This window comes from Mesocricetus auratus, unplaced genomic scaffold (genome assembly GCF_017639785.1).
Source record: "Mesocricetus auratus isolate SY011 unplaced genomic scaffold, BCM_Maur_2.0 Super-Scaffold_2245, whole genome shotgun sequence".
NCBI lineage: Eukaryota > Metazoa > Chordata > Mammalia > Rodentia > Cricetidae > Mesocricetus > Mesocricetus auratus.
The window spans coordinates 41,785,251-41,847,418 of record NW_024429180.1 but is presented as its reverse complement, the minus strand read 5'-3'; the positions used below and the strand labels follow the sequence as shown (position 1 = coordinate 41,847,418).

Below are 62,168 nucleotides of genomic sequence, written 5' to 3'. Positions count from 1 at the left end.
CAAGCCACTCAAAGCATTTGTGTTTTGTAAAATGGAGATTGTATTTCACTGTAATAAAATCTGATGTAAAATAAATGGTTGACTGGATTGAATAATTTTAGTGTATCTTTTTAGCGTTAGAATTATTTGAGGTAGTAGAAGTGATGTAGGGATGAGGTCTACAAGTTCTTAGGCTGGCTGCAATGCAGTTTGGCATACTTCAGTGGTATGCGTTAATATGCCTGCACTAATACATAAGTGAAAACTTTTCTCTGTTTCCTTTGTGCTCATTGACACCTACCACATCTAAGTCTGAATTAGTCCATTGTTCTGTTCTGGGCCACATTAGAACCTTGGAAACCAGCCTACGATGTTCTAGGAGTAATGGTTTACACCACTACTGGGAAGTTTCTAAAATATTAAGGCATCATAAATACAAGTGTCTGCACACACTGATATAATTCAGTCAAAATTCAATGTAGCAAAAGTCAGCTGTACTTGTAGTTTGGGATTGACCTGCTTAGAGTCAATAGAGGATTTGTATTTGGTTTTATAACAATGATCCCTCATCTGTACAAATTAATCCATCCACTTCTATTTTCATGTAAAGGTTCTACTGGTAGAACTTTCTCTGTTTTCATCTACTTGTACTTCCATCTGGTAGAACTTTAAAAAGGAAGTGTCACGAAGGAAGCAGCTCCTTTCTCTGCTACCCAGGTGATTGACCTGACATGAAAACGTAACCAGCCATCTTGACTAGAATCGGATTGGTCCCCACTTCTGTATCTATTCAGTTGGCATCCTGTAAGGTGTGGCTTCTGCCTGTTTCCCTCTACACATTTCCTACCAAAGTGCTCTTTTCCAGTTTTTCCCATGTAGCATCGTGCCTCTGCCTTCCCCAACATACATATTCCCTTTGGAACAGCTGTCCTCACTTCACGGGCTAGCTCTTGCTTACACGAAGCCCTCCAAGGAGCCCCTTGCTTCCATCCTTCTTGGGATGGCATCCTGACTAACATTAATCTCTTTGATCTTGTTTCTAGAACCCAGTGCAAATTACTGGGCTCTGTGGGTGTGTGAGCATGGGTTAACACTATTTTCTAAGACACTTATGTCATTAAACCCTTTTCACATCTTAATTACTTTTACATAAAAATATAGGAGCCCATGTTTTGCTTGGTTAATAGGAAAGCAACCACCTTAAACATTAAGCTTGAAAAATTGAACTGTAGAAAGTATCTTCTGCCTGAGAACAACATGGCCAGGAAGTCATTACACATGTGTTCTTTCATCCTTTCTTCAGGTGCCAATGCTGTTTATCCCACCAAGGGGAAGCATTTGATAGCTGGGCTTTGCAAATTCTGTATCTTACAGCTTAGTTCAGAAAGAGAGATTGTTGGCACTAAGAACCTTTGGTCATAATCAGACCAAATGTTTGGGTAAAAATTCACCTCAGGAAAGTTGGCTTTTCTCTTAAACTATAGGTTCAAAACTAAAATGTCACAATTGCAAAAATACTTCTGTATCTTTCTGATCTAACATTGCCATTTCTGAAGACAGAGCTTGTTTCCTTTATGTCGTGAGTTAGCAAGCTATCCCTCCCCAGCTGCACCTGCCAGGCAGTTCTTCCAGACCTTTCTAGAAGAGTAGCTGGCTGGTAATTGGACTCCATTGGCAGCCTGATCTGTACTGCAAAGGTAAGACCGAGGTGCTTCTAGCTCCAGTGCTCTTTATTGGAAACACGTGGACAGGGGTGTGGACACGTTCTTCCCTGTGAGTCTCATTTACCTTCTTGTGCTTTTTCTTTATCCTAATGCTTTCTCTCTGGAAGGTGACTTAACGTGACTTAATGTAGTGTTGCCTCTTGTTAATCACTCATCATGAGAATTATAGGTAATAATTCCACTTGAAGTCCCACATTGAAGGTAGCAATGCTTGCTTTTAGGTGAATTCTATTCTGTGTCTACCCTCTAATTTTTTTCCTTTGGGTTTTTTTTTGGGGGGGGCGTTGCACTCTGGGCACATTTGCAAGACTGGGAATGACAGTGAAGATTAAGAACATTACCCTATAAACAATAGAACCATTGGGATGATTTCAATCATGATTTGATGAAAAGGAATTCAAGTATATGACAGATCTGGGACAAACTGTAAATAACTTTCCATGTTTATTTCAAAAGTAGTTTTTAAAGACTGGCAATAGGCTTTATTGGCAAAGCAAATAATAAAGGGATAATAATTGTGTAACTGTATGCTTAAACTTCCCTTTCAGTACATCTGCACACAGCTGAGAGGCTCTGCTGCATTGTTTACGGTAATATTGCTGAGGTGGAATATAAAATACTTCATGGTCCCTTGGCAAGAACATGCTTTATGCGTCTTTGGTTGTCAACTCTCAAGTTAATTCTTGCTTGACAGTACCTGACAGATGAAGTAGTTTTACACCATGCCCAAGATTCGGGCAACCCACCAGCTACACGGCATGACGACTCTGCAGGCCGAACGACACCCTTGATAATTATAAGGCCATGGATAGTAGCCTCCCAGAGGCTCGCAGATCTTCTGGCAGTGGGTGTAGCTCCGTCTGCATTCTATACAGCAGATTCCTTCATGATCCAGTCTTGGGTCAAATGTCATGCTTTCTCCTTCCTGCTGCTGTGAATTAAAAGACAATTATTTTATTCCCTCTAATGAGAAGCTTACAGCATGCATAGCATTTTAAAATAAGATCCTGAGTTCACTGCCTCAAGAAATCAGAATATCATCGGTTGTATGTTTTCAAACTTGTATCACCACTCAGAATCCCTTCTGACATCAAGGAACCCTTGCCTACTTAGCCTGTCACCGGCAGAAAGCTGTGTGGTATTTTAATGAAGTTCCTGCATGCCTGTAAGGAGCTATGGTTACCATCTGTAAGACTCACCTTGTTTTAAATAAGCACAAAAAGGAAGCATTGTGATCAAAAGTGGTGTTGTGTCTGCTAAGTTTTAGTCAGTGGACACTGGTGTCTCCCTGTGGCAATGGCTCCCAGAGCTCTTGGGTGCACATTTTAAACAGATCTGGGGCCAGGCTGAAGTTCAGTTCCAGAGCCACTGCTGCCAGAACACTGCTGCGTCATTTACTTTCTCCTGCCTGTATATCAGCTACAGAACAGAGATGCTGTCTTTGTGGGGAAGAAGAAGCCTCCAGTGCTCCTAAACAAAATCATATTGCAGAAGTAAAACTCCATGTTAACTGCTGGACAGATTGATACCAAAAGGGGTTTTCCCTCTGCTCAATTTTATATCTGGTTTATCTTTTCAAGGATCTTCAGGCCAGGTGTTTGTATGTTTTTAAATATGCATTGAATATACTGGCAAGATCCCCCCCCCCTTTTTTTTTTAACTTGGGGCATTGCTGGGGTTATATAGAGTCTTACACTTGTCCAGGTTAGCCTTGAACTCAGTGTGCAGCCCAGGTTGACTGTGATCTTGGAACAGTCCTCACTTAAGCCTCTTGAATGTCAGGACTATAGTTAGGATCACAACAGTCATCAAAGTTCTTAGTTTTAAATCCCCTAATCCCAGCACCCATCCTGGAAGAAGCTGGCTGTGACCTGTGAGTTGCTTTGCTGTTGCTTTTTAGTCTAGTCAATGTGAGGAAAGTTAAATTTTCTTGAAAGCGGGAAAACCTTCATGGAGCATCAGTACGCTTGCTTATTCTGACAGCTGCTAACCTGTTCTCAGTTTTCCTTGATTTTCTCTGTGGTACTGGAAGGAGGATTTTGATGCAAATGTAAGGAAGATTGAAGGCATTGTGACATTTCAGTCATACATAGAAAGTACTTTTAAAAGGAGTGGATGGTTATTACACACCTTCACTCAATCCCTAAACACTGTCTGAGGCATCTGTTCAGATACTATCTTCAGAATGCCTACCTTACTCCCTCAGACCCTTCTTCCAGTCTTCAGACTGCTTATCCTTATCTCCTGAGATAGGCTCCTTTAGAACAATAAGCAGACAGCCCTGATTCATCTCAGCTCTGACTCTGGGGTAGAGGTGCGGAAGTGTTAGTGGAGGTGTTTCCTCGGGGAGGTTCAACAGAGGCCTAGGATGAGCAGATTGGGAGGAAACTCTGGCTGTTGCTCCAGGGTTTCTCCTTAGAGGAGTGTGTGAAGGACAGACCTTGAGGAAAATGCTTGAGTATTTTTGCTTAGAGCTCAGCATAGGTTAAAGGAGAAGGGTGACTGACATGATTGGAGTTTTTGAGGGATGTGGATTACTGGAATCTGTAGCCAGAACAGACACATCACGTGCCTTCTGTAAAGTGCCTGATAGCTTCAGACCTTGAACAAATTCATCTAGCCCAGCTACCTGGGGAATAAGCTATATTAAATTTTGTTTGCCTATTCAGATTATATTTCTTGTTATTCTTTGAGCTTAGGGAATAAAGTACTATGGTGTTCGGAATTTTCTGATAAGCCTTAGGTTATTTAGAGAATACCTTTTACTCTATCTAAATCCTTCTAAAATACATTAGTCTAAAATGATAAACTAGAAAATGTTGGTAATATGTGAAGCTGTGTCAGACTGAATAAGCCGGGGGGCGGGGCGGAGTCACACAAATGATTTAGTGCAGTGGTTCTCAACCTCCCCAATGCTGTATCCCTTTAATATAGTTAACTCCTCACGTTATGGTGACCCCAACCATAAAACTATTTTCATTGTTACTTCATAACTAACTTTGGCTACTGTTATGAATTGTAAATATTGGTGTTTTCCAGTGGCCTTAGGGGTCTCCCAAAGAGCTGTGACCCACAGGTTAAGAACTGCTGGTTTAGTGTGTTCCACCTTACATATAATTAAGGATGGGCAAAATAAATAAGCAGAAGACATAATTTATACACCCAAGAGAGTGACAAAGGTTTGATAGAACTGGGAGTAGAGTCAGTGGTGGACTTTATACTTAGCAAGCATTAGGCTTGGATTCAGTAGTCCCTGTGGTGCCATCCCATATGTCCTGAAAAGTTTGGGAGGGAATGGGGTCTTCCATTACCCTTTCACATGCACATGGTAACAGTTTGGTAATCTCCAGTAAAATGTACAATGCCTATCTACATCGATGCATCAGAACTATGCTTTGGTATTTATGCTAAAGACATACTTGCATCATAGACTCTATGTTAAGAGCTGCCCCACCTAGGTCACCTCATCTAGGTGCTGTCTACAACCGTATTAGCAGTAGCGGATGACAGGGAGATACTTTCCACCCACCAAAGCCTTACTAGTCAAGATTCAGCACATGCCTATCTATCTGTGTTAGAATGCTGCTAACCGGATAGAAGCCATTTACTAAATATCAGAGAGACAGAACACTTCCCAAAATACTATATTCTAATTGGAAAGCAGGGTGGAACTTTTGTTCTGAAAAGGTGTGTGTTTTTCCCTGCGTGTACTCCTGCAAATGAACTGGGCATATAGTTGTTAATAAGCTGTTATGGGGAAGATGTCTGGGCTGGAAGGTTTTGGAAACTCAATTTCACTGTACATTTCTATTCTATTTTTTAAAATGTATGCTTAAATTTTATTTAAAAAGCTGCAAATATTCTGTTTTTGTTCTCTGCAAGGTATAATAATGGTAAACAATAAGTATTTCTTGAAGATTTGGAGTTTTAATACATTAGTGCCATTAGTACAGTCCTCAGTTTTCAGCTTCAGCTCAGAGTGTTGTCACCTGTGTGTGAGTGTGTGCATGGGTCTCTCCCCTGTCTGGGATGCGAGCCCTGAGGGCACAAGTAGCAGTTGACTGTCTGCGAACAGGGCCTGAGAAAGGTCAGGAAACCCACAGATTGTTCTGGCTGGATGAACAGCGTGGCTATAAGCAGGGGAAGAGAACACTTTCATTCTGTGTGTTGCCTCAAGGGCACACTCTTGGGAACATTTTAAGCCATCAGATTTCTGGTAGGATTTATTTTCATAGATTTTCCTCCTAACAAAACAACAACAAAACCAGCATGGGAAACGACTTTGAATTTGCACCACATAGATGGAGATACAAGAAATCTCACTTAGAAATAGACTTTCAGCATCACATTTAGTGCATCTGTCTGGGCATGTCATGACAACACCGGTACTCACATGGTAAGGATTGTCGGGATTGAAAGGTTCCTCGTCGTCCTGAACACTGGGCCTGGTTTCATTATTCAGTCTTCTGGGTCCTGGGTTGCCTCGTGGTTCACTGTGTGGTCTTCTTGTGGTAGAGGGGGCAGTGTTTCTTACTACGTCTCTTCTCTCTCTTTGGATTTCTGCAAAATTTTCTAAAAGTTAATTCCTTAACAATTAGATCTGCATGTGAAAGTGACAACCAGGGGTACGAGCTTCCCATTCAGTTTCATAATACTGACTGGAGCAGACACTGGGAGTTTGGTTGACAAACCTGTTCTCAGGCCTCTTTTGTCCTCACTGCAGTATAGGAACTGAGCAAATATTACTGATTTTCTCTGCCTTCTTTGCAGTGAGGAGTGGCCAGGCAAGCTATTTCTAACTCTAAGGCACAAAGCAAAATAGGTTAGTGCCATGTATGGGAAAGCTTTTACTTTCTTGATTAAAGGGAACAGAAAGTTGTTTCTGTGTGTTTTTCCTAGACGTGGATGTGCTATTTGGAATTAGGAATTGACAGGTAGCATGCTACAGAGAGCAAAACTGTTGGGTAAAAGGAGACTTGATGGTCATGGAGTGGACACTAATGCCAAAATCCTTATTACAGCTTATGTCTTTGGGTTGTAAATATACAAACTGTTTATATGTTGAAACCACTGCTGATCAGGTATGCTGTAACTCACAGCTCTATGTGCTCCTAATCAATTGTGTAGATATAAAACTTTACATTTTCATGTGAGACATTGTTTTAGTTAATCCTTTTTTTAAAAAAAGTTCCATGGGGTAGAAAAATCAGATGTTTTTATGTATGAGGGCAACAAGATGCAGACCAAGTAGCTGGTGAAGATCATAGACTGCGTGAAGCAAGGACACGGTAGGAACCCTGGCTTCCACCCCAGCACTCTGGTTAGCCCCCTCATCAGGTATCCTGTAGTGTAGCTGACAGGTTACTAGCACAGATGGAAAGTGCCACATAGCATTTGCTGTGGCAGCTCCCTGAGCTTGAATTTCTTTGTCTGATATGGAACTGGTAGTATCTCATTCTTAGGATAATGATAGGGTTAATGAAAACTGTATCTAGGGACTTAGCATATAATAAACATAAATGATAGATAGCATTCTTATAATTTATTATTTATGAGAATTAAGAAGTGCTTTGAAGCCATAGATAGATTCCACACATAATATGGTTGGAGAAGTACCAAGGAGACCCAAATCAGCTCAGCTAGTTGGAGGACCTCGGGCAATTTAGTCTCTCTTCATATTAGTGTCTTTCTCTGGATCTTGGCAATGAGCATAGTTATAAAAACAGTTGTTGTTAAAGACTATATGAGGACCAAGTTTGTTGCTTTAGAGCAGTATTTCGGATTTTGTTTCTTTCCTATAGTTTGGAATTTATGTATATACATAATGAAATGTTTTGGGATTGGAACCAAGTCCAAGAAAAATTCACTGATTTTATGTGTACCTTCTATTAAGCAGCCTTCTATGATTTAACAAAACACCCCAAACAATCAACTTATAAAGAGGAAACTTTAATTTTGAGTCATAGATTTTAGATTTTGCAGTCCATGCTCAACTTGGCCCCTTTGATGAAGTGTCACGCCATGGGCTGGAGCAAATTGGGGAGGTCAAGGGGGCAAACGTGGAGTTATAGTTTTGCAATTCCTTAAAGACTTCTTGCTAAGCCTCATCTTTTAAAGGTTCTACCATCTCCCAATAGGGACAAACCTTTAACTCTTGGACTTTTGGGTGATGTTCAAAGTCCATACTGTAGTGTACCACATATGCTATGATTACATTTGAAATCACTTTGTTCTTGAAATAAAGTTGCATGGTATGGGGGAAAAAAGTCTGTTGCTTTAGAACATTGGCTGTCCATTTTTGGCCTGTGTCCACCTACCATCCACCTTTGATTATCCAGCTGTGTGACACTGATGACCTGTTGTCTTTAACAGCCAACATGCAGTTGGCAAAACGGTTACTAGAATGGTTACTAGGGAGCTGGGCATCATAGAAGAGATTTAATAATTTTTTATCATAAAATACAATTACACTTATAGCAGATTAGTGGGAAATTCATTTTAATGCCTATGATAATCCTATGCATATGACAATATTTATTTAGTCCTTTGCTAATCTGGGGCATTTGTATAGTCTCCATTTGTGGTGTATATTTTTTTATGGTTCTGGGCACCAAACCAGGCAAGCACTCTATCGCTGAGCTATACCTCCAGACCACACCTCCAGTAATTCTTATAGAAGCATTGTGTGTAAGATCTTATCATGTGTTTATGTTAAAATGGTCAAGGAAACATCTTAGACATAGGGTTAATAAGCTTATTTCCAAGGATGATAGCACTCATCTTGGTACTGCCATTTGTCTGGTTGCCACCCCTGCTTCCTGTCCCCTACACTGTATTTTGCATTGCATCTCCTATTGTTACTTATACAGCTTATCTATTTTCGTGTGTGTGTGTGTGTGTGTGTGTGTAGGTCAGAGTTATCCTTGGAGGTTGTTCTCTTAGGAGCCATCTGCCTTGTTTTTTGTGCTTGTTTGTGGTTTTTTTTTTTCTTCCCCCGGGGCAGGGTTTCTCTGTATTGTTTTGGAGCCTGTCCTGGAACTCGCTCAGTAGACCAGGCTGGTCTCGAACTCACAGGGATTCACCTACCTCTGCCTCTCAAGTGCTGGAATTAAAGGCGTGCGCCACCAATGCCCGGCTGTTTTATATATATATATATATATATATATGAAAGACCCCGAATTTATAGAAATAAAATATAAGCTTAAACAGGGAGGGCACCCCACTAGAGAACTTGGGAAGTGAGCAAAGGACCCCATCCCAGGAACTGGCCAAACCACAGAATGGAATGTATGGTTTAGCAACCTTAATTGCAGAAGGGCTGTAAACGCACAAAAGGCCAATTCCGGGCTGCTGACCACCTGTGAAGAACTGACCAGGGCGTCAGAGATGGGCAAACAAGATTTGTGGGAAACAAGGAGATGATAACCACCATTTACTTAGGGAGAGATGATTAACTCATACCAAAGTTTGAGGAATTTACAACGTGTAGGTCAGGAAGACATCTACTTCCCTGGGTCAGGAGTCACATACCCCCCTCCCCCTGTCACAAGATAGGGACCCCTCCCAAAAGCTTGTGGTTTTTGTCTTTAAAAGCTGATTGTAACTGAACCTCGGGGCCAATCGATCTAAAAGCTGACCAAGAGGCCCATCTGCAGATGGTCTAGTTAAAGCCTCTTTAGTGTTGCATCAGTTGGCGCATGGACTCTTGATTCTTGGGGTGACGAATTCAGCTTGGGGACCCCTCCTCATTTTGGGGTACCCCAACATGTATATATTTGTTTTTTTACCTGGGACCTGGGGCTCAGCAGTTAGAATGTCGCTGACCACTGATCTTTATCCTCTGAGCTACCTTCCCAGCCTGCGTCAGACAGCTCTTTGAGAGGTTTTATTGTTTCCTCATGTGTTCACTGATGCATCTCACACCCAGGAGAAGTTGCATGACCCAGGATAGGCCTTCACGAATGTGGTCTTATAAATTACACTTTGTAAATGAGCGAGTGACCTCAAGGAAGTTCTGAGGTTGCCCTGAGATCAAGAAGAAAGCTTCGCATGGTAGTGTGGGCCACTCTAGTCCTTGAATGGGAAAGATAATGTTTCTGGGTGAGAAGGCCGAATGGCCCACCCGAGATAACAGGAGTGGGGACTGAAAAGAGGCATGTGGCCATAGGATACAAGGACAGACATGGCAGGAGTTTGAGGACCTTCTCAACCCTCTGCCCAGTATGACAGGGCATTGCTTGGTGTGGGCTGAGAGTAACCCATCTTCTTCATCTTAGGGCAAGATGAGACTTGTGAACAGTAAGAATCAGTTAGTCATGGTAGGATCAGAAATCCATACTTTGTGACTGGTGGGGTATAGTTTTGATTCTGGCAGAGCAAATATAGCAATGGACAGGGTATCTTACAGCACGGGCTGGTCTCACCCACTGTGTAGCTAAGGACCGGCCTCATCTGATCAGCTTTCCTAGTGCCAGGGTTAACAAGCAGTGCCACCAGGCAGCTCTCTTTGGTGAGTCTCACTCACACAGTTCAGGGCATTAAGCGCATTCACCACTGTCGCTACCCAACCATCACCACCATCCATCCATAGAACTGCCTTCTCTCCTTTCTTTTTAAGCCGAACTGTTTTCCCCCTCTAAATAGTGCTCCACCTACCCTACTGGGTTTGATGCCTGCGTTTTCTCTGTTTCCTGATTGCTGTCTTCTAATATTCAATAAAACCTTTCTGAAAGCAGCCTGTCTCTTGTGTACAAGTAGAAAGCTTCCCTTTCCACCTGAGCCACAGCTACAAAGTGGTCCTTAGGGAGACCAGTGTGCTGACCACAGTAGAAATGAAGTGTGAGGCCCTTTAGGGATGAGAGGGGAGCGAGACCTGCTGGGCTTACCTGCCCTTTGCCATCCAGAAATGGCTCAAAGGTACGCCCCAGCGCCACGCCAAGGGGCCCCACGCTTGCTTTCTCTGGTTTTGGGAGCTGATGCTCAAGCCTTGAACTTGAGGAATCTCAGTCTAGACCCACAGCAGCTTTTGGCTGTCCCATAACTCTAGGTTTGAATATAATAAAGCATCGGCAGCATGACAGTTTCTTAGTCCCCTGATGCTATGCTTTAAGAATAAAGAAATGTAAAATGGGAAGGCGCAAACACCGGAGATTAAGGGGCCGGGTAGGAAGAAGCAGGGGTGTCATAAATAAAAACTGCAGGTATGCAGAGGTGCTCTGTCTTCTGCCTGCTTCCAGCTAACCTGCTGCGCCTTCCCTTCCACAGACAGGTCCATCCCCTCCTGCACCCCATCATTTCCTTCTCTTTTATCTCTCATGCTAACTACAGAGACTCAGCCCAACAACTGTCCCAAGTTACCCAGGGACAGTGGGGGGTGGGGGTGGGGATGGAGCTCCCAAGAACCAGAAGGACAGGGAGAATTCCAAGCCCTATTACAAAAACTTAAAAACTTTACCTTTTGGATACATAGGCTTAAGCCAGAAAATCGGGAGGTTGCCGCAGAGTTCAAGGATTTTAGAACTCAAGAAACTGTTGTCCTTCACAGGCTGGTCCATGGCCACCCAGATAAGAGAGTTTTCTTCATCTTTAACTGGCATGATCTTGCCTTCCTGTAAAAACAAAACGCCTGTGAGCAGAGGTTGCTGGCGCTTGCCGCTACTAAAGGGTTGCTTTGTGCAAACCCGGGATACTCTGTGTGTACACATACCATGCAGGCACACTTTAAGGCTCCAGTCTCTTGACTCTCATACGAAGCAAACCCCCCCAACACCCTGCTTCTAGACAGCCCTAAAGTGTGAATAAAAGTGTTTTGAGTCGAAGTGAAAATTACTTGATACTGACTTTGAGATTTAGGTTAATCTGATGTTTTCGATCAAAGATGTTTTTGAGGAAAAGCAATTGAACAGACCCTGAAATCCTATAAAGGATAGAGGAACCCTTCATTTGAAGTGAAAATCTTCTGGGGTTTTGTTCTGCAGCTTCCAAACAACAATGGGGAAAGCAAGTGATTGGTTCTTTAATGTCTCCAGTTCAAAGTATTATTTAACATAAACCATTTCTCCATTTCCCAGCTATAACAAAACATTTGAGATGTTCCTCACATCAAGCACACCACTGAGATTTCAAAGGTAAGCCCTGGATTTCCTTCTGCAGCGAGATGCTGAGGGTGGTTTGATAACCCAGGAGACAAATTTATTTTTGCCAGGTTGTTCCTTTCATGTATTTATTACTTTGCAGTAGGCTGGAGAAATTAAAATGTTTTTCCTCACTTTAGGTAAAAGCAGCACTTCATTTGTGTTTTCTCCCTCGGGCGTATGGTTGCATTAAGCAAGTTAAAGTTATTGGAGGAAGGGAACACTCAGGTAATCCAGTTATTTAGCTTAAATTAAATGGCACCGTCCAGGAAATGAATGCTCTTTGAGCACAGCAGCCTTTTAAAGTTATACAAAACTCTTGAAGAATTTAGGAGAGCAAGTAGCATGTACATCTGCCCTGCCATAGTCTGAGGGATGTGGAGAGGAGGACCCGACTGGGGTGATGTCTGTGGATGCAGCCTGTGAGCCAGGAATGCTGTCAGTCTGGAGCATGGGGGTTACCCATCCCCCCTCTTATCTTTGCAATACAGCGGTGTGTCCATTGTAAGGAGGAACACTTGCTGCTTCAAGCTTCCCTGTGGTCAAAGTGAGGCAGTGAGGTTGGCAGGGATCAACTTTTAAATTTTATTTGTTTATTTAGAAAGGGATGGAGTGAGGGATGGAGAGAGAGAGAGACAGACACAGAAAAAGAGAGACAGAGAGAGAGAGAGAGAGAGAGAGAGAGAGAGAGAGAGAGAGAGAGAGAGAGAGAGAGAGAGAGAGAGAGAGAATAGGCCTGAGGACAACTTTGAGTGTTGGAGGACAACATTGAATGTTGTTTCTCAGGCGCTTTTTTTCTGAGACAGGCTTTTTGCACTGCCTTGGAGCTTCTCATATAGGCTAGACTAGCTGGTGAAGAATTCCCAGGGATCCTCCTGTCTCTGACCCCCAGTGCTAGGACTCGGTGCATGTGTTACACACTGTGACACTGAGTTCTGGGGATTGAACACAGGTCCTCCTGCTTGTCCTCAGTAATGGTTGTTACTGAGCAGGCTCCCTGGTTCCTGCTTAAGTTCTGGGAGGAAGTGGGGAAGAGGGTATGCAGCATCACCACACTTAGAAAGAAATGGTGACAGAATCACAGAGGCTGCCTCTCAGCCAGTGGCTGCAGCTGCTGGCCTCCTATTCCTGCCTCGCTTAGGATACCCCAAATGGGGTCACCTGCTACTGACAGCTGTGAGCATGGCTGCCTTACCCAACTGTACTTTCTGATTTGGTTTTTATCTATCAGAGGAGCCACCATACATGCTGTAAACAACAAAAATGTAAGACAATCTACTTTGGTCTAACAGTCAAGTACAAAGATTAAAATGCAAAACTATTTGCTAGAGGAGAATAATTATTTTCAAACACTATTTTCTGAAATTAAGGGTACCTGAAATGTTTGACTAAAAGACTCAAATTATAGTCATAGCTGGGCATGGTGCTACACACCTTTAATCCCAGCACTTGGGAGGCAGAGGCAGGCAGATCTCTGAGTTCCAGGCCAACCTGATCTATATAGTGAGTTCCAGGACGGCCAGGGGTATGTAATGAGACCCAGTCTAAAAATAGAGGAAAAAAGCATAATCATATGCTGGTCTATCATTCATCCATTATAACCTACAATTTAGAACTAAAGTGAAAACAAGAATCATGTTACAGTCAATTACATTTCTGAAAAGATTATCACCAAACTATTAACATTTGTTGCTTTTAGATTATGCAGTTGTGTTATTCACCTCTATACTTTCATGTATTTATCATGAGGAAAAAAATCATTAAAGCCAATGAGATGACACAGTGTGTAAAGGCACTTGCCACCATGTCTGACAACCTGAGTTCAGTCTGCAGAGCCTACGTAGTAGAGCCAATGCCCACAGGTTGTGTTGTGACCTCTTACACACACACACACACACACACACACACACACACGAATGTTAAGTTACATGCTGCAAAGTTCTGATCAGAGCTGAGTGATTTACAGCTAGGGGAGTTGGTTCTCGTGGAAGGCAAGAGAGACAGTCCATACCCACATGTGAGGGAAGCAGCAATGGCGTGGTGGGCATCACTCTAATGCAGCGCAATGAGAAGTGCAGAGAGCACAGCAAAGGAGATCCCACTGCCTGTTTTGGCTGCCGTTTGTGAGTTCGTGCTGAGCACATGGCCTGTGATTCTGAGCAGCGCAGCTCACAGCGAGAGTGAATGGAGCAAGGGGGTCTGGCCTCCACCTTACAGGAAGATCACTGGGGTAACTGGGAGTAGGGGAAGGACGAGGACACACTGACTCACTTTCAGAGGGAGCCCACAAGTTGGTTCGTAGTTTGTGTTTTTCTGTTTTGAGACATCGCCTGCTGCTGCTCCCACAGGAACAAACAATTAGGCGGTTTCCAGGCACCTTCGCCTTTATCCCGTTTCCCTCCGTGGCCCTGAGGGATCTGACGCTTGTTTCACTTCCCTCTCTGGGATACTGAAGGCTCAGAGAAGATCATAATAAAATTAGCACTCATGAGCGGCAGCCTTCCCATTCACCTGCTGGTAGAGTCCAAGGCCATTGCACAGTGTGTATGCAACAGTTTGAAGATGACAGAACTGCCACATTCACAGCAGGTATCAGCTAGGGTTCGGGTCTAGTTTTATGACTTCCAAGTCTGTCTTCCTTCCACAGCCCCTGCCACAGCTCAGATGGAAGACAGCCGTGGGTGTGACTACAAAACATTATTATTAAATGTATTTCTAGGACACTATGCAACTCTTTTTCTTTTTTAAAGATCTATTTATTATCTATACAGTGCTCTGCCTGCACATATGCTTGCAGGCCAGAAGAGGGCACCAGCTCTCATTATAGACAGTTTTGAGCCACCATGTGGTTGCTGGGAATTGAACTCAGGACCTCTGAAAGAGCAGCCAGTACTCTTAACCTCTGAGCCATCTCTCCAGCCCAATACTATGCAACTCTTAAAGTGTTAAAAAAAATCAAGTTTAGGGCTGGGGTATGGCTTGTGCAATGACTACCTAACATGTGTGAGGCCTTAGGTTCAATTGCCAGTAATATGAAACCAACAAAATAACCAGGCTTAAAGGCAAGCCACAAATAACAAATGGAAGAATTATGTTTTTAAAATGTGTAGAGTGTGAGGACAAGCCTGGGCTTTGTAGTGAGTTCCACTCTAGTCTAAGCTTTCAAAACCAGTAACTTAGTGAGACTCTGTGTTTAAAAAAAATTATGGGGATATAGCTTAGTGCTTGCCCTGCTGGCAAGGCCTTTGATTCAATTCCCTTGCTTTAAAAGCTAAAAAACAATCCATGAGGTTTGTATGGCTTCATTAAGATGGCTTGAACCAAAGGGAAGAACTGTAGGGGAACACCTCAGCCTGGTGTTGGAGGAAATCCACATGAAGAGGACTCTGTCCCAGCTTCCTAGAAGAGGACTATTTGGGGACAAATTCCCACACTTTGGCATGGAGGCTACAGAGCTTCGTGAAGTCCCTTTAATGAAAGTTTAATTGTGAACTTTTAAAAAAATCTTAATTTTGAATTTTTTTGTTTTGTTTTTTGAGATAGGATTTCTCTGTATAGCCTGGCTGTCCTGGAACTCGCTTTGTAGACCAGGCTGGACTTGAACTCATAGAGATCCACCTGCCTCTGCCTCCAGAGTGCTGGGATTAAGGGTGTGCGACATCACCACCCTGATGTTTTAAACTTCTAATCACTGGTCTGATAGTCATTTAACACTGGATGTATAAGGGCCATTTGAATTCCAATCCCCTAATGCACTTAAACATTTTTGTGTTTGTTTGTGTGTATGAGAGAGTGTGTGTGTGTGTGTGTGTGAGTGTGTAGCCACAGCACACAGGGAAGTTGGAAAACAACTTGAAGGGGCTGGGTTGTGCATTCTACCACCTGTGTTCTAGGAATCCAACTCAGGCTGTCGGGCTCAGCAGCAAATGTCTTTACTCACTGAGCTGTCCCACCTAATGCACTTTAGAATACGGCTTCCCCAAACTCTTAAATTTGCTGCACCATGCCGGAAAGATCACTTGCTGGCGTAGGACAGATGCATTCTCCTGGTAGAGAAGAATTTATGGACCTGTCATGAGCCTGTCCGGGAGGAAGGTGGTGTCTTCAGTGTCCACCCGTTGTGTGTGTCGGTACCTACCAGTTCTGAAGAGATGCTTTGCTTGGTCGCAGTGCCCACCTCGGGGACACGAGCCTTCACCTGTGCTTTGATGTAGCACTTCTCTCCTCCAGCAAAACGGACTCCAGTGATGCCCTATGAGATAAGAGTTTATCTGTCCATCCACGTATTTATTCAATCCATTGCATGTCTTGTATGCCAAGCATTCTGGGTGTTGGGCATAGGGATGAGCATAAGATAAAATCCTGGCTCTCCTGGAATTTACCAACATTGTTTTCCAATAAGAAGAAAATAATAATTCAGGTAGAAATAAGGCTTGTAGAGAAAAACAAGGCTGATGTAGAGGCTAGGAAAGGCCGGGGGATACTTTAGAGAGAACACTCAGGAGAGGGATGGTGAGGGTGATATCTGACCCAATGGCTCATGTGAGGTACCCCGTGTGTGTAACCGGAAGCTAAGACGGACTGCCACTCAAGCTGCACAGGCTATTCTGAGCTGGTGACCTAGATGAATTCTCCATCTCTTTTTCTAAGCCTCGTCTTTCATTTGTCACTTGGTCCACAGTTCTCAGTTAAAAACTTCTTGAGATCAGTATATGATGTGTGCATGTGTGTTTGCATGTGTCTGTCTGTGATCCTGCAAAGCCTCTCATACGATGTTGGTCAAATTAATGAATTCTCTTAATTCTGAGCTTTCCCCAGTCCCTGAGTCTGAAGTAAACAGAAGAGTTTTGTACAGCACCAGGAGATAACCATTACTGGAGCACTTAGGTGTTTTGTTTTGTCCCCTTTGAGATATAAACAGTGTCTCCTCCTGGCTGGGGACCAGCCCTAAGGGACACATCGGCACAAAGCTCCCTCTAAGTTGACAGCTGGGCACTGCTTTCTCCTGAAGAGGCTGTGAGAAGGAACTGTACATTCTGTCCCAGGAGTGTTCACTTTGATTCTGTTGATGTCATTTCATGGGGAATAAAGGATCAAAATATTCTTAAAGGTCCTAAGGTTTATATTTTATAATGTGGACTCCACCTGAGACCAGTGCAGGATAAGCCCAATCTGGTTGAGTCAGGGTTGAGTCATGGGGAAAGAAAAGCACAAACTGAAGCCGGGGGTCATGCTTCCTACGTGGAGAATGGAGTTAACTGTTAGTCATGCGGGGAGAGAATCACAGGAATCTACCTTCCTCTCGTCCAGGACCTGAAACCCACGGAGACCGGCAGGTGATAGAACAGAGGAGGGAAGATGGGTCTCCTCCTGCATGGCCCATTATTTGTCCTGAGGCCTGCTTGCTCACACCGTGTAACCCCTGTCACCTTGCCTATCCTGATCCAGCCCTCCCACACAGCAGAGGCTACACCCCCTGGAGAGAGTCTAAGAATGTAGCTGACAAAACCAGGCTTGCTAGTATAGCACTGGGGAGGTGGAGGCAGGAGGATCAAAAGTTCCAGGTCATCCTCGGCTATATAGCGAGTATGGAGGCCAGACTGAGGTATACGTGGTCTTGTCAAAATAAACAAGCAAAACCAACCTAAAAACAGAACCCAGCTGCCAGGCCCTCCCAAAATGTTCTTGCATTGATAATGTGGTGCTCAGTGCTTGAATATCTTAAACTACCCAGATGTCCATGATGGGCAGACAGCTAGCATCCAGGCCCAGCCATTGAGGGCAGAGGGAACTGGTTCAGAGTAAAAATTTAAAAGACTGAAATAGTCTTTCAGGCCAAGTTTCTCCTGTAACTGGGGCTCATAAACATTTGTTTGCATTAGAGTCACTAGGACAAAAATCAGAGGCCTGGGTCCCAAGCCCAGGGTGGGGATTTCTGCTTCAGGACACCTTAAGTTTGTATTTTCAGCAAGCCCTTGGAGGCTGCTCTGCTGGTACAAGGAATCAGCTTGAGAACCACTGGTATCTGCTATGCTACTTCCCGAAGCTCTACCCCTCGTACTCTCTGAATAAATCTAGGACTTGTAGCTTAAAACACAAGGAAGGGAGAGAGGTCACTGCTCCCCTGTGTGGTAGGTTTTCTATTTCCAGACATGCATGCTCTCTGAACATGAGATGTGTTGGGAGGGCATCATACATCACCCCAGAACTCCTGGCGAGAGCAGAGTCGACTGCAGATCAACTCTGCTGAGAGTGGACCTAATACTGAGTTCATTCTGCCAGCCCACACACTGCAGATATTGCTGACAGTCCATGGGATGGGACTGGTGGAGATGAATTCACACTTAACCATCGTGTCTAGCTGCAAATCCGCACAAGTGGCCATATTGAGCAATGAAACAGATGGAGCAGTGCAAGAAAGCCAGGAAAACCTCCTGTGTTAGCAAACAAACAGGGCCTTAGAAACAAATAATAGTGAGAAGAAATTTGCTAAGAAAGGTAACTAGTGAAGATTAAAAAAAAAGTCAACACTGTTCATCAAAAGAGCCACATGATATCGCCCGTCTGCAGTTCCATCTGTGACCCCTAGAGGGCCTCACGGAGGGAAGGATCTCCTGCCCCCAACAGGCATTTTGGGAATCTTTGCAAGAGTTTGATACAAAGATTGGGGTATTCTAAACTTTTTGGAGCCCTGTCCCCCCAGAGCCATGGAATACTGAAGAATCAACTGTTCTGGGTCCTAGGAAACAAATCTGTTTGTAGGTATCTGTCTGGCACAGAAAACCATTTTTGTTTTACCTATAAACGTCCAGTGACTGAGCACAGCTCACAGCACAGTGAATTCCCTACATTCAGTTACTTAGAAATGGAAATAAATTAGTTTCTGTCTTATTTTTGAGACAGAATCTGAGGTTTATCTCAAACTCACAATCCTATTTCAGCTTCCCAAGTGCTGGGTTCTGGGCATGCATAGCCATGCCCATCAAGAGATTGGTACTGATGCAGACTGTCAGAAAATCTCATCACGTCTAACTGCCAAAGCACAATTGTGACCATGTCCATTGCAGGTGTGGCACTGGCAGTCTCTGAACCACCAGAGCATGCACTTGAATTTATTAATGCCACACAATGCACCAGGCTGAGCATGTACATATGAAATCCATATTTCACTATAAATTACCTTCATTTTATTGTTCCTTTACATTACAGTTGAGGGTTATATTGATTTTTGAAATCAATAACTTACCTACCTCCTAGGTAGGTTATGCCATCTTTTTTCCCCCCTCTATCTTTTTAAATCACAAATTTCAAGTATCCACATATTAAAAGAATGGTTTTCTGAAAAACCAGAATACCCATATGCGCTCATCACTGTTGTCTATTTTTAGCTCTTACTCATGGTTTTTGTTACTGGTTTCAGGTCTGAGGAACTTGGCTTTAACCAACAGCATGGATACTTGTCAGGCTATAGTCTTCAGAATATATATTCATGAACTGTAAATCAGCTCAGTTTGTTTTGTTTTTGTGTCAGGAAACAAAGTTTGGAGCACTTGTGTTTTTTTGTTGTTTGTTTTCAGTGCCTCTCTCTCTTAAGGTGTCTGTTCTGTGCCGGGCTCTGTTAAAATTCAGTTCAGAACCTTTCTCAATCTAACCCCACCTGCATCTCCATAATCTCCATTCCCATCCTTGAGCTGACTGCACTGGGATGGGAACTGTGAATCCTTCTGTAGTCCTCCCTGTTAAAGTCCAAGTCATTTTTCAAAAGGGTTGGGACTATATCTCAGTGGTAGAGTGCTAGTTGAGTGCAAGCAAGGCCCTTGGTTCAGTTCCCAGCACCACAAATCATTCCTCGGGACATTATTCAATTATTGTGTCCTCACCTCTGCTAAACCTGTGCGAAGCCACTAATTGGCAGCGATGCCTTTGTGTGGAGCACAATCTGCCCATAGCTCATCCTGGCACATTTCTGGGCATGTGTCTTTCTCTTAGACTGGACCAGAAGGTCCTTGAAGGATAAATGTCAGTCATCTTCCATCCCTTGTGCCTAGCACCGTCCCCACATATGGTGAGCCTCGATCAACGCTTCCCCCATTTGACTGATGGTTTAAAATAGAGGCAAAAGTAATAGCAGATGACCACAGAGCTGATTCATGTCTTTTCGAAAGTCCAGGCTTGTTGAAACCCATAACAGGTACTATCCATCAAAAATATGTTCCACTCACCGCTTCTGACTTAGAGAAATGTAGAAGCTATCAAAGAGAATTGATCAGTTTATAAAATATTTGTGGCCCTGTTGGTCTATGAGAACAAAACACAATCGATACCATTATTAGAAAGAACCAAGGGATTATAAAACAGATATATAGGTTTGGGATTAAAATATTTTCAGAGGATATTCTTGATACATGAACCTTTCAAGAGTGAGGACCTTTTGTAATTCATCCTCAACTCCTTTTGCATATTTTGACATTGTGGCGCATCATAGGTATTCAATTTTGTTCTGGATTGAATGGTGTGTGTGGAGGAGCCACATTTTATTGGTTTATATTGAGTAGTGGAGAGAAAAAATGTTTTGCCCTGTCCTGGGTTTTGCAGTAAAAGCATTTAATAGGTCTAGAGGAATTATGCTTGTGCACAGACCAGAACCATTTGCAATGTGATGACCGAACAAAGTGCAGCTGGGCACACTCAGAGCTGCAGAGCCTGTCCCCAGGGCAGGCCCTCTGTGAACACAACTAGTCCCAGGCGGCATCAGCGTTCAGCATCTCTGAACACTAATGCTAGCATCTGCTGGGAATTCAAAAGGACCCGTGAAGCATGTTTTGGCTCCCACAAGAGGAGTGCTTTCGTGTAAATGAAAAGCTTCTTTCGTTTCTCCCATCAATCAGAGGAAGATGGGTTGATGAGATGTTTGTAGACCCATAAACTATCTGAAGAGACATTATTTTTCAAGAGTCCTCCTTCATTATGTAGTTTCACCTACTTCGTCTGCAGATTTCGCAGAAGAACCCAAATACTCATGCTTCTTCCTCATCACAGAACATCAGAGAATAAGATTTTGTCAGCCAACTGGAAATTTAGCCTGAGTGACGCTTCTGTTAGCAGATGCACACCGAAGCATCAACAGATACTCTAATGTCTCAGGTTGCCTGTAAATTAGATTTTAGTCAAAACAAAAAGGGGACTGAAATGTCTCTGTTGTAATAGGCCATGGCAGAAAACTGGGGCTGTAATAGGCCATCCGCCCATGCTCATTTTCTGAATTAAACGTGAAATTAGAAAAGTATGGAAGCAGAACCTACTGTTGTCAGAAAACTACCCAGTCATTAAAGTGTCTTTATTCTCTAGAAGTCCAAAGTTTTGTCCTTGCTGTCCTTGAATATTATTTGAGCATTTCATATGTCATCTGGAATGGCATAGTTCTCACAAGTCTTTCTTGAAGACTTTGTGCAATTCCAAGAAGAGCCTGTTCTTGTCAATGACATATTTTTCCATTAAAAAATAAAGCTTTCTTTTGATTACTAAGTCCATATATCATTTATGTTCTAGAAGTAAATTCATTTTTCCAACAGTCATCTAAGGACATGAACTGAATTAGTGTATTTTGTCTTGTTTGTTTGTTTAATTTTTTAAAATCTTTTTTTTCTTGCTTCGAGATGGGAATCTCATATTGCCAGGCTGCTTCAAACTCCTGGGCTCAAGTGACCCTCCTGTGTTACCCTCCCTAACAGCTGGGTCTCCTGCACCCATGTCTTGTGTATTCTCCCATGTTTCTTCCTTTTGAGGACATGGAAGACAAAGCAAGGTCTTTTCTCAGGGAGCGTAAGCTGCACAGTGTGAGGGGTTGGGGCATCAAGGCTGCCGGTGCACATGAGAGACCCTGCTTCTCCTCAGACTGGAAAAGGCAGGGCTTGCCAGTTACACTCTCTAAATGCGTGAAGTGTACTCACGTTCTGGAAATCATTAACTTCAATCGCTTCTTCAGCTCCACTTCCCATTTTAAAGGTCTCCAAGTTGTTCCCAGCATCTATTTCCATTGACCCATCTTGTAATTTCCCATTGATACTCATGGTGTAATGAACATTGTAAATCTAGAAGTGAACATAAGAGTCAGTGATGCTTTCTTTCTTCCAGCAATTTGGGGCTTCTCTTTAGACCTGCTATATATGAGGTGGTCTTCATGGAAGCACCATTAACAGTAATACATTTGTATTTGAGGACTTCATACACCAGCCACGTAATATAATGACTTCGTGTGTGTGTGTGTGTGTGTGTGTGTGTGTGTGTGTAAACCAGAGGTTAATGTCAAATGTCTTCCTTAATCACTAACCACCTTACTTTTTTAAGACATGGTGTCTCACTGCACCTACTACTGACCACCTCAACTAGACTGACTGGCCAGCAAGCCTGTCTTGGCCTCTTCAGTGATAGGATTACTATGTGGGTTCTGGAGGACTAAATTCAGTTCCTCAAGTTTGCATGGCAAGCACTTTACTAAATAAGCCATCAACCCAGCCTGATTGATTTTTAAATGATTTCTAAGTAAAATTTGGTAGCTATTTAAACTGGCCCAAGACTCGTATTTTGACTACAAACCAGAAGCAGCTGAATAGATAGATGGTCTTGTATCTGGACCAATTAGCTCAAAGCCTGTGCAGTTGGGGGTTGAGTAACCACATTTGGTTCCCTAAAGTCTTTTTGCACCTGGACTGAGAACCACCCATGGGGAGATGGAGAGGTTTTCAGCTGAGAAAGTGGCATTTTTGTTTGAAGATTGATTTTTAAAGTTTCTTGGTCAAGATTAGATGCGTGGACTAGCATATGGTAAGGATTTCAGACAGGCCTGGGATATGTCCCAACAGTACTTGGGAGACAGAAACAGGCAGATCTCTGTAATTTCAAAGTCAGGGCTGCATAGAAAGACCATCTCAAAACAACAACAACAAATTTTTACCACTAAATTAGATGATCCAAAGGGCTTTTTTGGTTTAGACAGCTTATCACTGCAATAGCTTAAAAATAACTCACATGCTGTCCTGTCCAACATGCTGCTTTCCTGCTAGACCTTTCTGTGTGTGGTGGACTGGAAGCTGGGTTTCTCTTCTTTCTTTCCTTTTAGGACTCTAGCGATCTATGTGTCTTTATTAACCATCCATTATCTAGCTGCCATCTGTCTAACATACAAAGTGCACGTGTGCTCATACACATATACATATGTCCAAGTCTTCAAAGAGGAAAGGCTCAGGACTGATGAAATACTGTTCCTACCTTGTACCAGGCCAGTCAGTTAGAACTACAGATAGCTGTGATTCTAATCGAGTCTGATTTTTCTCCCGCATTAGGAAGAGTGACTACTACATGTCTAAACACTAGGAAACGTAGTTGCTGTTACTGGATCATTACTTGGAGAAAACTCATTATCTCTAGACCCACAGAGCACTATTTTATCATCAGAGATGCCAGGATGGATTTGTCACTCCCACTCTTCCCTCCCTGGCAGCCATCTTCATTTGGTAAGAGAAAAAACACCCGCACCATCTTGGCGTGACCATCTGTCATTCCTGCCCGACTTGCCTCTTTTCAGGAACTCAGATGCCTGCAGTTCCCTACACTGCCCTGACCAGGGGGCCATGTGTAGGACTGAGTTAGCAGAGATGCAGCAGAGCCTAGAAGTCTGCTTTGCCTTCTCCCCCAGGAGCAGCCCAGTTAGGGAAGCCTGGTTTTTGTTTTTTGTTTTCGGCTGAACCAGGCCTTTCTGTAGGCCAGCTGAGGAAGCAGGCTCTGCCCTGCCCCAGGTGCTCAGAGCAGCCATTGTGCACAGGGTTAGCTATGGCTGTCATAGGAACCTGGCCTGTGTGTTCTTACTGGCACAAGTGTCCCCCTCTCAGGTGGCAACAAATTTAAGCAGTGCAGCGTCTAAGAACTTAACATTTAGAAATCCTTGTTAGTTGGTTCCTCGTCCCTCCTCTCCCTTCCTCATTCTCCTTCCCCTCTTCCCTCCCCTCTTCTACCAACCCCCCTCCAAGTCTCAATGTGTAGCCTCAGTTGGCCTTGAGTTTGTCAGATCATGTAGTCAGTCTGACTTTGATCCTTCCTAATTTCACTTCCCCAGCAAAGGCAACCCTGGCCTCAGTGTGCATCCTCTGGGCATAGAACCGGTCTGTCTTGTATGCTTGTTCTGGTGGCTGCAAGAAAAGCCGGTGCCCTCTTGAAGTGATCAGGGCAGATGTAGGAGTGGGCGGAAGGCAATCTGCAGTTTCTAAAGTTCTGGGCCCTAAGCTGAAAGCTGAGTTGCTGGAGCGGCAATTACATTATCTACTCTAAGCCCTGGGAGCCGTCGGCACCTAAGGCTATTTCTCGCCAAGTACAATGAAGTTTATTATTTGCCAAAATTCTGCTCAATATGGTGCCTTTTACAGCCAAGGATATTTGCTAATGAGTTTTTAATAAGGCCTCGGTTCTATAAGATTAATTACATAATGTTTGGGAAAATGTCTAGAAAAATTAATCTAAGAAAAAGGCCCCAAGCAATGGTCTCCTCCCCTCACTGAATGGGTAGAGTTGTCAGTTATCTGGCACTGATGGGAATTTCCCATATTTCAATGCCTTGTTCCATTTACTACAACGTGGATGAAAAATGGCCTCAATATTTGCACTCAGTCAGTGATCCCCTCATTATTAGTACTCCGTGCTTGGTAGCCCTCCAGCTAAATTTGAGCAGACCTGTCCTTGGGGATTGAGTCATGTGAAATGGGGAGGGGTGAATGTTATAGCTTGTTCTCCTTTGTAAGCTGAGGGCAGAGGCTGGGAGACTCAGAGAAGGGAGCGTCATTAGCTTGATGACTGTGTCTGTTTGATGGAGACTTACCTTTTAGACTCTGCTGTGTTTGGGTGATTTAGAATTCTATTCAGAGGAAGTAGACCCATGCTTGTTCATAGCATAGCATAGACAGTGCCAAGTGTTCTCTACTCTGAATTTTGTGATTTGTTTTCCAAACTTAAATACTATGGAACAGCATTAGACATTCCTCTCCTCCCCCCCCAAAAAAAGAACTGCCGCCATGATTTTCTTCATTCTCCCGTCTGTGTGGGAAATAGCAATAACTGTGATTGTTGGCAATAAAATGTGATTCACGATTCCTTTGTATTCTTAGAATTTAATACTGATCTCTTGACTGACTACCAAATACCTTGCGGTAAAATGGAAGGTATGGGAAAAGGAGCCGGCTTCCTCAGTGCCGGGGCTCGTTCTCTCTAAGAAGCTTGCTCTAGCCATGTTTGCCTTGAGTACTTAAGGCCAAATGGCGACACTTTCATGGATTTCATGGCCAAAATACTTACCAGAAACCTTAAAAAACAAAGCTATTTTTGTCTCCTAATGACTTCCATTGTCGAGATTTTGTTATCTAAAACATGGTATTTGTATTCTAACACCATCAAATTTCCCAAAGAGTGACACTCTCAACCCTGCTGCCAATGGGCATGTAGACATTGAAATCATTTTCATGTTCAGATCCCCTGCTTTCATATGTGAGCATCTGGCCCAGCGTCTATATTTAAAATACAAATACATTAAGGCACTTTTCAAAGCCATGCAAAACACAGCGCAATTCTGATCTTACAAATTGATGCTTGTAAATTTGATATAGTCTCTCAAACAGACTCAGTGCTAAATGGCATGCTTATCTACATTAGGCATTTGAGTTAAAAATACAAATTATGCAGTGACTGCAGAAGATGTGATGTGTAAAATGGTTGAATTGCTTTCAGCACCATTTTCTCTAAGTACTGGGATTCGCTCATGCTTAGAATTTCATGGTGGGAGAGGAGAAAAAGCAGCAGCCAGTGATCCTGGGAGGACAGTGATTAAGAAAGAGCCCTTTGTGTGCACCCTGGAGATGGAATTCTCTTCCATTAGTTGAAATAAGCTTATTTCAGTGGCCACCAAGATAAAAATGCCCCCTTTTACACAGGTGGACACAGTCAGGTATTTAGAGGACACGCTGGAGCTCAGCCCAGTCCAGACAGAAGCAGTTTTTATACTCCTTGAGAGAGTCCATCCAGCTTAAAAATAAACGAGCAGATAAAGGTAGGATAGTAGTTAGTGAGACGTTTGCCATTAAATCACAGGTGACCAGGCTGATTCCTTAAAGAGATTTGTCACCTCTAAGGAAGTCAGACTTTCTGTTTTAATAAAGAGAGGGAGTATGAATAAATAGGTCACACACACAGAAACCTTAAGAATGAAGATTTACCCCCAGCTGTGGGTCAGAATATTCTCTTTTCCTTCTTGTCCTTTTTAAATTTATAGCTTTTCTCAGCTGGGACAGGCCTTAAAGATCATTTACTTTCATTCTTTCTGGATGAGAAGTTCAGGTAGGACACGTGTCCTACCCTCTGTCTTACAGCTGCTTGCTGGCTGCGTTAGGCCTGGGTGGCAAAGAATGCCCCCCCCCCCCCCCCCGGCAGTGTCCAGGGCATTCTCGAACATTCTCCATTCCCGTTTTCATGGTAGAAACCCCGACCTTGCCTACACTGTGCCTAGTACCCACATCGGGTTGGATCCGTGAAGGGGGTTGTCCCAATAGGACCAAGGGGGGAGGAGCAAGCTGTGTCCACCGGCGGACCAGCGCTCTGGCTCCACCTAAGGGGACCGGCTACCCCGTGCACCTGGAGTCCCTTGCACCCCAACTCGGGTGGCTAGCCCTTCCAGCCACTCTTTGGACTTACGTGATTGTCCGTCCCTTTCCAGAAGTAGAAGGCCCCGATGGCCCCGAAGAGCAGCAGCACCGCACCAGAAATGAGGACCACAGCTCCGACCTTGAGCAGACGCGTAGAGCCAGAGGGTTTCACGGTCACGGTGGCATATGCCTACAGAGCAGGGGAGGGACGTATCGCCGCCATGCCACACACACTGCAGGTCCCTGTGCGGTGGCCCCGGGGAACCTCGAGGACTGCAGAGGGAAGCATGGCCCCCGCACACAGACGCTGCCGCCCTAGGGTCCCTTGTCCTTAGGCGTGGAAATAACAGCGGACTTTTCCCTGGGCAGGACCCCTAGTCCCGAAGACCTTCACCCTTTGCTGTCACAAGCGGTTCCCTCCACACCTGTGGTCTTTCCTGTGCACCCTGCCGCTCCTCCCACGCACTGAGCACGCTCATGAGCTTCCCTCATCACCACACATTAAATGGCACAGATCCCTTATCCCAGAAGTGAGCCTGGGTCCCTGCGTGTGGCCTCACTCCACACCAGGACTGGGGACCCAGGGGGTACTCACTGGAGGACTGCAAAACTCAATGTCATCAGGTCCTACTATGGTGATAGGAACTTTGTCCGAGTTCTCTGCCATGGCTGAAGATGGTGAAGTAGGACAGTTGGAGCTCTGTCCCTCTGTCCCAGCGACGAGTAGCCCCTGCACACCAAGCAGCAGCAGCAGCGGCGTCCTGCTCTGGCCAGCCCTCTGTCCCCACCCCTTCCAGCACCTCTCCCCCTCCCATCTCCCTCCACCCTGGAAGCAGCCTACTCAGCTTGTCCTGCATTCTCCGAAGTGCCCAGTCCTCACTCCCTCCAGTCCAAAGGCCCCAATAAAGTTCAGATAGGTCTGGGTGTGTAAGGATGGGTGCATCCTTTAGAATAAGGATGTCGAGTCTGGGAAACTCCCCCTCCCCCAAATGCTGGCTTGTCGGGGGCAATTAGCCGCCCACCCAAGGATTTCTTAGCGCATCAGGGGGCTTTGCCCGTGACACTGACTGGAGGTTGTTTCTTGAGGGTGCTGATGGGAGGGGATTGAGAGGAGAGCAGGATGGCACCAGGAGGTAGGGGACTTGGCTTAAGCGCCAACGTTAGGACACTTTTCCACTGGGGCGGGGGCGGGGCCATTGCTGAACTCTGCTGAAACCAGAGCTTGGAACAGAGTCTTGGAGCTGGTCTTTTGCTACTCGATTCTCTGGGGGAGGGTCTTAAGTTGCAGCAACAGTGAAACCCAAGCGGAAGGAGCCTGCAGCAGAAGACATGGGGGAGTCTGGAATGAAAATGCCTACAGTCAAGCCGACAACAATGAAATAGAAACAGCGGCAAACTTCTCCAAGACACTAATGGGTTGTGTCTAAAGGAACAACGGTAACGTGGGTAGGTATCATACACACATACATAGCATCATTAAGTGAACAGAGAAGATGTTTCACTTTTTTTTTTTTTTGACACTCACATGTAGCTCATAGAACTCCATGTGTAGCTGAAGATGACCTTAAACTTTGAATTCTCCTGCCACCATCTGCAGAGAGCTGGGATCACAGGCACTGGCCAGTGCTCCCTGGTTTTGTGCTGGGCATACTTTCCGCAGAGGCACATCCCTTTTTTCCTCCACCTTTGAAGAATGCGCCTTCTTTTGTGGTACCTCATTGGAAGCCAGGGTTCCTTAATTCTCACTGGGGGTGAGGAGTGAGCGAGAGTTGGTGCCTGGGAGAAATGAGGTTCCCTGAGACAGTTTCAGACCTACAGGACCACAAGAGTAGCAGAAACCTCAGGGTGCAGGGTGGAGGGTGGGAGGGGCAGTTTTTAGATTCTTAAGTTTGATGGGAAGCAAAAAGAGTCTAGCAACTAGCCTATGACACTTTGTCTGCACACCCCTAGATGTGTGTAACACCCTTGTCTGCACACCCCTAGATGTGTGACACTCTTGTCTGCACACCCCCTGATGTGTGTAACACCCTTGTCTGCACACCCCTAGATGTGTGACACCCTTGTCTGCACACCCCCTGATGTGTGTAACACCCTTGTCTGCACACCCCTAGATGTGTGACACCCTTGTCTGCACACCCCTGATGTGTGTAACACCCCTGTCTGCACACCCCTGATGTGTGTAACACCCTTCTCTGCACACCCCCTGATGTGTGTAACACCCTTGTCTGCACACCCCCAGATGTGTGACACCCTTGTCTGCACACCCCTAGATGTGTGACACCCTTGTCTGCACACCCCTAGATGTGTGTAACACCCTTGTCTGCACACCCCTGATGTGTGTAACACCTTCTCTGCACACCCCCTGATGTGTGTAACACCCTTGTCTGCACACCCCCAGATGTGTGACACCCTTGTCTGCACACCCCCAGATGTGTGACACCCTTGTCTGCACACCCCTGATGTGTGTAACACCCTTGTCTGCACACCCCTGATGTGTGTAACACCCTTCTCTGCACACCCCCTGATGTGTGTAACACCCTTCTCTGCACACCCCCTGATGTGTGTAACACCCTTGTCTGCACACCCCCAGATGTGTGACACCCTTGTCTGCACACCCCTGATGTGTGTAACACCCTTGTCTGCACACCCCTGATGTGTGTAACACCCTTCTCTGCACACCCCCTGATGTGTGTAACACCCTTCTCTGCACACCCCCTGATGTGTGTAACACCCTTGTCTGCACACCCCCAGATGTGTGACACCCTTGTCTGCACACCCCTGATGTGTGTAACACCCCTGTCTGCACACCCCTAGATGTGTGTAACACCCTTGTCTGCACACCCCTAGATGTGTGACACTCTTGTCTGCACACCCCCTGATGTGTGTAACACCCTTGTCTGCACACCCCCTGATGTGTGTAACACCCTTGTCTGCACACCCCTAGATGTGTGACACCCTTGTCTGCACACCCCTAGATGTGTGTAACACCCTTGTCTGCACAGCCCACTAATGGTGACAGGTAAGTGTGATCCAGCTGGACTTCTCCTGGTCTCTGTGGAACAAGGGTGAGCAGAGTGCTTTTCCCAAGGGTTCTGTCCCAGGAATTTCAGGGAAACAAAAGAGATGCAACAGCGAAGCTGGAGGTGAGTCTTGATACAGAAGTGCACACAGCTGAAAGAAATTATTCACAAGATGGATTGGCAGAGTCAAATGCTGAAAAGCATGAGGGCCAAGAAAGGTTTGGATGTTTGCCATCAGGAGGCAGGGGAAACCGATAGTACAGTAGTTGCCTCTGTTTTACTGGGCATGTAACATGTATTACAGAAGGTTACACAGTGGCTAAAAATATGTGCAACTAATATCATAGACAAGGAATGGATTTTTCTCATATAGGGCGGTCCTAGGCTTGTTAAAAGACCATCTCCAACCAGGCAAAAGGTAGGAACAGATGATTTACAGAGGGAGAAACGCAAAGGCTGAGGAATAAGAAGAGTGCTGAGTACATCCATAAAAACAAATACAGGTTGAAAGTGTGCGTTTTGTGGTACCCATGTGGATTTGAGTGCAGAGCTGACCATCTGGCTGTGGGTAACCAACCTATCAGGGACTTGTTCATGAGGACAACTGAATCCCCCTCCCCCAGCAGACACCAACTGCCTGTAGCTTTTAAAGTAGAGGTAGGGCCTTGTGAGCCCTTCCCATCCATGGCATCCATGGTGGGAGGCTGACCGGGGTAGCCTTGGGCAGGCAACCTTGTTGGGAGTTCAGGAGAGATATCCCTGTCGTGTTCACACGATGCCATTTCACAACGAGCCTCCCCGGCCTTTGGTCTTTCCACCTCTTCTTCTATGATGCTCTCCCAACACTGGATAGAGGACATACTGTAGATGTGCTTTTGGGGCATGCTCCCCACAGTCATTAATTCCCTGTGCTGTGGCTCGCTGTGTTTCTCTGAAGTAGCCTCTGTCTTTGATGGGGGGGGGGCGAGAGCCGCACTAATCTATGGGTAAGGATACGCATTTAGAAGAAAGTTGGGTTTAGCATCAGTTTAGCAAAATGGAATCAAGGGTCTATGACCTCTCTAGCCACAGGTTCTGGGATACATACCCATGCATACACACTTATAAAATTGTAGGAAGACGACATGAGTTTGAGAGAGGGATGTGGGGGTACAGGAGGAGTTTTCAGGAAAGGATAGGGTAAATACAATAAAACTATGAAATCTAAAAAAAATTAAAGTATACTCTTCACCTAACAACAAACAGTTGTTAGACAAATCTCTTACATAGTAGGAGGGGAAACAAGGCCCTCCTATGTCTTGCTGTGGGTAGATGAGATGGTTTGACTTCTGTGGAGAACAATTTGATTTCAAAATGTAAAATGCAATTTCATTCTGTGGATCTTATCCTGCAAAAGCACTCACAGGGGTGGGAACGCACACATGTGGAAGACTGTTCACCGCAGCATGTTTGTTAGAACAGACGATAGAAAGATCCTTAATGTTCGGAGAGAAGTGATGATGACATGTCCTCACAGTGGGATCCTGGCATCTCTTTAGAAGAATGAGGCATCTTGGGATATACTGACGCAGGGAAAAGCTCCAAAATATTTTAAGTGAAGAAAAAAAAAAGCCCAAGAATAGACAACGTGTATAGATGCCTCCATTTGAATAAAAATTCCAATAAGTGTATATGCATGCGATCTATGGAGACTAAGGAAGGAGCTGGCCATGGGGGCCACCTCTGGGGAGACTGGCGAAAGGACAATGGCTCACTGTACATCTTTTGCAATGTTCTAAGTTCTGAACTGGAGGCACGCATTAACTATTGAGTGAATAAGACAGTAAGTGGGTGGGCAGGAGGCGATGAAGGCTGGACATGCAGCAATTCGTTTAAGAACTCTAGCAGAGAGGATAAGACGAAAGAGGCAGGAGCACAGATGAAGGGAGTTAGAGGGCAAAGCAACAGCAGTTCGCTCATCCTTGGCTAGCCTGGGCTATAATTAGACTCTGGGAGGAGACAATGGACCCACAGCAAGCGACAGGGTGACTTTGGGGAGAGAGGGATTGGAGGGAGCACATGGTGACACGCATCAGAGACACGTTGACATTGAGGAGAGAGTGAGTACTCGGGGTGGACAATGCAGGAACTTGCTCCATTCATATAACCTGAACCCATGCTTGCAGAGAACAGCTGTGGGGGAGAAGGGGTGGGGTAGCAGGTTGCTTTCTCTGAGAACGTTCTGTTAACATGGCATATATCGGGCCACTATAAGGTCAAGCACATATTAGTAGACTATGGCTCCTGAACAACGGTAGAGAACAACACAGAAGCAATACTGGGGGCTCCTGGAGAGTTGGATCAGATAATCACCTCCCCCATAGACTTACCATCGCCTCCACCCGGCTAGTGGACCCAGTACAAGCTCATTGTTAGAATCCAACTTCACCTTCAGCTTGGGTGCTGCGATCTGAATGGGGCCATGCCCCTAGCGATGATGTGTGGCTCCTGGTTGTGAGAAACCTTGTCAAATATCAGAAAAGACGGTCACTGAGAAGTAAGTCACAAAAGAAGGAGGCCATTGCAAGTGGGCTAAACAGTGTGTCACAATGTACCGCGGACTCTAAGATTGTGCACTATCTAGTAGGCACTGGGGGAGGAAAACGGGTAACAACTAAGGGAGAAGAATCGATGCTGGGAACTGGTGGGGATGGGAATATCGAGAGACTGCATAGTCTAAGAGCATGAGGTCGCTGAAGTGTTTGATATTTGAAAGAGAAGCTAGCTTCTAGAGAAAAGAAGAAATAGCAACCAGAGATGAGGTTGAAGAGAGAGGAGTGACCTCAGTTGACAGGTCTTCTGGATCATGGTAAGGCTTTAGCTAGTGAAATGTTTGAGGACTGGAGTTTGGATCCCAGAACCCATACAAAAGTCAAGTATGGTCACATACATGCCCATGTCCCCAGCACTGAGGGAGGCAGAGACACGAGTGGGACTTGCTGGCTGACAGTCTAGCAGGAAAACACAGGTCCAGGTTCAGGGAGAGAGTCTTCCCCAAAGGAACAAGACAGAGCATGATACAGGAGGTCACTGTTCCTCTGACCTGCACACACACATGTGTACCCATACACATACATGTACTTATACCACACAGAGATACACCTCACATGTATGCATACACAAAAATAAAATAAATAAGATTTTTAAAAGGGCATGTTCCTGTTGGATCCCTTCCTATTTGTGGTAGCCCCGCCCCCCATTATTCCTAAACAAATCTAGGAGACAGTGAAACGCTGGTAAAGCTCTTGGAGTGCAAACCCAGAGACCTGAGTTCAAGCCCCAGAGCCCATGTAAGAGTAGGAGAGAATTGGCTCCCAAAAGTTGTCCTCTAACCTCCCCTCAAACAATGGCACGCTTGTGCCACTGCTCATAAGTACATTACTCACCACCCACGTACAAATAAATAAAACATTTGTTATTTTTTATTTTTATTTTTTGGATTTTTCGAGACAGGGTTTCTCTGTATTGTTTTGGAGACTGTCCTGGAACTCACTCTATAGACCAGGCTGGTCTCGAACTCACAGAGATCCTCCTGCCTCTGCCTCCCGAGTTCTGGGATTAAAGGTGTGAGCCACCAACGCCTGGCTTAAATAAAACTTTTAAAATATTAAAACATTTTATCTTGGCATTAGGAAGCTATTTAGGGGTTTGAGATAGCACACTCAAGACTGAATTAAAGAAAAAAACATCCTTTTGTTTACTGTGGGATAGATTCATCAAACTGGAAGGGAACAAGAGAGAGGGGGGAAATTTTTCTAAAGATTGAATTGTGTGTAGATTGAATTGTGTGTATACGTGTATGTCTGTGTATAGGTGTGTGCACATGCAAGCTAGTGCCCTAAGCTTGACTCCGCCCACCCCCCACCCCCAGCTTGAGGAACAGGCAGTTACATATCATCTGACATGGGTGCTGGAAACAAACTTGGGTCCTCTAGGAGCACAGCAAACACTTGAAACTACTGAACCACCACTCCCGTCCCAAAGGGGAAGGTTTTTAGGAGGCTCTTGCAAGTGGTCCATGTGCAAGATGATGGTGGTTAAATACAAACTGTAAGGATGAAGGTGGGGTGGAGTGAGCAGATTTGGGAACAGCACGGGCGATCCAAACAAGCATCTTTGGGGATTGATGTGAGGGAGAAAGAGGCCATGGTGCGTCACTCCCCCGCAACATGAAACACAAACAGCTGGGTAGAGGGAGAGCACATTGGCTCCATTTTGGACATGAAAATTTAAACTCTAGTATGACATCTGGTGGTGTCGATAAAGAAAAAGAATAATTCATCTGCTGCCACCAGAGGCTGGAGATTGGTGGGGGCTGGTGAAGTGTGGCCCATGGAGATCACAGTATGGAACTTATAAGAACAGTGACATACCATGTGTATGTATCAGCACTGAGCAAACAGTAGACACTAGGTGGCATTAGGGGCAGCTGAATAGTAAAGTTGACAAGGCTAGAACATCAGAGTCTGGGTGGTTCTAGGATATGTGTGAGGAATGAGGTCTGTGAAGTGAGTAGGGACTAATAAACTAGAATAGGTGAGGATTGGCATCATGATGGTGACCAGACAGGACAGAGGGACAAAACCACAAAGATGATAATCAGACAATAGCCTGCCAGGGAACATGTGTCCACTGGAACAACGGTGACATCACCATACTTGGTGTAACAAACGGCTCTCTAATTGGAGGTCTACTCTACAGGAAGGAAATTAGTGGCTGGCACTGTAAACCTGGTCAAAAATCATGTCTGGTGAAGTCATAGGCCCTGGTGGGGGAACCTATTACCATTGTCTTGCCAAATAGACATGTTATCTAACTGCCTTCTAAATATTTGTATTTATCCATAGATTAGTGCTGATCTCAACCCTAGTCAAAGAAGCTTTTCTTCTTCTCTTTCTCTTTCTTCTTCTTCTAGACAGGGTTTCTCCCTGTAGCCCTGGCTGTTCTGGAACCCACTTTGTAGAACAGGTTGGCCTCAAGGTGTGTACCATCACCTCCCATCTTAGGAGCTTCTTTTTCCAGTAGGCAACAGTCAGTGCTGGCTCATAATGGATCCCAGAGACTCATAACAATGCTGAAAATAAGTGACTGCTGAGTGACTAGCTGCGTGGCACATTCACATGAACTTTCCAAGGCTCTGGGAACATCACATAAAAGTTGTGGAAGAATGCATGGGCCACAAGTTGGGGAGTGATGCTGTACAATGCTGCTCTCTGGGCAGGATGTGGCAGACGAATCCACGAGCTCACATGAGCTGTGATCACCTGCAGAGGATGGATCCAGTTAGCTCTCCAGCATAGATGGGAGAGGGTCTTTCGAGTTCTACCCTAGATGAGGAGCTCCTGCAATTTATGGCTGCCAAGGGCGAGGGGATGGCTGATGGTAGGCTGTTCTTGCTCTGGGGGATGATCCCACACCCACAGTGTGGCACTATTTGGACTCAGGGCATGAAGGTAGGAATGGGATGAGTTGGAGATGTTTCAGAGTGGATAGGGGATGGGGGAGTTGGATATGATCAGAATATACATACATGAAATTGTCAAAGAGTAAAGAAAAATATTCTAAAAAATAATCAGAGAGGAATCTGAGGGTTTTACTTTTCAGGGTTTCATTTTGTAATGTAGGCTGGCCCAAAATTCACTATGTGTTCCAGGTGACCCTTAGAATCACGGCAATGCTCCTGCCTCAGCTTCCCAAGGATGACAGCTGTAAACCACCATATCCAGCAGAATTTGATATCTTAGAAGTCAACTGACTTCACAGAAATAAGGTCTGTGTGGGCTCCACAATGGAGAGTTCTAGAGACAGTACCACTCTCAGGATTGGGGGGGCGCGTGTGCACGCAGATGTGCATAAGTGTGTGTGTGTGTGTGTGTGTGTGTGCTCGCGCACGCACGCATATGTGTGAGAATCAGCTAAGTTGCTGACTTCCCATGCTTTTTTCCAGAGTGTCCCTCCCTGTTCTGGTGAGATGCCTCCTGGGTTCTATTTGTTTTCTCTTTCCCACTTCCTGCTGCCCAGGCTGTTTGGAGTCAATTCAGAGAGAACATTTTCAAATTGGCAACATAAACAAACGAACAAAACAAAAACAAAAAACCCCAAAACAAATAAAACCTATAAAACAAAACAAAAACAAACAAACAAAAAACCCCAAAACCCAAAAAACCCAAAACTGTGTTACTGGTACGTATACCTCAGAAAATGAAATGCTGTGTTCCAAAGAGAAATACTAGGGACTTGTTTATGATCTTTCTTTTGGGATCATCAGAGCAGGGTTTCTTCCCTTTAGCTCATCCAACTTGGAGTCTTTTAGAATTTATGTGGGACCACTTGGAGAGGTTAATTTTCTTTCTTTTTAAAAAATATTTGTTTAAATTAGAAACAAACTTCTTTTACATGCCAATCCCTGGTCCTTCTCCCTCTCCTCCTCCCCTGCCCCCCATTGACCTCCTATCTCCTCCCTTTTCTGCTCCCCAGGGGGATCTTCAAAGTCTGTCATATCATTTGGAGCAGGGCCTAGACCCTTCCCTGTGTGTCTAGGCTGAGAGAGTATCCCTTTGTGTGGATTGGGCTCCCAAAGTCCTTTCGTGTACTAGGGATAAATACCGGAGGCCCCATAGACCAACCAGATCTCCAAACTGACATCCTCGTTCAGGGGGTCTGGAACAGTCCTGTGCTGGTTTCCCAGGTATCCATCTGGGGTCCATGAGCAGCACCTTGTTCAGATCAGCTGTTTCTGTGAGTTTCAACAGCCTAGTCTTGACCACTTTGCTCATCATTCCATCCTCTCTGCAACTGGATTCCAGAGTTCAGATCAGTGTTTAGCTGTGAGTGTCTGCTTCTGCTTCTATCAACTACTGGATGAAGGCTCTAGGATGGCATGTAAGGTAGTCATCAATGTCATTATAGGGGAAGGGCATTTAAGGTAGTCTCTCAGACTATTGCTTAGATTGTTAGTTGGGGTCAACCATGTAGAACTCTGGACATTTCCCTATTGCCAGATTTCTCTATAAACCTATAATGGCTCCCTCTATTATGGTATCTCTTTTCTTGTTCTCCTCTATTTTTCCTCTGACTGGATCTTTTTGCTCTCTCCTATCCTCCTCTCCCCTCCTCTTCTCCCATACTCCCAATTAGCTCAGGAGATCTTGTCTCTTTCCCCTTCTCTGGGGGGGGGCATGTATGTCTCTCTTAGGGTCCTCTTTGTTTCCTAGCTTCTCTGGCAGTATGGCTTGTAGGCTGCTACTCTTTTGCTCTGGGTCTAAAATCCTTATATGGGCGAGTACATACCATTTTTGTCTTTTTGTGACTGGGTTACCTCACTCAGGATGGTTTCTTCTAGTTCCATCCATTTGCCTACGAATTTCAAGATTCCATTGATTTTTTCTGCTGGGTAGTACTCCATTGTGTAAATGTACCACATTTTCTCTATCCACTCTTCAGTTGATGGGCATCTAGGTTGCTTCCAAGTTCTGGCTATTACAAATAATGCTGCTATGAACATAGTGGAACAGACATCCTTGTTGTATGAATGGGTGTCTTTTGGGTATATGCCTAAGAGTGGAACTGCTGGGTCTTGTGGTAGACTGATTCCCATTTTCCTGAGGAATCTCCATACTGATTTCCAAAGTGGGTGTACGAGTTGGCACTCCTACCAGTAGTGGAGGAGTGTTCCCCTCTCTCCACATCCTCTCCAGCATAAATTGTCTTCGGTGTTTTTGATTTTAGTCATTCTGACAGGAGTATTTCAGAGTTGTTTTGATTTTCATTGCCCTGATGGCTAAGGATGTTGAGCACTTTCTTATGTGTCTTTCAGCCATTTTAGATTCATCTATTGAGAATTCTCTATTTAGCTCTGTACCCCACTTTTTAATCGCATTATTTGGTGTTTTGGTGACTAGCTTCTTGAGTTCTTTGTGTATTTTGGAAATCAGCCCTCTATCAGATGTGGGGTTGGTGAATATTTTTCCCATTCTGTGGGCCACCGTTTTGTCTTGTTGACTGTGTCCTTTGCCTTACAGAAGGAGAGGTTAATTTACAAGTTAACTTTAGCCTCCATCCCTCCAAGCCGCCTGCTTGTCTTCATCTAAATGTCAGAGTGTACTAATGTGTGCAGGCTGCAGTGATGCAGAGACTGGGGAAATAGCTGGGACAAATCTCTCCTGCGTCCCTTGAGGTGACTTTTGGCTTGTGGGCATCATATCACACGTTTTCTTGCAAGACACAGCTGGGACTAATGGCAAAAACCTGCAGCCTCAGCTACTGGGAAGGCTGAGGCAAGGGCATTGGCTGCAAGTTCAAGGCTCCCTTGGGCAGCTTAGCAAGACCCTATTGCAAAATAAAGCAAGAAAGGGCCGGGGAGGATATAGCTTTTAGTGAACACTTGCCTAACAGAGCCCTGTGATGAATTCCAGCAGTGCTGACATACAAAACAACAAAAGCCCTTCAAACCTCTGCCCTTGCAGCTTTCTGTGTAGCCTCTGAGGCTACACAGGCTGCTTTGGCTGCCTGTCTCTGTGCTGTGGTGAAATTGGCTTTTCTAAGGAGCAGCTCACAGCCCTCCACATTTCTGCTTAAGGTCCTGTTGTGGTTCCCAGTGCTGCTAGTGCAAAGGTTGAATCTCAAGTGCGTTCAACCTTGGTTGCCTCTTCTCCAGTTCCTGTGTCCTTATCCCTGAAGAAACTGTCATGTAAGCTTCTGGGAACTTGGTATTGTGCCTTATTCAATGTTGTTCAGTGGTCACATGCTTAGTTAATTAACCAATACGGACAAGAGCAGAGTCCAGCCTTGTAAAAAATCATGTGCCGAGCCACAGGATGGCAAACCTCAGTGAAAGGTCTCATGTGTCCTGTTTGCCTCCACTGTAGAAGTCTGGGTGGCCCGTCACCTTACCATATGTCGTGCTCAGGTGGCCAGTGGTTATTGCTTTAGTATAAAAATCAGAACTCAGTGTTTGATAGGAGATTTTTGTCTCAGTTCCACACAGAAGAGGAACAGTTGGGGTATCTCAATGATTTATGGGGGCAATGACATAGAAAATAAACATTAAAACAAACCCAGGAAGCCAGGCGGTGGTGGCGCACGCCTTTAATCCCAGCACTCAGGAGGCAGAGGCAGGTGGATCTCTGTAAGTTTGAGGCCAGGCTGGACCGACAGCCTCCAAAACAATACAGAGAAACCCTGTCTCGTAAAACCAAAAAACAAAACAAAACAAAACAAAAAAACAAAAAACAAAAACACAAAAAAAAAAACCCAGGAAATTTGGGACCTGGGCCAACAGATCTCATGACTGCCCACTGATGAACTTGTGTTTTCTTAAGACACCAGGCTCCTGGCTGGCTAGGGCTGCTCTCAGACCTCTTTGCATCCTTCCCTTGTTTAGTATGGTGTGTTGAGCGCACTAGGCTACTGACAAATGTTTATCGAGAGGCCGAATGGGGACTAAGTCAGTTACCTCCTCTGTGTCACTCTGTGATTGCTCGGGGGAGTAGGGACTGGATATTCAGGAGCTGCTGGCGTCCACAGTCTTCACAACAGAAACCATCAACACCTGAGCCTGTTCACTGGGAATTGCCCTGGGTTTCCCCAGAGAACGGCAGCACATCCAATTAATAGTTTATTCTCAACTATTCTAACTTGCATAGTTCTTGCCTTGGAATCACTGAGAACAGTGGACCTGCCTGGACCTTAGGGTTTTCTCCAATCATGTTCACCTGGCTGTCTTTTTTCTGTCAGTTGTGGAAAACACCTTCTAAGAATAGGGACCGTGCAACCAGATAAGGGAAGCCAACTGAATTCTCCTTGCTCAAAGTAATATAAATGGAAATGGCAAGGAAGGAATATGGGGAGCATTCTGAAGGGTCGTTAGGTCGGCCTCCTCTTTATCATTGCTGAATAGCTATTGAGAGTCAACCCGCAGCGGGCACCTTAAGTGGGTAGGATCCCTGTGCAGTGAGTTAATCCATATGCAAACACGATGACCCCAATTGCTTTGCAATAGAGAGCCACATGGCCTGCGCCCTTAAAATATATCATTTGGGCAGCTGCCAGGGGGCTGATTTATCACAGCTGGCCAGAAACAGCCCTGAGATCATCAGCATTTTGGTTAATTGGAAGAGAGGGGCAGAGGAATCAAGATATTCCTGGGCACTAAGCATTCATTAGCCACCTGGCATCCCTAAATTACGATCCTGCCATGATTTTCCCAGCGCTTCGGCTGAAATTTTAATATTTGGAATGTATTAATAACTCGGAACATGTCATTTGCTAAATAAGCAGTGCCCCTCTGGACTCATTGGAGAAGGGAGCCCAGAGAATAGTTAAACGACATGCACACAGATACTGGCTGCTCAGCGAGGGGAGCTGTGTGGGGGTGACCCTGGAAGTTCTCTCCACAGAGTAAATACAAACAGATGGGACGTGTGAGCAGACCTCTGGGTTAATGCCTCTGATTTCTATTCATTTGTTCTCTTCACACATACAGCATCTTCACAAGCCCCAGGAAACATGGTGAAACACATGATAACAGACAATAACTCTAGAGCATGCACTATGCACGGCCCCTGGGCCTGATAGATCAGACCGTGAACTTCCTGAGTGTCCCTGGTCACCTTGGCATCCAGGGAGGTGCACACTAACGAGGGCTTGCTCTGTCATACTTGTCTTTTGTCTACCAGCATCTAGAACGCTGTCGGCACACAGCAGCTACTCAATGGTGTGGTGAAGTTGGTGGCTTGCTCGGTTGTATGGTTTTAAGAGTGATGGAGTCAGGATTCACAAACTCACTTTCCACCCTCAGGCCTCCTCTTGCCTTGGGGCTTAGACATCCATCAGTCTTTGACTCAAGTCTGTGCCTGCTAGTGCTCTGCCCTCCCAAATTGGCCCTTGTTTTTACAGAATGTGAAGGGGACACTGCTGGAAGGTATTTTAGGTGCAGCTAAGGCTCCGAGGATGGTACCCTCATGATGGGAAGAGGGAGACACCCTCCTTGGCCCCCTGTGCAAAGACAGAGCTAGCAGCCAGCTGCTTGTCAGCCAGGTACAGAGCCCTCACCAAGAGCCCTGGCACCTTGATACGGCCCCATCAGCCAGTTTGTGATATTTTGCTATGGTCATCCAAGCAGAATGGCACAACCTTTGGGCTCACTCATCACCATTTACTTAGCTCGTGGGCCTCTGCCTTTTGTTGTTCTGCATCAACTTGGGGTACACAGCTTTTTGCTCCCCATTTCAGCCTTCTGACCTCTCCAACACCTGCGTAGACATCAGAGTTTACGAGAAGAATCTCATACATGCTTCCACGTGATCCTGGGAGCCAACTAAGATAATCAACCAGAAGACATCTCAGTGTTCATCTAACCAATAGCGAGTGACCACTCAGTAAAGACTAGGACTAAGAGCCCCAGCCTCAGTGGTACTTTCTGGATAGCAGAGTGCATCTGCACTAAGAGCAGGTTGCATTGTGACCGGAAGCTGATGGGGGAGATGTCAACTTAAATTACTTTCTTGAGATAGCGTTTTGGCAGAGAAGCACAGAGATTTTTTTCTTTTTTGTTTTTCCAGACAGGGTTTCTCTGTATTGTTTTGGAGGTTGTCCTAGAACTTGCTCTGAAGACTAGGCTGGCCTTGAACTCACAGAGATCTGCCTGACTCTGCCTCCTGAGTGCTGGGATTAAAGGCGTGCTCCACCAACGCCCGACTGAAGCACAGAGATTTGGGAGTGTGTCCTATGCCCAATGCCAGGATAATTGTTTTTTCTGAAAATCCACCAAGAGTTACCAAACAGGTGTACTAGTCACATCTGCCCATTGGATGAGTTAGTCTTCACTCTGAGGACATCTTAGATTGTCACTGTACTTGTAAGCCCCCAACCATCCCACATCTCCAGAATCCTACCTAATTTCTCTGGTATGTTGATGTGGCCTCCTAACTGAACCTTTTCCTGATAACAGATCTGGTAACAAAAGCGTCATGCTTAAAAGCCTGTGTGAAGAGCTGTATGAAATGAATACAGCTGGATATGTGGCTCAGCTGGCTGACTGTTGGCCTCTCACACATGCTGTGATTGATCCTGAGTGTTTGACCCCGTGTTTGATCCTTAGTGCTGCATAAAGGGGATAGAGAGCTGCCTCAGTGGTTAAAAGTGTTTGCTGCTCTTGCAGAGGACTTGAGTTTGGTGAACAATGTCCATGCTGGGTGATTTGCAACGGCTTGTAACTTCAGCTCCACAGGACCTGGTACCTCTGTCCTCCACAAGCACCTGCACTCACATGTGTAGGCCTACACACAATTGAAAATAAAAAAACCAAATCTTATGAAAAGATAAGTGAATATGGCAGAATTTAAAGAGGAAAAGGTGAGGAGTTTGGGTGTGGAAGTTCTGTGGTAGGAATATTTGCCTGACATATGCCAGGCATTGGGTTTGAACCCTTAACACTGTAAGACAAGGAGAAAAACTCAACAGAACAGCAAAAACAATGCCCCCAAACCAACCAATGGATCAACCCACACACATACATGCACACACACTCAGAAAGATGAGAAGTTTAGAGACCCCCCCCAAAAAAACAAACCAAAACCCTAAGCCGTGTAAATCTTAGGCAGGCAAACACTCTGCCACCCAGCTGTATTACAAGACCTACTTCTCTTTCTCTGTCTTGTAGAACGTCAGCTCAGTGAGGACAGGCTTTTCACGGACTTATGGCACATGCTTGTTAGATGCCAAAGATGCCAGATACTATAGAACACATGAGAGAACAGCCACACACAACATCAGGCCTGCTAAGGTCTTAGGTCTATGTGCCACATCATTGAGGACAGATCCCATTTAAATGCTGCCTTAGAGCGTATACTGATCTTAGGTGCTACAGCCCAAAAGAAGAGAAAAATCAATAACAATGAATGTGATCATTGTAGAGTAATTTATAATGAAGAAAACACCAGTGGAGTAATTTATAATGAAGGAAACACCAGAAACAGCTTAAGAGCGAGTAGTTAAGCAAATTATGTCATATCATTTTGATGGACTAGCATACAGTCACTAAAAATTGTAATTATGCAGTCTGTGTAGAACATCAGATGCTCATGATACAGTGTTATTGCAAAGTGGAAGAGCAAATTGAATGTACATTTGATTACAACTCTAAAAATCATGTTTACATGTGGGCAAGGCCCGGCAGGAAGCAAGAAGAATGCAAACAAATGATTAGTTTGGCTGGCGAGCTTATGAGGGATTGCTCTTTGAATTTGTGTTATACTTAGCGTGTTGTTTGTGCAGTTTTAAAAGGACTCTCCAGCCCTTTGAGGGACCCCTTTCAAGACTGTGAGCCCCAGGCAGGCATGTAAATGGTAACCAGGATGGCAGACCCGACTGCCGCTCATTGCCAGTCTCTCCTGGGCACCAGGCTCTGCGGGTGGAAATTCTCTGATCCAACCTGAGCGTGTCTGTTTGTACACTTGTTCCCAAACAGAACGTTGCCGCAGAAACTCAACCATGGGCGGGTATTTATGCTTACATGCGCTCCTATTCATAGCCATTTACCCCGCCCCCTCATTTTAGAATAACTGTAGCACAGGCTGGGAAAGTATTTGGATAGGATGTCGTAGAGAGAATTGCTTATTGGGGTAGAAGCTTGAAGTAGATGATCCCTGCTGGGTCTAACTCATGACCCGCATACCCTTTGCGTACCACACCTAGGCTTCCAATAGTTGCAGTCTTACACTTCTCCCAGCAGATGCTACACATGATCTAAGGACCATCACATTGGGATGGGCGAACCAGGCTCTGGAGTCCGGAAGTCCTGGGTTGAATCTCAGTTCTTCCACTAACGAGCTTTGTGACTGTAGATGAGTAACTTCTTATCCCTTTGAACCCTGGTTTAACCATCTGTCAAGCTGGGTCATCAAACCCATCCCAGTAGGTTGTGGAGAGCATGGATATGAACAATGCATTGAGATGCCTGGGTTCTCAGAATGGCGGCCTGGAAGTAGGTACTAAGTAAAAACACGCAGCCACGGTTTACAAAGCAGGCTGGTGGACTTCCACACATGGACACACAAGAAAAGTGAGTTTCAAGCAGGGCCCGGAGGAGCAGATCAGGCACCCCAGAGACAGAAATGCTGCCTCCAACATATGCTGAATCACAACGTAAAGGCTGGGAGTTACTGCCAGTTTGCAGATGGCAAAAATATTGCCCCTCCCCAGAGCAGCTGTCACCAAAACAAATGTGAACAAGCAAGAGACTCCTAACTTTTTATTTAATTGCAAATAAATAAATAAATATCAAATCCATAACCCGAGAATCACCGCACATCTTCTCTGCCTCTGTCACTGACTGCAGTGACCAGGTCACCAGAGCAACTTTCCTCCTTGTAGTTCAGTGATGCCTCCCCCCAAAGGGCGACTTCTCAGATATAAACTAGCCCCATATGCTGGAGGGATTCTTTTCTCTTTTATATTCCTCACAGTTCTCTCTTGTGGGACTGAGATTTCCACTGATTCAGAATTAATTCAAAAAAGCTAGTTACATAAGAAGCAGATAAAATAAAACAGAAAACCAGTTTCACAGTTACATAAGAACTAGATAAACGAAAACAGAAAAACTTTTCGACTTTGCTAACTTAATGTAAAGGCTTATTTTCTCTTAGTCTCTTGCTGCCTTTGCTTAGGAAAGTAAAAATGTTGACAGGAAAAAGCAGCGTTTATTATTTTTCACAAAAATTTAAAAAGCAAGGAGCAATTTGAGTTTTCAAAAGCACACTCTGGGTACACCAGAACCTTGTAATATTTCAGGAATGGAAAAAGTGCAGGAATGAGCAGGCTGCATGAAAAGATTAATACAGTAGACAGCGTCTCCAGAGTCAACAGAAAACCCTGGGGACCTTTATGGCATCTGAAGATCGGTTTTAAGAAACCTACTGAGCCAAGGGTTGTGCTGAAGCCAATCTGGGAAAGGATTGCACAGAGGTACTATTCAGAGTGAGTGGAGATTTGTGCAGAAACTACTTACAGATTTCCTGACAACCTTGTCTTTCAAGTCAGATGAATGAAGCACTATTGTTTGGCCATGAAGAACCTTAATAAAAAAAAGTTGTCATGAAAGCTGTTTCTCATTGGGTGCAAGTATGTGGAAATGACAGTCTTGAAATTTTGCTTGAAAAATGAAATTATACTAGACATCAAAATCAATGTCAAAATGAAGTTAACTTTGAATTAAAAAAAAAAGAAGTGACAGTCAAGTTAATAGATGCATTCATGTCTCCCTGGCACATTGCATCCTGGTTCTGGAGACTCTGAGGGTGTGTGGGGTCATGGGGCAACTTTGCAGATATCTGCTCAACAGTTTTGTTGTTAGATACTGTCTTGACAGAGTTTTCAATCTAATACATAGGCCTGGTGGATGACTAAGTGACGACACATTGACATTCACATAGGTCTTCAAACACTGTGGTATTTCTTGGTTGAATCTTAAATCTCAAATATTGTGCTACACAGGGACATGTTTAGACTCTCATGCTTCCTAAGGTGTCTTCTATTTGTAAAACGGTTTCAATTGACTTGTGTAGACTAGTGCTTCAATACCTACTGAGCTGGAATAATCAAATAGAGCCTTGAAATGCTAGGGCTCTCAAAATACCTGGTTCAACAGATCCCGCTCAAGAAGGAAGATTTATTTCTCCATCTTCCTCAAGGTTTGGTGGTTTAGCAGAAAGTAAAAAAGGATTTTAGTCCAGTAAACCTGGGTTTGAATTCTTATGGGAAAAGGATGGTTTTGGAAATTGGAATATGGATTATATGAGCCAATTGTAGCAATGACGAGACCTTGAAAAGGAAAATTCTCACTTGCAGAGCTTCAGTTAACTGGTCCCACAGGTAACATTGTTTTCCCAGAACAATCAGGAATATGATGTATTCACAAGTGCTTTGTATCTTTGTAGTACTATTTAGTTAATGTTCTGTCATTGTGACAAGATACTCAAGATGATTGACTTACGAGAAAGAAAGGTGTATTTTGACTCCTGGTTCAAAGGTTTCAGTCCACAGTTGCTTGACCCCATTGCTTTGGACTTGCCAGTATCATAGCAGGAACACATGACAGAGAAGGCCTATTAACTTCACAGTGCCTGAGAAACAAGGAGATAAGAAAGGGGTTGGGTCCCAATTTCCCTTTAAGGACATACACCCAAAGACCTAAATTCCTTCCACTAGGCAGCTGTCCAAGAAGACCTAACTTCCTTCCACCACCTCTAGTCGTGCTGCTGGCTGGTGACCAAGTCATTGACACAGGGGCCTTTGGAGCATGCTTTAGCTCCAAACTACAGCCTGTACATACTAATTCAGCCATGATGTGACCTTCAGCAAATCTAATAGCTTTCCAGATCTCTGAGTTTCCATCTCTATAAAGCAGAGAGAGAGTAATCCCTTTCTACTTCATAAAGGTGACTTTTTATTATACTGTTTTCTATTGCAATCTATCTAGTGTGTGTATGTGTGTGTGTGTGTGTGTGTGTGTGTGTGTGTGTTGCTGTGCATGTGCCATGGTGCACATATTGAAGTCAGAGAACAGCTATCAGGAGTCAGTTCTCTTCTTCTACCATGTGAGTCCCAGGGATTGAACTCGAGTGGTGGTCGGGCTTGAGTGCAAGCGTCTTTACCCACTGAGCCATCTGTCCAGTCCATAAAGATGTCCCATACCCCCAAAGAAGTTATGTGGGAAAACTGGTTTAACTGCATAGCTCTTTATTATTTTATCAACTTTTCACATGAATTCAAGAACATTCAAGCAGAATAGTTTGTGCATTATCCACTCTGGGATGACTATAGCTCGTTGAATGCTACTACCATTCATTTAATTTGATCTTCAGATGATTTCCAAGATTTTGATAATCCTATAAATAGTCAAAGGCGTAACTAAAATGTAGAGGCTTAAAAAAATCAATGCTGTTATGATACCAAAAGAGTCCTTTTCAGTGACCTCGCAGAACAACTCTTCCTGAAATTGGCTCCAGTCTATGGACCTTTTCTCCCTTTGGTGGCTTATGCCTCTCTTGCTCTTCAGTCTCTCTAATGACTGCTTCAGTAACAAAGGTCTGGCACACATTGTCTAGCGTGTTCCCTCACTGGCCCTGTCATCCCCTGCACATCCAGAAGGGGTGGTGACTTAGTTTCTTTCCTCATTGCTCTGATTAAAATAATTGCATAATGGCTGATTCAGCTCATAGTCCCCGGGTACCGAATATCATGGTGAGGTGGTCAGGGCAACAGGAAATCTGTGCTCCGATCCCATCTGCCATCAGGAAGAAGAAATTGATGCATGCTCGTGGTCAGCCTTTTCCTTTTCATGTAGTCTAGAACCCAGCCCCAGGGAATGGTGTGAAGGAATTTTCAAGTAGATCTTCCCCTTTCAATTAACTTTGTCAATGCAATCGCTCAAACGCATGCCCAGAGGCTAAACAATCCCTCACAGGTGTGCCTGGAAGTTTGTTACCCAGGTGAGTCCAGATCCTGTCAAGGTGACCATCTACACTAACCATCCCAGATGACCTTTGCTAGGCAATAAGCATTAGTGATGTGAGATCTTTGTAAAGCTGAAAGGAGCCTATGTGACGCTAAAGAAACAGTAGCCAGAAAGATGGACCTCCCCTAACGGCACCAGTGGCATCCTTGAAGATGAGCCCTTCTTGATGTTCGGTGACTCTGTAGCTTTAGACTCACTGCATGAGGTTTTGATGGCATTGTAACACACTGCTCTCAGAGGCCATCTTGTCTTGGAAATTTCTATCACTGCTTTTATTTAGAGAGGGTTGACCGAGGTCAGTTGAGTACACAGGGAGCAGCCTAAAGACAGACACTGTTGACTTTACCTTCACGACTGCAAATAGAACTAACTATCCCTGCTCCTGTCTCAGGAGCCACCCACACTGCCAGCTGGCCTTCACAGTTCACAGGGGAGGAGGAGAGCTCTCCTGCTCTCCCAAAGCCCTCTCAGCAGCTCCCTACTCATCAGATGGGAAAAGCAGAAGACGGGGTGTTTTGACTTGAAAAGGATGCCTGGCAGGTTGATGGGCCATTGGAGCTGGTATGTCAGTCACGTGAAGAGGCTGATCTGTCGCTCACATTTCTGGGTGAAGATTCTGAGTGAAAAGCAGAGAGTGATCAATTTAAAATGGAACTGTGACATGGCAGTAAATAAAAAAAAGTAAAGCAATACAAAACACCAAATGGTACTCATTAACAGCTACCTAAGAAGCAAGAACAAGAAACAGCACAGCTTAAGATCTGTGTGCCCATATGCGTGTGTGTGTGTGTGTGTGTGTGTGTGTGTGTGTGTGTGTGTGTACATATACATGTAGTTTGTGTTAACAGGCAAGGGATAGAGCAGCATAATGGGCAGGGTGTAGTGGCACTGACATATAATTCCAGCATCTAGAAAGCTGAGACAAGAGCAACATGGGTTCACATAGCAAGAACCATCTCAAACAACACAAAAACCAGATTAAATCAACCAACCAACCAACGAACCAACCAAACAAACAAACAAACAAACAAAAACAGAAAGTGCTTAGGGGGCAGGCAGTCTCATGTTGAATCTAAGTCCTTAAATGACTTCTTTGTGTCTTAATATTTTCATCCCCAAAGAGAAATGATAACGGTACCAAATTCTTAGGATAGTCATGAAGATTAAGTGAGGTAGAAGTTACCTAAAACACAGCAAAGACCTGCGTACTGATTCTGCCATTCTCGTGCATTTGCTGTGAACACACACAGCGAAGATAAGATGAACAGGTCAGTGGTTTGTGGGTCCTAAGCTTGGGTTTTCTACCATCACAAAAGGAAAACACAAGTCCCTGCTCCAAGAATTTTTCTAATGCTTGTTTGGGGGGAAGGGATCAATTTTTTCCCCTTTTGCTTTTGTTTTGGGGAATATTTTTTGGAAGGCCACCTTTTCTTTACATAGAGGGTGCTCTGTTTAAATTACTCTAATTTTTGTGAGCATTTAACATGTCTGTTACTTGATACTTCTTGTTCTGAAATGGTTTATTTAACCGATATATTATCTTTTAATATCTTTAAGGTTACTAATTGTAGCTTCTGTGGAGGTTTTCTTCTCTGCATTATCTTCATTTCTTTTGGTTTCTTATTGTCTCTGGGCTTTCCTGCGTGGGTTAGCTTGGCTCTTGTGGTAGGGAAACAGGCATTTGGGTGCTGTTTTGGTTAAAAGCACCTTACTTGAGCCCAGAAGCAGGAGCAAAGCCTAGCAATCCATCTTTATTTTCTTTCTGTGTCCTTAACTTTGACTGGAGATGCAGAGACAAGTTACTGTCCTAAACATGAAGTCAACTTGGATTTTAGGACAAGCAAAGCCTTTGAGGACAGTCATCTGTGGGGAAGAGGCTGAATCCCGCAGTAGAAGCAACCATCTCCTGAGAGCCCTTGGCATCTCTTCAAACAATAAGGACTTTTCTATACCCCCTTGTGGGAGCTGAGAAATGATGAGCAGAACTAGACCTTGGCCAGCACTGATGGGCGTATATATTGTCCCTTGCCCTTATCCTTCCTCTATTGAAACCTAACCTCATATCTGAAGATGAATTTGGGCTTGTTGGAGTGCTTGAGAAAAGAGATGGCAACTCTATGAGCTCTGTGAGAAACAGAAAAAGGGCAGGATACTTTCTCTGCCCATCCAAAACATAGCTCTTATGGCAAAGGGAATGAGACAGTTTATTCTTGAACCAACTATGAGTGACTATGGCCTGGAAACACAGACTCAGGTTGTCTCAAATATCATGTTCCAATGTGCTAACCATTTCATGACATTCTTTTTTTTGTTGTTGTTGTTGTTTTGTTTTGTTGTTTTTTTGAGACAGGGTTTCTCTGTATTGTTTTGGAGGCTGTCCTGGAACTTGCTCTGTAGACCAGGCTGGCCTCGAAATCACAGAGATCCGCCTGCCTCTGCCTCCCGAGTGCTGGGATTAAAGGCATGCACCACCAACGCCTGGCCTCATGACATTCTTATAGTTAGCTACTGAAAAATTAAGAAGACAAGTGATCAATCAAAGCACTTTTCAAATATGTGTCTGGGAACTTCTGGTAGGTGGGTTACAGCAAGGCCAGGAAATCTGGTAAGCCTTAGATGCTATGTGACAACACCTCAGCTTTTGGGTTGGTGGAACCTAGTAGAAGAAGTTAATGCATTCCAAAAGCAGCCCACCCCCTGCCCCCCCACATTTGGGTTCTCCACATCATGAAGTTTTAATCGTCAATCATGTGCAACCTCTAATGAAGGTGTGGCTCTCCTGACCCACAGGAACTTCATTCAGCCTGTAGCGCTGTCCTACATCTGTTTTCAGGATACCCTACCTGCCATCAGCTTTGCCTAAGTCTCAGGTTCACACTTCTGGCTGTTGGTCCCCTGTAGAGGGTGAAACTCTACTCTGCTTTTTGTGGGAAGGGCAATTACCTGGGCACAGGATAAGACCTTTACTCTGGCATAAACTGCTTCCTAAGAAGGCTTTGACTAACCTGCTTTCAACCCTCCCTCAAACCTCTGCCTTCAGAAATCTTGCTAGCTGGACCAGTGAGATGGCTCAGTGGGTAAAGCCTGAAGACCTGAGTTCAATCCCCAGGAGCCCACGGTAGAAGGCAAGAACTGACTCTCACAGTTGTCCTCTGACCTGCACACCATGGCACATGCATAGCCCTGTACATGCACAGAGACAAAATTTTTAAAAAAATTAAAAAGTTTTGCTAATGGATGGCAGCTTCTGTCTTAAACTAAAGACAGAATGGATGGTTCTCCGTAGAGATAGCCTCATGCAAGAAGAGACACCGACTTATTTTCAGATGAAGGGAAGAGTGCTGGGTGACAAGGAAAAGAAATGCATTGCAGCCCCATCCTTGGCCCTTGGCTAGCCAGTGCCCTTGGCTAGTCAGTGCTTTCCCTGTAACCACCGGCATCCAGTGTTCTTCATTTCATCTCGGACGGAGTTTCTAGGTCACACGTTGTCTCTTCTATTCTTTTTGCTTTGTGGTATTTTTTTTACTTAATTTATTTTGCTGTGATTTTGGTGGGTTTTGCAAGGAAGCAGAGATGAACAACTGTGTTTATTTCATCAGAAGTCCTCCCACAGACTCTTGACTAGATGCAAATATCTTGTTCCCATCCCCATTCTCTAAGATTCTCACTCAGGGGCCTGGGGCCTGGGGGTGGGAATCTGTTTCTGCATCTTAAAGGCTCCCAGGAAGCTGGCAGCTAAGGGCACCACTGACCTCAGAGGAGTGTGGCTCGGAGTGCTCTCAAAAACAGGTAGACTTTCTCCTGCTTGCCAGGAGCACAGCAGGGCGTGAAGAGCATTTGCTAGGTGTGCTTGTGTTCCTGGTACTGTGACAAAGGATGCTCTCCACTGCAGACATCCAAACAGCATTGGCTGTGTGAATTAGCAGGGAGGAACACCACAGGGGCCCACTCATTCTTCCCTCTGAGTGTAGGCTTCATCTTTTCATGGGGGCTGGGACCATTTCCACTGTCAGAGTCAGCTTTACTGCATCACAGTTCACATCTGAGTCCCTGCTCAGGAATGAGCAGGGCTAGGGCAGACTGAGCTCCTTCCACTATGCAGGATTTTAATCCATTGGTCACTGGTGATAGGTGAGGCAGGGTTTTATAAGACAGTGACAGCCTTACATCTTAGACAGAAGGAGCCAGGGCAGAGAAGGGGTGGGGGTGGGGAGCAAGTGAGAGGTGCCGGGTGACAAGAACAATGAACCCATTGCAGCCCATGTCCTTGTCTGTTCAGTGTTCTCCCCCTACAACCATAGTCTTTCCAAGACATTTCAAAAATATGTCTCATTTAGTTGAATATAAATGTGGCATCTGAAACTACAACCAATTTTAACATTAATTCTTTTTACATTTATTTGTGTGTGTGTGTGTGTGTGTGTGTGTGTGTGTGTGTGTGTGTGTGTGCTCGATAGCCCTACAGCTCTCATAGGAGATCAGAAGACAACTTCTAAAATCAGTTCTGTCTTTCCACTGAGTAGCTTCAGGGAGGGAACTCAGCAAATCGGATTTGGTGGCAAGCGTTCCTGGTAGCCCCAAGCCACTTTGCCAGCTCCTCATCTCAGCATTGTGAAATGCTCTGAAGTCATGTTTGTTATTTGAGATCTCACTCCTTAGTCCTTTTGATCTCCACAGAAAGAATTCAGGTCATGTAGAAGATAGGTGGAGTTTATTGCAAGGTCAAGCATGACACTCTCAGGAATGAGTGACCGAAGGTCCAAGGGACTGCTGTGACAACCCATGTTTTCATGGAGGCTTTGTACTATTTTTAGATCCTTTAGAGCAGACAGGCTGCTGTTCCTGAGAGGATTCTGTCCAGGCAATTGACAGGCCCATTCTGATTGACTTGTACATGAGAGGGCAATGCTACATCTTTGTTCTTTACCAGAAAGCCTCAGTTAGATGGTAACCCTATGACCTTTCAGGCAGTACAGAATGTCTTGTCACTACCAAGGCCTGAGCTAGGACTCAGCTCCTATCATACCATGGAGCATAGCAGATTAAAAATAATTAAAGAATGAGAGAGTAAAAACAAATTTATGAAGGTACCAATGCATTACTGGGGGAAAAAAGCAACCTTTCCTTGATAAGCCTCAATAAAGGATTGCTCCCGCCACTTTCCTCCATTTTGTCCTATCTGTAACTGTCCTTGCCCATGGTCTTTAAATTCTAAAGGAGAGGCGATCACAACACTCTCTCCTTGACCCATCACTGTGATCTCTTTACTTGTAAATTAGTGTGTTAAGGAGGACAGAGTGCGTGAGGCCTGAGGATGATTTCGAAGGAAAGGATAGATCACACCACCACCCTACAGTTCAACCACCTCACAAAGCCCCCCCTAGACCATTCCCCTATCAAAAAATGGGTTACATCTGTCTTTGAATAAGTCAGGTCTTACTTCATATTCTTTACCTCAAACTGGAATAAAATGAACCTCTTCCTTCAATCCCTGTGTCTGGTTTTGTTTTGGTAGAGGTGATGGGCAGGTTGTAGGATGTCCAGTACCGGTAACAATGGAGTCTAGAAGCTTCGGTTTTTGGCTATATAAGCTGCTGCTTGTGTCAGAGGGATCCATCCTCAATGGATCCTCAAGCTTCTACCATCTGTCAGGCTACCTGATATGGTTCAGCTTTGTGCCTTTGTGTATCTTGGGCAGTGTCCATTTCTTTTCATTGGTTCCACGAGTAGTTTCTCACGATTTTGCACCTTGTAGGTTCTATGATACATTAAATCATCCTCAACTTGCTTAAGTCCCTAGTGCTTTGATCTTAGTGCGCTGAGTCTGCAAACAGCTATACTGGTTCTTAGTGAAGATTATGCCACAGTGATGGCCCCTGACTTCCCCTTGCTAATTATCTCCTACCACTTGGCAATGCACTCCACATAGTGGCTGAAAAGTACAATTATTTGCTTATGATGTGGCAGGATGACTGGGCAAAGAGAGGTAGTTCTCAGTCAAGGTTGCAGATAAAAGCTAGGGTTGGTTGGGGTCCTTTGAAAGGTTCCTTCATCTCACAAAGTGTCCCTAGGTTGAAAAGATCCCACCAGGCTCAGACTCTTTGGGCAACTCTCTCCACATGGTTCTCTATACCAGGTAGACACATATCCATCCATCCTCCTTCAGGACTAAAGGCCACAGAGTAAATGTCCTATAGACACTGTGGAAGCCCCATGATGTTTCCTTTCCTAACTTCAGGAATCATGCAGCGTCATTTTTACTATACACCTTTATCCAGGCAGGTGCCAGGAATAGAGGGCCTGCCGCTTAATGGCTGGAGTGTCAAAAGATTGCAGACATGTGAAAACTGCTCTGTCAACCATAGACCTGTCTGAGCAACAGCAGATTTCTCAGTAGAAACTTTAAAAGCTATTCTATATTTTAGGCCCAGTCATGTTAAGCACTCCACTTCTGGCTTACCCAGAATTCCTTTCATTCCTTTCTTAACATGTCGCAATACCACAATTCTAATTAGTAGGTAACGAAGTCACAAAAAGACAGGATAACCAAAGCCAGGGATTTCAACATCTATACCCCTGTTCCTTTCAAAGAGTCCAGGTACTTAGGCTATATACTCTAGAATCAATGATGGTACTTATGAGAAATGTACCATGCATAGAATAACTTGGGATGGACGATCACTACATGGTTACCCACTCATCAAAATCATAGGAAAAAGTAGCAATTCAACACAGAGCAACATGGTTAGAGTTTGAGTAGACATGCAGTTCACCAAAGGAAGAGGCAAGTTTGCTAGAACTAGGGATGATGAGTTGGTTGAATTCCAAATACCCATTCAGGGTTTACATATATCATCTCATGGCACCCTAGTAATGATCTACCACAATTTAGGTCCTGCTGTAACCAAATGAAAACAATAGACACTTACAGATACTCAATGTTGTGTCCAAGATTGTGTAGAATCGAGTCCAGTTCAATCTGGGTACAAGCGGTGCTCTTAGCATTCTGTCCCCAGACTGTAGCCTTCACTCTTCAGTCAATGTGGGCTGGAGAGTCTAGGAGTTGCTGGTGGAAAGAGGGAGCAGTGCAGGATGAGGGGACCCAGGACAGTTTCTAACCTCTGATTCTCTCAGTTTGTTCTTCCTGCCTCCTCCACCCTGCACCCATCTGTCCTGCCTTGTTTCGTCTTTGCCGCTACCCTGCTCTCTGCCCCTCCAAGCACCTGGACAGGGGCAGGGCACGGTCTGATCTCTGCTGGTTGCACCAGACCAGATACACACATCATTCCTGATCCCATTATCAGCTGACATGAAGGTGTGTGCATGCGTGCGTGCATGAGTGTGTGTGTGAGTGCGCGCTCATGTGTGTGTGTTTAATCTTACTAGAAAAGGTGCTGAGTAACCAAATTTAAACCGTACCTCATGCAAATACAAAAGGAGGAAATGAGTGCGATCCTGGAGTGCTGACTGGTTGCAATGCTGTTGTTGGAGTTCTGTCACCAGCTGCTTTGGCCGCTGCTGCTCCCAGGCTCCTCAACTTCTTTCCAGGCATGGTTTGTCCCAGGTGTGCTCGTCTGATCTTTCCAGAAGTTGGTCCCATCTTTGGGTCATGTGTGATGGCTAGACTTCATCCACAACCTAACTGGATTTGGAACTACCGTGGAAACACACCTCTGATTGTGTTGGTGAAGGCATTTCCAGAAAAAGGTTTAACCGAGGAGGGAAGACAAGCCTGGATTTGGGAAGCACCGTTCTGTGGACTGTCCTGGGAAAGTGGGTAGAGCATCAGCATTCATCTCTCTCTGCTCGAACTTCTGGTGTGACCTGGGAGAATGAAGCCTAAAACTGAAGTTTCCCTCAATAGCCACCATTATTCAGGGAACAAGACAATTTATACTCTGGGGGTTAAGAAGAATCACACGAGTAAAGTGTCCAACCACAAGGACATGCCACACATGGCAAAAACATGCATTTCTGTAGAGGCATATAAGCAAATAACAAAATCACATTGCTGTAATTTAAGAAAAGTGGTATGAGAGACAAAGGCACCACGGGACAGGGTTCAAGCAGAGGGTTTTTTTTAATTGGGGAAAGGGATTATAAAAGGGGGAAAGGGGAGGGGAGAGACTGGCCTCCAGGGACAGGAGCAGCAGGAGAGAGGAAAGAGGGGCAGGAAGAAAGAAAGAGGGAGGGAGGGAAGGAGGGAGGGAGGGAGAGACAGAGAGAGGGAGAAAAAGAGAGGAGGATGTGAGGTTGGCAGGTCCCTTTTAAAAGGGAACATAGTGAATAAGCACAGGTGGTGCTCTTAGTGACTACAGTTGAGGGTGTATCCTGTCAGAACCCCAAGGACAGGCCAGTACAGATGCCTGAATACTAAACACATTCCAAGAACATATCCACGTTTTTGAAGAAACTGAAGTGATAGGACCCCTGCCTTGTTCCCTTGAAGTTTTCTCAAAAGCGCTCAGATTCCCCTCGAACAACTCCATTCTGGGACAGCGTTCTGACATGCCTGACTGTGGATGCAATGGGGCTAGCTGCTTCCTGTTCCCACTGTCATGGTTTCCTTACCACGTTGTACTGTACCTTCAAACTGTGATGCCAAACGTCACCCCCTTATCTAAATTGCTTTTGTCAATTTTTTTTGGTCATAGCCATGACAAAAAGTAAGCAGCCCATCCCCTGTGCATGTTGTGTGTGTGTGACCATGAAAGGTGATTTATTAGATTGACTTATGGAACTGTAGGCTGGAAAGTGCCATAATAACCCTCTACATGATGAAAGCTGGGTAACCCGGTAGCTGCTCAGTCCAGGGAGCATGCAGCTTGGGAGCTCTCTAGAAGTTAGCTGGTCATGGGTCCGTGGGGAAAGGCTAGGGTGAAGACGCTGGGACTGGATGCCCACAGACAATGACAGTGGCAGAAGACAGTCACTCAGTGAGAGTGAAACTTGCACACACTGCCTGGTTTCTCCCCCTTCTACTCTTTGTTCCACCCTGGCCTCCAGCTTATGGGATGCTACCGTTCACATTCTGGGTGAGTCTTCCCACCTCAGTTGCTGTCCCCAAATACCAGCTGTCTCTGGTACTGCTCTACCCCAGGCATGGCCAGAAATATAGTTTAGTAATCTCCTAGGTGGTTCTTGGTCCAATTAAACCAATCATAGCAGGCACATGGTTCCCATGGAGGCACCGCTCTTTGATAACGCAGCATTCTCATTTGAAGGCAACTAGGAGGTTGCATTCCTTGAGGGTTACAATCACCTTGGAAGTTCCTGAATCTCTTCCATGCTGCTCATGCAAGCCCAAGATCATAGACACGGCCATCACTGGAGGGAGATGAAGACTTCTCATCAGAGTGTATCCATAGCATACCATAAATGTCCTCCCACTCCCCGCCCCCCTCAGATTTCCCAAGGGCTTCAAGGACTCCTACTGGGGTGCAGTGTAGCAGAATTCTGATTACTGTCATTTTTCAATCTCAAAGCTTCACACATACATAACGACAGCTCACAAAGAGTCAGAGGAGGGGGAGGTAGAGAGTTCTCCCTCCGGACCTTTGTGGACCTCAATATTTGAGGAAAACCTTCTGTATACACAAGAGAGAAGCAGCAGGACCCGAGGCAAGTGCCGTTTCTAAACCTGGGCCCAAGGGTTGGCTAGTGAGCCCTGGTTTTAAACAGCTGAAAGTGCCAGGGAGTAAAATTACAGCACTTTGACAGCATCATTTTAATAAGTTTTGCTTTATTTCTGGCACTGAGATTCATCAAATCATGGCTTGAAGCAATAGCGGGATGATAAGGAGGGGAACAAGTGTTGAAACAGAAGCTGTAGCCGTGGAAGGAGCGGGGAATGTTATTTGGTTGTGAGAGTTGTTCATGCTGCAAATACTCTCAAGTGCTTTATTGACTTAAATTAAAAAAATATTATTTAGTGCATTTGGTTTCTCCGTCTGCCCCCGAGAGAACACTGCTGTACCTTCCCCTACTGATGGAGGCGGGGCAGGGCAGGAGTTGCATCTCTGGCACACGCCCCTCCCCTTTCCCTCTTCCCTGGTCTGGGCAAACAGGGACACTCTCTGCTCTTTCTCCGGTCACAGCTCAGCTTTCTTTGGGGTGCTTCAGATGTGCAGGGCAATGATGCTGGTGATGGAGCGGCAGCTGCTGTGGCCTCCAGAGAGTGTGCAGACATTTTAGGGTGTCTGGAACTCATTCAGTGACTAAACCATTTGTTTCCTGCCCTTCTCCTGCGTGCTTTGTTCTCGGTGACAAGGATGCAGATGAGAAAAGGCACTTCTGGTTTCTGTTCTCCATAGCTTGTGTGTCTCTACACTGAGCCTTGGGGCTACTCCCTTAGGAGACTCTGAAACAGCTTTGCCTCTAGGTCAAGTTTAGGCCTAGTGAACCCTGAGGCAACTCAGGGACACAGTGACATCTTTCCAGGTGTTCCTCTTGGGATTAGAGGTCCAGGAGTGTGACCCTGTAGTGAGTGCATTCTAAGTAGGCGACTGATTGGTCCTGGCCATGGATATTCCCTTACTTTGGGAGTTGGAGAGGTGGCTTAGTGGTTAAAAGCACTTGCTTCTCCAGATGACATGAGTTCAGTGCCAGGACCCTCATCAGATAGCTTACAACCATCTGTAACAATAGTTCCTCAAGGGCTCACTCACACATACACACATTCAGGACCATGTGCCTACATGTAATTAAGAATAATAAAAATAGCCAGACAGTGGTGGCACACACTTGAAATCCCAGCAGTCAAGTGGCAGAGGCAGGTGGATCTCTGAGTTCAAAGCCAGCCTGGTCTACAGAGCAAGTTCTAGGACAGCCAGGGCTACACAGAGAAATCCTATATCAGAAAAACAAAACAAAACAGCAACAACAAAAGAATGATGAAAAAATAAATCTTAAGAAGATATTCTCTTACTTCTGCGAGTGTAGGGGGTCTGGGTTCCTGGCAGTGTGCTTTAAATGTGGGATAAAATCTGACTTATTCATTAGCATTAATGACAGACGGTCTGCTGATCCCTACTGCCCCAAGTAGCAGTAAATAGGAATGATACACATGTTTGTGAAAGATTTCTTACTTAGGGCTGTCAAATCACGTCAGTTTTCTGCACTGGCAGTTTCTCTCCCATCCATCAATTTCCTCCTTCCCATCTTGGCTGGCCTAGTTCAATCCCTCATTATCTTCTGCCCAGGATTACTCTGTCTGGTTTCTTATTCTTCTGACTCCCATTCTCTCTGCCTCTGAAGCCGTCCCACATAATGCTGCTGGATTAATCTCTTTAAAGTATAGCTCAGATCGAGCCATTCTTTGGCTCAGATATATTTTTGTGACTTCTCTCCATGGCCCATTAAATCAAGAGGACATGCCTGCTTTCAGCCCAGCACAGAGCCGGCCCCCGACTGTGACTTCCCCATAGTTTACATCCATGCACAAGGCAGTTCAGCAGGACTGAGTGCCACTGTTCTTGGATTTGCTTCTCCTAGCTCTCTGGCTGGGATGTTCCTTCTGATCTTTCTCTACTGCAGTTCTCCTTATCCTGCAGGTTGACCACAAAATGCCTCCTCCATCCCTGGGGAGGTGGCTTGCTGGGAGGCATGAAGCCATGAATGGGATCCCCCAGTACTTACATAAAGTAAATAAAGCTGGGTGCTGGTGGCACACTCCTTTAATGCCAGCACATGGGAGGCAGAGGCAGGTGGATCTCTGTGTGTTTGAGGCCAGTCTGGTCTACAGAGCGAATGTCAGGATTACAAACAGAAACCCAAAGCTATAAAGAGAAACTCTGTCTTGAAAAACCAAAAAGAAAAAGAAACAAAACAACAACGAAAACTGAAACCCATCCCAAAAGGAGGGATGCTCTCTCAGCCTGGACTCTTGGGGGAGGGCCTAGGCCCTGCCCTGAATGATATCGCAGACTCTGGAGATCCACCATAGGGGGCCTCACCCTCCCTGGGGATTGGAGTGGAGATTGGGTGGGGGGCTGGGGGGAGCTGGTGGAGAGGGTGGGGGAAGAGTGGAGGGAGAGGGAGCTGGGATTGGCATGTGAAACAAGCTTGTTTCTCACTTAAATAAAAAAAGGAAGAAAGAAAAAAAAAAGACAAAACAAACCCCAGAAAACTGAAACCTAACAGTAACAGTACTCACCTGTACTTGATGTTTAGCAGAATGAGCTAGCTGCAGGTTAAGTGAGAGATTCCTTTTTCAAAACATGAGGTGGAGAATGATTGAGAATGGTGTCCAACATCAACCCCCTGAACTTCACATGCATATACACACCCTTGCACACATGTGCACACATCTACAAGCACACTGGTATATGCACTCCTGTACATACATGCAACTTCTCACTCCCACAACAGCATATTATGAGTCCTTCCTTGAGCTGCTATGGCAAATGTTTTGTTCCTTTCTTAGGACAGTCTTCATGGCATCATAATTAATGATGAGTGCCCTCTTGGGATAGCAAGCTCATGAGGGCAGTGGTTTATATTAGATGCAAAAAGCCTTCCATTGATTCTGGCAACCGAGCAGCTCACAGATCTGTGCATGGCTGGCAGGCAGCACCGGGCAGTGGGGCTGCATTATTTTGAGGAAAACAGACTGGGATCCTTCAAATCTTGTCCCAGTGTGGTGATAAAGCAATAGAATTTACATCTTGCACATATATTCATTCACGATATGGTGTGTACTGTGTGAATAGAAATCTCACTCAAGCCGTCAACAAGGGGACTAGACAGAAGGACATGATTATACAGAACTGACCCGAGAGGTGAAGTAACCAGGGCACTTTCAGGGACACTGGGGAGCAAAAGCTCTGAGTATTGGATGGACCCTTATGCTGTAGCTCTCATTTCTTCCTGAAGCTTAGCTTTAAGGCGAAGGTGGAGGGCTGAGCAGTGATGAGGATATAGGAGAGGGAGTGGATGAGTTTGGGTTATGTATAATCAAATAAGGTGATTAAGTAAATGGCCAATCTCAGCTCTATTGCTTTGGGCTCAAACTGCAAGATTTATTTAAGAGCAACTCCCAGAGTACCTAACAGATCTTGCCGAGGAAGCAGACTAGGGGCAGGCTGTCCCTTTCATGCACAGATGGATGTGAGAGAAATGTCACATTTGAATGTCTTCCTCTTCCTGAATTCCTATGTTGACATCTTCATCCCAGAGTGATGACGTTAAGAGATGGAAACCTTTGGAGGCCAGAAGGTCCTGAAACTATCATCCTCAAGAATTGGATTAGTGGTCTCTATAAAAGAGGCCCGAGAGGCTGGAGAGATAGCTCAGAGGTTAAGAGCACTGGCTGCTCTTCCCGAGGTCCCAGGTTCAACTCCCAGGCCCCACCTGGTGGCTCACAACCATCTTCAACTCCATTTTCAGGAGATCTGAAATCCTCGTGGGGCCTCTGAGAGCACTGCATGCATGTGATGCCCAGACACAGATTCAAGCAAACACTCATACACGGAAAGAAAATAGAACCTCAACTATTATCTTAAGAAGAGACCTGTCTAACCCTACCCACCATGTGAGGAATCCGTGGAGAAAGGGCAGCATCCGGGAACCAGGCTACAGGCACCAATCTGTGGGCACTGTGGCCTTGAGATTCTTGGCCCCCAAAAGAGTGACAAATCAGTTTCTGTCTTTGTAAGGTACACTGTTTGGAACACTTCATTATAGGGTCCTGAAGGGGTTAAGACAAGGAGGGCCAGACAGGATTTGCTCATAGCTAGAGCTAGAGAGGGCTGGCTGTGGTGGAGGGAGCCGAGAGGTGGCGGGACAAAAGCTAAGGGAAAGTCATGGTTCCAGACTCGTTTCAGCTCTAGGTACAGTGCAGGGAGAGTGAGAGCGTTAGCTCCCAGGAACTGATAAAAACGTCCTGGTTCCTGGAGCAATTAAGTCACTTGAAAGGACTTGTAAGAATAACCGAAGAAGCAGGTAATGAGATATTCGGATCTGTGAGTCCATGGCTGACGATAAGAAACATCTGCCTACAGAGGTAACCTGAATATTTAACATTGAGAATCTATAAATATTTAAGTACACTCAAATATTTAGCTGCCAAAATTGCCTCTCTCTCTCTGTCTCTCACTTTCAAAAAAAAGTTTTCCTGAATACATGACCATTTTTCTCAAGTCACATTCTAGTCTAAGCAATTCATTTAAAATGTCTTTTTTGACAGCTTATCATTGGTTACAGGATACAGCTCAGTGCATGGTAGAATCCTTTCTGATACGCCGATCAGACAGAGCGTAATAAAGATCCCGATCTGGCTATCTCTCATCACCCCGCAGGATGTCAGAAAGACTCTCCTGGCTTCTTGACACAGATTATATCCCTTCGTCATGTTCCCCACAGGAGTCTCTCGAGCCTTGCCGCTGGACAAAGCTGGGACCCAATGTGGAAAACACATGCACTGAGGAAATTCCCAACAATGTGACATGATAGCTAACAACCAGGCTAGGTGCTCGGGAAGGTTAGGTGGGGAGGCACAGCTCTGGGATGTTTGGCCTTGCTTCATCCTTGGGCAGATTAATCACATGAAAATGGAGGCCATGAATTTCAATTCCCTCCAAACTATATTCCCCCATGCCCTTCGGGAGGCACTGTTTACCCCCAGGGCTTGAATTCTCAAGTTTGACCATACACTCTTTACCCTGCCTCTGAGCGTGTTACTTTTTTTCAAGACAGGGTTTCTCTACATAACAGCCCTGGCTGCCCTGGAACTTGCTCACTCTGTAGACCAGGCTGACCTTAAACTCACAGATACCCATCTGCCTCCGCCTCCCATGTGCTGGGGTTAAAGACGTGTGCCACCAATGCCCAGCAGCCTTTTTAACATGTTTCCCCCCTCAAATGTAGGGGAAGACCTTTAACATGGCCTCCAAGCAAAAAGGGGCCTCCGCTGGACCCTGTTAATTGTACCATCACTGCCAAAATCTTGAATATTTCCACTGTTTCCACCACTGCCCACCTTACATGCTTATCTGACATGGACTCTGGTTCTGCCAGCTCCTTTGGAGAAGCCCAGGGAATTCATGGCCCTTAGTGTCATAGAAGAGATGTGTGTGTGA

At 45.0% G+C, this 62,168-nt stretch overlaps 1 protein-coding gene and 1 long non-coding RNA gene across 3 annotated transcripts; both read right to left on the bottom strand.

The window, feature by feature from the left end:
• Positions 1-2,134: 2,134 nt before the first annotated feature.
• Cnmd (chondromodulin) lies at positions 2,135-27,281 on the bottom strand. Of its 2 annotated transcripts, none has more exons than XM_040755628.1 (7): positions 27,113-27,281; positions 26,567-26,707; positions 21,787-21,927; positions 15,975-16,088; positions 11,158-11,311; positions 6,097-6,275; positions 2,135-2,634 (listed from the first exon to the last, which is right to left on the bottom strand). In XM_040755628.1, exons 1-7 carry the CDS (start codon positions 27,182-27,184, stop codon positions 2,419-2,421), a joined length of 1,017 nt encoding a protein of 338 aa, XP_040611562.1. In that variant the 5' UTR covers positions 27,185-27,281; the 3' UTR covers positions 2,135-2,418. The 2 variants fall into 2 exon arrangements, with proteins under 2 accessions (XP_040611562.1, XP_005070984.1); XM_005070927.4 differs by having other exon boundaries at positions 6,097-6,263; positions 27,113-27,279.
• Positions 27,282-46,296: 19,015 nt separating this feature from the next.
• LOC121138758 lies at positions 46,297-54,126 on the bottom strand. The gene is made up of 2 exons (XR_005875618.1): positions 54,021-54,126; positions 46,297-47,707 (listed from the first exon to the last, which is right to left on the bottom strand). It is a non-coding gene; the product is annotated as an uncharacterized LOC121138758 (long non-coding RNA).
• Positions 54,127-62,168: the final 8,042 nt, after the last annotated feature.

Coding starts and splice junctions, on each gene's coding strand:
- Cnmd (XM_040755628.1), bottom strand. CDS start 27,184: ATGGCAGAGAACTCGGACAAAGTTCCTATCACCATAGTAGGACCTGAT. Junction 16,089..21,786: donor AAGTTAATGATTTCCAGAAC/GTGAGTACACTT, acceptor CTTATCTCATAG/GGCATCACTGGAGTCCGTTT. Junction 2,635..6,096: donor ATCCCGACAATCCTTACCAT/GTGAGTACCGGT, acceptor TTTAATTCACAG/CAGCAGGAAGGAGAAAGCAT.